The sequence below is a fragment of the Arachis hypogaea genome, chromosome 14 (assembly GCF_003086295.3).
Source record: "Arachis hypogaea cultivar Tifrunner chromosome 14, arahy.Tifrunner.gnm2.J5K5, whole genome shotgun sequence".
Classification (NCBI taxonomy): domain Eukaryota; kingdom Viridiplantae; phylum Streptophyta; class Magnoliopsida; order Fabales; family Fabaceae; genus Arachis; species Arachis hypogaea.
The window spans coordinates 21,034,407-21,106,495 of NC_092049.1; the positions used below are offsets into that span (position 1 = coordinate 21,034,407).

General features: G+C 33.2%; 1 protein-coding gene across 1 annotated transcript; it reads right to left on the reverse strand.

The window, feature by feature from the left end:
• Positions 1–3,208: 3,208 nt before the first annotated feature.
• LOC112741791 (ARM REPEAT PROTEIN INTERACTING WITH ABF2-like) lies at positions 3,209–7,853 on the reverse strand. The gene is made up of 7 exons (XM_072215702.1): positions 7,817–7,853; positions 7,666–7,725; positions 6,030–6,245; positions 5,747–5,910; positions 5,264–5,373; positions 4,987–5,087; positions 3,209–4,538 (listed from the first exon to the last, which is right to left on the reverse strand). The coding sequence occupies exons 1-5, from the start codon at positions 7,851–7,853 to the stop codon at positions 5,365–5,367; spliced, it is 486 nt and encodes a 161-aa protein (XP_072071803.1). The 3' UTR covers positions 3,209–4,538; positions 4,987–5,087; positions 5,264–5,364.
• Between the last annotated feature and the right edge of the window lie 64,236 nt (positions 7,854–72,089).

Consider the following 72,089-nt stretch of genomic DNA (forward strand, 5'->3'; position numbering starts at 1 on the left):
TATGCAAGGTCATCTAAACAGAGCAATGGCTCGTCCAACGAAATCACATTGGCTCCCAACTGCAATAACTCTTAAGCAAATGAAAAAGAGTCTATTAGACTCTATGAGCGATTGCGTGAAGAGCATTTATGGCTTTTTTTTTTGTTTAAAGAATCTGAGGAATGCAAGTCAATACCAAAGCTACGAAAATGGTTTATAATAAATTAATATTTTATGGAAGTAAAAATGCATCAAAAATATTTTATGTGTTGAGTTTAGAAAACTAAAACTTGATTAATGTGATGATCAAACATTATTGGCTTATTATCAAATTGGTTGTATGATTATTTTTGTGCAATGTGCAAAAATTAATTTAAATTGAAATAGGCCCAGAAAGCAAGCCTACAAATACAAACACATTGGCCAACACAAATTCCAACCATACCACTTCATTCACTCAAATCCTAATCCATGAAGGCTGGGATAACTGAACCATAAGAAAGAAAGAAATCAAACCTAGCCCAAATAAAGATCCAAGCCCAAGTTGGTGATCACTCTCAAACCTATCTCTCTTCAACCTAGTTACTAACCGGGTAAACAAAATTCAATTCATTTGAATCCCTTGCTCACTTCCACCGAACACAATCTCTCTCTTTTCTCTCTTCTTTCTCTTCCCTATCACATCAAGTCACTAAACCAAGAAAGAAGAAAGAGGAAAGATACAAAGCTAGGGATCGACGAAGAACCAAAAGCTTGTTTCCAATTTCAAGCGAGAAGAAGGGCTACAACAAAGGAAGATATCAAAGCATAAGAAGATCACAAAAAGGTGATTTTCTTATTCATGCTACACCAAGGAACCGTGAAGAAAACTACTGAGTTTCAGGCAACAACCATAGAAAATAATAAGTCAATGGTGCTCTTCCTTGAATTCATGGTCCAAAACCAAACTTGGAGCCAAAGAAAAGATTCACGGTCAAGATCAAAGGAACTTGAAGAAAAAGGATGAAAGAGAAAGGTATGTTGCATGTCAAAGATTCGGCCTTCTATCTCTCCATTGATGACGCCGCTGTAAGTTCTGATGAAGGAGGAAGGAGACAACCCAAGTTTTGAACTTGGTTCAAACTTTGGGGGCTTCACTCTTCTATAATAAGGGTGAACAACCAAGGGTTGAGCAAGGAGAGTGGAATAGAGCACTTGGTTCGATTCTCATAGCTTCCTAAGCTGTTCTAAGTTTTTCTCCTTTATGGCTATCGTTTTGTATTTCTTTTTCTCAGTTCAGTCTGTCCGAGTCTCATTGAAAAAAAGGCAAACATGGTGAGGTTTATAAGAAAATCCAATGAGTAAAAAAAGGCAGTGAGCTAGACTTGGAAAAAAATCCAAAAATATCTCAGAAATTCTTTGTATGTATTTCTATTTTGTGTCATGATCCTATGGAAATTCCCTTACAAGTTGCGTTAGCACTTTGCTGTTGAACGCTAGGCTGAGTCCTAGTCAAGTTCGGTTTGGGTTAGAAACTAGACTTGTCCCAGATAGGATTAGATAGATCCTAGAGAGAATTGGTGACTGTAATCTGTTGAAAAGACAGTAAAATTCTGTCACAGTTATGATGGAGACTGGATGTAGGCTACATTGCACTAGGTAGTTAAACCAGGATATATCTGTGTGTCAATATCTTCTCTCATCTCTATTTCTGATTCTGCACTATAGACAAAACAAAAGTATCTCCTGCCTAGTCAAGAGACAAAACCAAAATATCTCCTGTATTTTCATAACAAAAAGCAAGTATACACGAGAAAGAAAAAGGGCCAAGATTCAACCCCCTTCTCTTAGCCATCGATAACCATCATTATGGAAGTAAAAATGCATCAAAAGTTAGATAAAAATTGATAAATGAAGAGCATTAGAATGTAAAAATTTCCTATTAATACTAACCTCATGATAGGGAGCATCAATGTAATAAATGCAGAAGTTATGAAGCAACAAAGAAACAGCTTCTGGGCAAAATAATAGACCCTGAAAACATGATATATCTATATAAAGATCTTGTTTTATTTTTCAAAACTTCACAATTCTCAAACACATTCTCCCAATACAAAGACCCTGCTTTAATTTGCTTCTAATCCCTCAAAACATTTCTATCCAAAAACAAAAAAACAAGGCATTTTTTCTCAAGTTCAAAATAAGAATAAACTTTACAAAACTGAAAAAAATATACAAACAAGAACAGAAAATAAAATAGTAAATTGAACCTTTATTTATTTTTCCTAAACTACTTTTGTTGATCCCTACAAACAATCACAAAGCTTGAACCTTTACTTGTTTTCAACATGAATTCCTGCAATACACACACAAAAATTAAATTAAATTAAAAAATGAACAAACAGAGATACAAACATAGAAGATTAACAATTTCAAAAAAAATTCAAACAACTAAACAAACCCTAAACCCCTCGAATGTTGAAAAAAAATCAAAAGAAGCTAATTAGAGAAAGAGACTTAGTACAGAAGGTGGCGACAACGGAAGGAAGAAACGACGAGGTGGCAACGATGAGAGGCGAAGATGCTGTTGGAGCCGGCGACGATGCTGCTGGTGGTGTTGATAATTTTGTTGGATGCAGCGATGACAAGGGAAGATCGATTGAAGGATACCACAACGGTGATGAACAAGCGTGGAGCAGGAGGTACCGACACTGTTGAACGAGCGCGGTGTTGAACGTGAAAACGTTGAGGCGGCGACAGTGGCTGAGTGATAGTGACTAGTGATGAGAGTGACACTACAAGGTTTTTATTTATTTATGGCAGTTTTTTTCTTATTTGTGGAGGTTTATAACCCCCACCAAATGGTTTGTGGGGGTTTCTAAAACCTCCAAAATTTGAGGTGCCATGAGGTCTTTTGCGGGGGTTTTTAAAAACCTCCACAATCTATTTAGTGGGGGGTTTTACATGTGTTTAGTAGGAATTTTATATTGGACTTTTGTGGCGATTTTAAATCACTTTTGTGGTAGTTCAAAAGCCCCACAAATTAATTTTTTAATTTAACAAAAATTAACTATTTTGTGAGATTTTCAAACCTCCACAAATCTGTAATTATTTATTTATTTTTAATTTCAAATCATTCATTAATCTCATCTCATTTACATACTCTCAAATTAGAAATTTATTTTTTAATATCAAAATTTAAAAACTAATTTTTTTATAACATAATTCCTCAATATAAAACATAACTCTATAAAAAAAATTCTCAATGTCAATAGTTCCAAACATAATTGCATATGATATTGTTCTACATAAGTATTTCTATTTTTCTTTAAAAAGTAAAATAAAACAACTACTTCAATATTTCAATATCATCTAATTACATAAATGGGCTTTAGAATTTGATCAATTTCACAATAAGAAACTTCATTGAAAACAATAGCAATACCAACTACCTACCATTTGGTCTCTTGAAATTTTCACCTAAAGAAAGTGCAATTGCTCGGTTCAAAGAAATGGTGGTGTTTACTAATGATCTAGAAGGTGTTCGCCAAACCATGTTTTCCTCTGCAGGCTGCTGTAGATGACGACCACTACTATCACTCCTTCCTCTACTTGATGATCCAATCTTGAAAATCTTACCAAACTATTTCATAAACTCAAACTTTCTCTCTGAATATGAAGGAACAAAATCCCCTGCTTCCCACTAAATTATACAACACTAGTTAATTCTCACCATTAAATCATTATCATTACGATACCAACATCAAGTATACTATATTTACATGCTTTAACAAATCAAATTCACAAACTTTGTCAGAATTCGCATATCCATTTAGCAAAACCAACCAACAAATGGAAAAAAAGGACTTAAAAGTTGAAAAAGTAGCTGGTGGGGTTATTCAAAACTTTCCAAAATGAACATCCATGAGCATGAAAGTGTAGTAGAGAAACAAGTAGAGAAAGAGTACCATATATGCAAGGGTGTGAAAGATGGTTGATATCTGAAGAAAGAGAAGCCATAAGGAGAATCTAACAGGACACTATGAAATACTCGAGAGAAAAAGCAAGAATTCAGAGATAAACATGCATATCAGGTTCTTGCCTCAAACTCCACATTTTCTATATATAAATGATAAGATACACAGTTATTAGATATAAATGAATATAGAATAATTAAACATAAAACTGTCAAGAACATAATAAATAAAAAGCTTAAATTAACAGCGAAGAAGAGACCTTTTTAATGAAGTGGGAAAGCAGAAATAGAAGAAGGAATGCTTCTGTTTAGAATTTGTTTGAACTTTCTTATTTCAAAAGACAGCATTTGATGCATGCATTTTTCACCATTTTCTAAGGAACTAGCTCACTCAGTTAAAAAACTCAATCCCCATTGGTTCAAGCCTTTTCTCTTTACAATCAGACTCCAAATTAATAGCAAACTTCGTATCATACAAATTGATGTTTGGCATATCATAGTGTTATAGAATTATAAAGCATTTGAGACATTCCAAAATGATTCTTACAGAAAGCACAGGTTGAAGTGTCATCTGGGCATAAACTTCATCAGTTTCTGGGTGAGCCTGCCAAAAAAAAATCCCCAAAAATTAGCATAAAATCAAAATAAGAGAATTTCAGACCTTCCATATGGATCTTCGGCTCAAAACTAATACAAAAACCAATCCAAAAAAGAAAATTCCATACATGCAAAGTAACACTATGAAGGACTGGAAAATAATGTTAAAAATAAATTTTCTAATTACCAAACAAAAAGGATGAAAACTGAAAGCCAATAAAAAAAAGAATATTAGCAAGTATAAGCCAAAATCATAGAAATGGAACCAAACTCGTGTTCTCTAGCAAATACATCCTGCTTTTATTGTTTGGCCAGTATCTAATGCTCCAAGAATTCAAGAAAAGGGAAAATTTAGTTTCAATGAATCATAAAGATAAAAACAAGCAAGCAGAAAGGAAAATACATAAACTAAGACAAATGAAATTTCGAAATTAGACAATGAAGTCTCGGAATACCTATAGCGCATATTCCAAACACGAGAGGTGCCGATATCTTCCATTGTTATAGTGATTCCGTCCCTTGCCTCTAGTTCTAGTAGATGTGTTTCTGCCTCTTTCTGATTACATTTTTTACACAACCAAATTAGAAATCAAGTTATTACATCATACATATGGGATTTTTAAATTTTTTTACACAATCAGATTGCACATGAAATTATTACATGATATGTATGGGATTTTTCTTTAAAGATAAACATTATGTTTCTTCAATCCAATAATATAAATAACTTACATCTGAGTGGAATTATGTGACATATCCAAGCATGGCCCCCACTGATGCTGTTTTTGTGAACAATACTGTCAGCTTCGGTATCTAAAATAGCATCAAATACGCTATGTGTTCTGCAAATGGATGGATCACATGTGCATTCATTTTAACAATAATTAATTCTTATGTTAATTAATGTTATCTAATCTAATTGGATATAACTGCATAATTGTTTATACATAGTTAAAGTAAAAAATAAAATAATATTATCTAGTTGTAGGAGAAATATGTCTTTGAGAAAGAAGCAATATTCAAATGGAGTGGTCCGTCACTATGACAAGTAACCTTTAACAATAATTATAAAAGCATAACTATAATTTTGTACTTTTGCATAATCACATCAAACATCAGATACACCTCAGAGTGCAAAATCCATGGCACAAATGAGTTCTAATGTAATAATTCCTAAACAATAATTAATACTAGGGGAGGGGGAGTAGAAGTTACCTTGACGGCAAGAAGTCCAAGTGCAAAAGCACTCCCTTTCTCAACCTCATGCTCAAATGGCAACAGCTTCTGAACGAGATCTTCTTCCGTCACGGGAGGAGCTTGGAGGTGTTGAACCAAAGCCAGAATAGCTCCTCCTTCGACAATCATGTTCACCACTTCCTCTGCAAGACACAACCACCGAAGGATTTACACCGAGAGACATGCACGACCGAATTTGCCAAAAACTGAAACGAAGGGAGCAACATGCTAAGAGATCGAGGAAGAGGAACGGAGGATTAACCGTTTTTGGCAAGATCGGCGAGCGCATGAGTGGCGCACTTGGCGGCGGCTCGATCTGACTCCTTCCATGAGAAAGTGGAGTTGAGGATAAAAACCTGCTCCTGGATGTCGTCAAGGATGGCATCGCGGGCATCGCCAGTTACTCTCTCTCTGATCTCAGATGCTATAGCAAGCTTGATGGTGACAACGGCGAAGAGACGAATACGGTGGCGTAGATCTAGGGTTTAATTCTCCCTCTTCTTCCTCTTCTAATTTTTTTTGACAATTTTTTGTTTGAGTTTAATCAGAATAGATTAGGAACGGGTTATTTGTGTGGACAATTGGGCTTAAAAATTTTAAATAACATGAATTAATGGGGGTTTTATATTTTCTCACAAATAAAATATATTAGGGAGGTTTTAAAAAACCTCAACAAAAAATTTCCCATAAGCAAGTTGATATTTTGTAGTGTGAGTGAGGGTGGCGGTGGCGGTGGCGAATGGCAGCGATGGTGGCTGACGGCGAGAGATAAAGATAATGGAGAGAGAAGTGAGGTTGCTGATGTTGCACAAATTCAAATTTAGGGTTAATTTCATCGGCAATTTTACCGTCGAAAAAATTTGTCGTTAACGCATAACTTGTGACCAAAATGGCACGTTTCATTTAATTACCTTACCGTCGGATTTTTCCGCCGCTAAATCCGACGGTAATGGTTGCGCCAATTTTTCTTTTTTTCTTCCAATTATTTCCAGCGAATTTACTGTCAAAAAACCAAATTCGACGGTAATTTTTTACCCGATGAATTTATTGCCAAATTCACTGGCAAATCCTCCGATAAACCTGCCACAAATCTCTAACACTAAATCTGATGGTAATTAGCATTTTTTTTGTAGTGTAGTATATTTGGTTGTTTTGTTTGATTTAGGTTCTAGTGCTAGTCTGTGTCTATAGAAGTCATAACAACATTAAAATTAGAATTATTTTTATGCATTGCTTCTAATTCTATTCTCTGTTATTGGTGTAATTCGTCTCTTTGAATATTAGGAATTGCAATCACATTATTACAAAACAAGTTCCCAAATTGTGAATAATAATAATAATAATAATAATAATAATAATAATAATAATAATAATAATAATAATAGGAAGTGTTTGCATATATCCTTTAATTTATTTTTGATATGTATGTGAGAGAGAAAGAGTGAGATATTTAGCAAAAAATATATTTTTATATGAAAAATGAGAGGATTTAGTTATAGCCATTAAATTTAAATAAGTGATTAGGATTAGACTACAAAAATTAAAGAAAAAATGTGTATAATTAATATGTTTAAAATTAAAAAAAAATAATTAATATCTTTGAAATTAAAAAAAGAGAGAATAATTTATTTTAAAGTATATTTATAATTTTAAATATTTTTAAGTGTGTTTATATAATTTGAAGTAAATTATTTCAAGTGGCAAAGTTGTGGTGCCATCCTTCTTAAGATTGTCGCTATTAACATTTTAAGATATGAGTAAAGTATTTTTTTTGTCCTTAACGTTTGGGGTAAGTCCTAAAATTGTCCCTAACGTTTCATTCGTCCTATTTTTGTCCCCAACGTTCTAAAATTGATTCAATGTTACCCCACTGTTAATTCCACTCACGGAACACTAACGGAGCTGCTTACGTGGATGCCTTTGTCCACTCTGGCAAACTTTGCCCCTGGTGACCGTTACTGAGAATTTGGAAAAAAAAAGAAAATTTAATTTAAAAGGATGATGAAACCCTAATTTCATGGTGCGCCTCGTGTAGCTTCTCCTTCTCACCATCGTCGTCTCTGTTGCAGTTGATTGCTGAGCCCATGGCTTCGCAGGGCTCCCAGGCCGCGCGTAGTAGCAGCGCCTCAGGTCAAAACAGCAGCCAAGGTCGTCGACGGAGAACAACTTGTTACTGTGGGGAGAGGCCAGTGCTTGCGACTTCGTCAACGGTAGAGAATCTGGGACGGAGGTTCTGGGGCTGTGTTAACTATGGGGTAAGTAGAAAACTTAATTGCTGGGTATGGCTGTTATTTGGTTTTCTGATTGGGATTTTCTTTTGGTTTTTGCCTAGATTGGAGAAGAGTGTGGGTACTTTGTGTGGGCAGAGTCGGAGCAAGAGCCACAAGTTGCTCGATTGAAAAGAAGAATCACAGGCTTGAAGGGTAAAGTGAAAACAGTTGAGAGGATGTTGAGAATGGCAGTAGCAGTTGGTCTGGTTGGATGGACATGTGCTATAATATTACTGTGTGAAAAATATTCATCAACAAGAAATGGGAGGTTCTTTTTGCAATAAGGCTGCAGAACATAGTGGCTAGTGTAATGTGTTGGCAATATGTTGTCTGTATTTTGGGGTGTAATGTAACCTGTTGATTGAATGAATTTGAATGAAAATTTATTGTTATCCACTTTTATGTGTTCAATTTACATTCTCATGGTACAAACAGTGAGGTAACTATCAGCAGAAATAATTAAATAAAACAGTGAAACAGAGCAAACATAAAGCATTAACCTCAACCATATGGCATAGATAGGCAATAGTCAGCAACTTAACCAACATACATTCCTAATTAGATGTCTTAGAACTAGAAATATAAATCAACCTAGATGCTAAACAGTTTTTTGGTAATAGCAGCAGCAAAACCAAATTGAAAATAGTGAAACCAACAACCATAGTTCTTAGGCTGATACAAAAGGCAAAATACAAAAGTTGTAACAAGTGAAACAAATTCATTCCACATTCTTCCATGCTCTTGGTGGAGTCCTGGCCATGAACCTGAGCTGAGACTGGGTCACCCTCTTCACTGGGCTTGGCAGAACCGTTGGAGTTGTTGGGGCTAGTGCAGAAGCAGTCTGTGAATGATTCACTTTGGTCCTTTTCGAAGCAGCTTGTGATTGTTGGGAGCTCACAGCTGGCTTCCTCTTTGGGTGTGAGGGTGGTTTGTTCTTATTGCCCTTTTGCTTCCTACTTCCACTTTCAGCAGCCTTACCAGAATCTGTCTTGGCAGATAGTCTAGAACTTACTCAGCCACTTTGAATGCATGATTCCAATCTTCAACTCCCTAGAGCAATTGTGCTTGTTGTTGCAACTCTTCAACTTCCAACTTCGCTCATGCTTCATCTTTCCACAATATGCGTACCACTCACATCCCTTCACACATTCCACTTTAACCCTCTTCAAATCCACCTTTGTGAATCTCAGCCCCCTGCCACTACTGACAGCATATGCAGTGGCACAGTCTTTGAACTCCTCCCTTGACACATACAAAGTTCCCACCTCCCAAGTATATTCACTCATGTTCTTTAACGGCCTGTGTATGGGATACCTCTTTCTCGTGTCATCCTCATCATCACTAAATGGAGTATCTAGGAACTCCTCACTGTTATAACCTGCATCATCATCACCAAATCCCCCTACAACTTTTTCCTTACCAAGATTTGGTGCAGCTGGTTGTGATGATTGACCATGAGACTGATTGGGTGTAGACTTTTTTTCCCCCTCTTCTATGATGTTCACATGAACTAAGCCTTTAGCTCCCTCCCTCTCATCATCACTGTCACCAAAATCAAGACTACCAAGGCTGTGAGTTGATGCATTCCCAGCAATCGAATCAGAAGTCCATGAACTTTCACTCTCCCTGGGTTCATAGTCATCATCTTCAGATGTCTCACTCCCCTCCTCCTCTTCTTCAACAGCATCATCACTCTTAACAACTTCACATGATCCCTCACTCAAAGACCCAACCTCTTCCACTTCAGTAGGCCCATCAGTAGGCCCATCAGTTGGCCCATCAGTAGCTGCCTTTGACCCAACACCAGGGCCTTCATACATAATAATTGGGCCAGGCCCAGCTTGATCACCTTCTTCAGTAGGAGCAGTAATTTGCCCAGGTTGCACAACTTCTCCCACCTCACTTGTCTTGTGAACAACATAAACCTCAACCATGCCATCCTTTACCCCAATTCTTGCCATATCCATCGCATCTTTATCGTTTTTAAGCATGGTCAATCCTTCCTCTAACCCAGCATTCACAGCTTTATACCACATCGCAGCAATATCCTTCTTCAAATACCCCTGTCTACTCACTATTTCATACACCTCAATCAAACTCCATTCATCCTCATCACAATAGTCTACAATGGACGTCTCCCCACCCAAATACCTAACACTACCTCCTTCAAGCCGAAACATCCCTTGGTGATAAATTTTAACACTAAAATGACTCATCTCTTCCGCTATTGTTCCTATTACACAAACCATAAAACAACGGTAATCAATGTGCAGGGTAGAAACACAGGTTCAAAAGATTATACTTACATCAACAACCCCAAATCCTAACAGCAATAACATTGCAATCGCAGAAACCCTATGCATTAACATCTTTACTTGCATGAACTATTCCAGTCAAACGAAAATCAAACATACATTGCACATACCTTTTCGCTCTGTGCCGTTTCAAAGTTTTCAGTACCACCAAGACGGGGCAAAGCTCTCCTGTGTAGAGAACACCAAAGCACCAACTCGCTTCAATCCGTCTTCTTCCTTTGTACTCGAGCGCGAAGAACAGAGGAGAAATAATCGATAGGGTTCAGGGAGTGTGGGTGGAATGTGAAGTGTTTCGTTTTCCTTATGCAAGCGTTTCGTATGGTAAAAGAAAACATTACGCGCGAAGAGAACCCCGCATCAATACCAACGTTTGGGGTTACTAACGTGTCGCGTCCACGTAGGCATCTCTGTTAGTGTTCCGTGAGTGGAATTAACGGTGGGGTAACATTGAATTAATTTTCTAACGTTGGGGACAAAAATAGGACGAATGAAACATTAGGGACAATTTTAGGACTTACTCCAAACGTTGGGGACAAAAACAATACTTTACTCTTAAGATATTTTAATGTAAATTAATAAGCATAAGTTGAATGGTTAGCTAAGGCATGGATATATGTTGATTTTTCTTTATGTGCAAGATGTGTGAAGCATTCAATTCATTTGTTTTATATATACACTTCATCCCCCCTCTTTTCTTTAAACGCAAAATTATAGTTTTCTGTTTCCTTTCTATAAGTCTCACTTCGTGAAGTGAAACTCCGAAACTTTTCTACCTATATATATGACCTCTAAAAAAAAGTAAAATTAGATTATAACATTCAAGCGTACGTGGAAAGTGAAATACTTTACATTATTAATTTTTTTACCCATCCAAAAATTACTCAACTCGAGACCATTAATGTAAAGAAAATTTTATTTATAAATTTATCAAACTTATAAAATATCCAACAGACATTTGTTTGGATGACTAACCGAAAGTAAATAAGAAATTTCGATAATAAAGAAGTCCTAAATTTATATTTGGGAAAGATGCTTAGACTTTTTTTTTCTTAACCGCTCTTAAGGTCTCGTTAGGAAGGTTTATAATTTTTTTTAAACTTTTAAATGATGAAAAATCACACTACAAAGGAGGCAGAGAGATGCGGTAAAAAAGTAACGTCTATGGTCAAACTCACCGCAAATTGATAGAATCGCGACGACGGTGAGCTGCGGTTCGACAGCAGCTGCAAAATTGCCTTGGATAATGGCTGTTTAGTAAAAACCGATGCATATTTGCATATATATAGTCAAGATTTAGCATATTATCATGTCTTCTTCGCGCAAAACAGGAGCGGGAACAGATGCGCAAAACAAACTTCCAAACGCAAATCCCTTTCTCTGTGTAGCATTGCCTGTCAGAATGAGTTGTGTCGCGTCAATGCAGAGAGAAATCTCGTAGATAAAAGATTTCCCTGGTCGTATCAAAAAGGTCATGAAATTTCGATGCATTTATCTCTTATTTTACATATAATGGATTTACCCGAACAACTACATGATTTTCTTTTAGTCTTTTTGGGATCATGTCTTGTATTAGGAAGTTTAGGAGTAGTATTTTTTACCAACCCCATTTTTTCTGCTTTTTCATTGGGACTAGTTCTTGTTTGTATATCTTTATTTTATATTTTATCAAACTCCCATTTTGTAGCTGCCGCACAACTACTTATTTACGTGGGAGCTATAAACATTTTAATCCTCTTTGCTGTGATGTTCATGAATGGTTCAGAATATCACCAAGATTTTCATCTTTTTACCGTTGGGGGTGGAATTACTTTGATGATTTGTACAAGTATTTTTGTTTCACTAATAACTACTATTCCAGATACATCATGGTACGGGCTTATTTGGTCTTTCCCCTGCTGCTGGGTCCACCGTGGAACTGCTCTCTCCTCCCTCTGGTCCCGTTCATATGTATGTTCATCTTTTTGGTTCAGAGTATTCGTATCTAAAAAATTCCCTTTTCAATTTGGGAAAAATTATAAATTTTTATTGGTGATAATGTTAACATGTGTTTTAAAAATGCATGTTAGCTAAATCCTATTCTTAAGCATGTATTACAAATATTTATTTGTGTTAGCTCTGATAAACACAATTACAAATTTGTTTGGATGAGCTTTGAAAATAAAAATAAGTGATATATTTTTTAAAAGATCTTTTAGAAGGAACCTTATTTGATATTTAGATGATTTACGTAGTGAGTACTTTTTACTTAATAATTATATTTAGATACAATGAAGTAAAAATATATATCTATTTATTTGTTATTATAAAAACTTAAGTTTTATATAATAGTATTAGTCTTTTGATAAATCACCAATCTCAGATTCACTTTTTTAATATTGGTCTATACATATACACCCTAATGTTATTAATTTAAAAGATTTTCTAATATTATAATTTTGATGCACCACTATTTCATGGTATATCTTGTGCTTAATTGAGTGGATTTTATCCACTATTCTCACATATATTCACAGAATTCCCATGTTTTGCACTTTCCTTCCTAATTTTGTGCTATGATTGAAAACATGCTTCTTTGGCCTTAAATTTGCTAACTTTAATCCTCTCTTATTACCATTCGATGCCTTGATATGTGTGTTAAGTGTTTTCAGGGTTTATAGGGCAGGAATGGCATAGAGGATGGAAAGAAAGCATGCAAAAGTGGGAGGAATACAAGAATCTGAAGGAATTGCTAAGCTGTCCAACCTGACCTCTTCGTACTAATTCGACCATAACTTGAGCTACAAAGGTCCAAATGAGGCGGTTCCAGTTGTATTCAAAAGCTAACATCAGGGGCTTAGAAATGATATATAATTTTCCATAGTTGCTCTAAAGATAGGCGACACGCATGCATGCATCTGCAAAAATTCAGCGTATCAGAATTCGCCCCCAACGATTTCTGGGCTATTTTTGGCCCAGTTCTCGGCCCAGAAAATACAGATTAGAGGCTGCAGAGTGGAGGAATGAGAAGACAACTTTCATACACATAATTTTAGGTTTTAGATGTAGCTTTTAGAGAGAGAGAGGCTTTCTCCTCTCTCTAGGATTTAGGATTCCTAGTTTTATGCTTTTGAATTGGATATTGACAGAGTTACTACCCCGTTGAAGTCTTTATCATTCTAGTTTATTTTCTTTTTTCCTTACTCTTTTATATCCTTAATCTTTGTTCAGAGTTACAATTGGATTGTTTTTAGAATTTATTAATGCAAAAAGTATTTTTTCATTTAAATTTTATTATTTGTTTAATTGCTTCCAATTGATTTTAATTACCATGTTCCCTTTTCACTTCTCTTATAAGTTTACGAAAATGGTATTCATGTTGACAGAGTAGACTCCCAACTTGACTTGGGAGTTGATTAACAGGAGACCCTTGAGTTGGAATACTCAAGAATTAATTGGTAACTGGAAGTTGTTGGCTAGCTCTCTAGTTACTAACGCTAATCCTTCCCAAGGGAGAGGATTATGACTTGTAAATAGAAGTTGGCTTAACCACTTGACTTTCCTTTATTCAGTAAGGGTTAACTAAGTAAAAACAACAATAAATTATTATTAATCTTGGGAAAACCAACAAGGATAGAACTTCCGATTAATCTTCTTCTAGTCAAGGCTTTTTATTGTTGCTATTTTATTTTCTCTGCAATTTACTTTCCCTGTTTCCTATCCAAAACCCCAAAGATACAATTTCATAATCAATTCTAAGCACACCTCCCTGAAATTCCTTGAGAGACGACCCAAGGTTTAAATTCTTCGGTTATCAATTTTATTAGGAGTTTGTTACTTGTGACAAACAAGTTTTTGTACGAAAGGATTCTTTGTTGGTTTAGAAACTATACTTACAACGTGATTACTTTTGTGAAATTCTTTACTAGCAAAAAAAATCCGTTCGTCAACTTTTAACTTTTAATTTAGTACTGCTCTCTCTCTCTCTATATATATATATATATATATATATATATATATATATATATATATATATTTCTTATTATTATTATTTGTATTTTGCTAGTTTGTTTCATTGTTATTATTATTACTATTATTAGTTAAATTATTAAAGGCCCACACCATAATCTAATGAATAGGTAATAAACTAATTATACAATTTCACTCTTCTCAAAATGTAGAACCTACACCTTCTTTTCTAATCCTTATTTTCGAAACTAATGCCCCAGTCTCCACTAAGCACTACAAGCTATTGCCGTCGAAAGTTGTCTTCTGTTCATCGTCGTTGATCATCGTACTATGAGCTGTTGCGTCGTCGGCTCCCTCATCGTCATCAAGCAAGTTTCCGTCCAAGTCCTCATCGTTCTCGAAATTGAGGTCTTTGACGCATCGTCAAGCCTATGTCCAAGGTCACATCCTTTTTCTCTCACCGCCAATTCCAGAACCCCCTCACTGCCGGTAAGCACTACTGCTTCAATTTCTAGAATAATGGCTGATATGATATGAATAATTCTGTTATGCAATTTTTGCTAAGTTAACTTGTTGATGGAGTTTTGAGTTAACTTGTATCATTATTATTCAGTACATGAATAATTTTATTTTTTTAGAAATTACAAACTTATTTAAAGTTACGCTAGAAACACTTTTGTACAAATTATTAATTAAAAATTATCAGGCATAAACACTTTGAATAATAATGATACAAAAATTACTTTTGTTAATAAATAAAAGTGAGGGAGAGGGAGAAAAAAGAGGTTTTTCCTTCCGTGTGTGTTGTTCCCAAATTGGGGTTTGATTTCAAGTGGCACTAATAACAGTGTGTTTGTTTTTAAGCTAACAAAGTGGGCCTCAATGTACATGTCTCTATTATATGAAAAGATAATAAAACAACAAAACATCTTTGAAAGTGATTATATTAATTAAAGCTAAATGCAGGGGCTGAGTGATGAGCGGATATTTTATACGCTTTTGGGCATCATTTTCATATTGTTTTAGTTATGTTTTGTTTAAGTTTTATTATGTTTTCATAGGTTTTAGTGAAAAATTCATATTTTTGGATTCTACTTTGAGTTGTTGTGTTTTATGGTGATTTCAGGTAAATTCTGGCTGAAATTGAGGAGCTTTGGCAAAGTCTGATTCAGATGCAAGGAAAGCATAGCAGATGTTGTCAGATTCTGACCTTTCTACACTCAAACGAGAATTTTTGGATCAATAGAGGTCCAAATGACGCGTTCTCAACGGTTTTGGAAAGCTAACTTCTAAATATTTCCAGTAATATATAATGATCTACACGTTTCTTCGAAGGAGCCTGCCCATACGGGGCATTGAATGCCAAGGAGCTACCCCCTGGCTGGCGTTCAACGCCCCAAGGAGAGAAGCCAGCGTTGAATGCCAAGAACCACCCCCTTTGGGGCGTTCAATGTCCACCAAGAAGCAAGGCAGCACCAATCACACCCTAATGGGTGTTCAATGCCTATTCCTCAAAGTTGGACGCCAAGTTCAGTCCAAGTACTCAACCAAAGTGGGCCCATCAATGATGGATTTTCGCACCTCTAGTCTAGTCTGTCATACTTTTTGTACTTCTTAGTTATTGGATTAGTATTTAAAGGAGAAGATCACCCATGTTTAGGATCTTCTACCTCATCTTTACCTTTTTCACATTTTACATTACTTTCTGTAAAGCATGAGCAACTAAACCTCCTAAGTTAGGGTTAGGAGCTCTGCTGATTCTCATGGATTAATAATACTACTATTCTATTTAAACACACGTTTGATTCCATTCTCTTGTGAATTTTTGTTCTTCATCTCATGAATTGAGGATGACCAGTGACAATCATCTTTGTTCTACATGGGTTCCATGTGAGTCATGACCTGGATAGCATTGAACCACAGCTAGAGAGTGCAATGCAGATTCCAAGAGCGTGCTTGGGCGACTTTGGATATGTGAGATATAATCCCATTGACCGTGGGCTACTGAGGTTTCTGTGGCGTTAAGGTTAGAGTATGAGAAGTAGCATTGCCTGATCTGGAAGATCCGACCTTGTCTGTGACGTTTTTAGTAGGATCGTGAAGGGGAGTAAATTGCTTAGGTCCTCACCTTCGACTATAGTGGGAAGCCATGAGTTAACTTGATGAGGATGCTACATGAGTTTCTCGGATATGGTGGACTATTATGGTATAGAAGAGACTAACTTGATGAGGATGCTACATGAGTTAGTCAATTACGGCTGTCATTGAATGAGTCATTCGTTGTTGAAGTAAACAGTAAGAAACTTTAATCCGAAAAGAATACGCATCTCCGAAGCCTTAACTAACCATCATTGCTTTTACACTAATATCGTATTTTGTTCTTTACTATTTCATTTATGCATTCAAACAAACAACTATATTTTCTAATTGCCTGACTAAGATCTACAAGATAGCCATTGCTTGCTCAATCCGACAATCTCTGTGGGATTCGACCCTCACTCACCTGAGGTATTACTTGGACGACCCAGTGCACTTGCCGGTTCAGTTGTGCGAAGTTCAATTTCGCGCACCATTAAGCACACGTGAAGTGATTATTTTAAAAGATTATAACTATATATACACTTTATCTCCATCATATAAAGTGTGATGGACTTATTGAATGATTTAAGATTGCTGATTTTTCCTTGTTTGTGTTGGTTTTTTCATTCAATCTTGTTAAAATATTGTTATATACTTAATTGCTTTTCCTGTAATTTTCATTTTATGATGTGCATTTTTTGATACTAGGAATTTAAGATGCCCAGGAAAACTCGTTACACGAAAAAAGACAGAATTGGAAACACCATGTCAGCAGCCTCCAACGGAAGCTCCTGCATCTTTATCCTATGCTGATGATGACTGGCTCATTCCCCCACCCAGTGATAGTGGTGTGCTCGCAGCAGCATCCTTACGGCCATTCCGTCCACCTTGGAGCGAACCAAGACTTGAGGCAGAGACCTGTGTCAATGGTGTACAAACGTCAGAGCCATGCGATGAAGACTTTGACCCATAGGCGAACGAGGTAGATGCATTTGAACAATATATTGATAACATGTTTGCTACTGCTGATGCTGAGAGGCACAAAGGACGTAAGACTACTGAGTTCTGGAATGTTAATGTCATTGGTAACAAATCTTGGACCTTAGTATATACAAAATGATTAGACTCTGTTATTTTGTTTTTATTTTTATCAACTCAAACCAAATTAGTGTCTGGATTAATATAGTTTAGATTGGAATGGAGTACGGTTAAGTAACTTAAAATGAAAACTTTGTTGTTCTGATAGATTATTTGTATAAAGGAGTGAAATAGCTTAAGGGATTTGGAATATAAACAATAAGGTATAAACCGAGTACTCTCTTTTTTATATATTTATTAAAAAAAGATATTTAGATGTTTCTTTTCATATTAATGTTTTGATCTATTAATGATGGAGATGTTAATGAGTACTCTCTTTTCATATTAATTTTTGTTGAGTACAATTCTTAGTTCAGTCTTTTATTTTTTGAATACCAACTAAATCATTTTCATAATTTGAATGACTAGAACAAACACTTGCTTTATTTTTAACCTTTTTAAGAGATTAAACACATTTGAATAAGGTTTTATTTATTATAGATTCTAATGGCATAATCAAACAAGCTAAATTAAGTGTGAGGGAAGCTATAGAGCAGTTTTTTAATGGTAAGAAGATCATACTGAGGTTCAACATAAAACTATAACCAATCAGAGATAATGCTGGTTTATTGAGTGGCGTTCTTGAAACACTGGGAGCTGATTACAACAAATTTTCTATTTGTGAGAAAAATTGAAAAAAGATGAAGGACAAAGACATGGTGTATAATGATTGCATAAAGGTAATAATTTTCAGATTTTTTAAATTAAATCAATTCTTTTATTATACAGTTACTAACAACTTGAGCTTATCGTTCCAGAAAATATTCCACTTTGATGAAGATAGAAGTGGAAGAATCAAGAAAATAATTTTGCAAAGCATGGGGAAGTCCTGGAAAAAGACAAGGGGTAGGTTGTATGATAGTTATTACAAACCAACAAGAACACTTGAGCAAAATCTTGAGGACTGCCTGAGAGGTATTGATAAGGAGCATTGGAGATGGTTCCTTAATTATCGCAATGACCCTGACACAAAGGTAACCTATTTTTAAGTAGCATGCAAATTTAAGTAGCCTTTGTTATTAATCCAACTAGGTTCCAGATAAACATATATAATAACAACTAATAATAAGTCGAAAAGATTACATTATTGCATTCAAGATTAACAATAACATATATAAAGCATATATATGAATTGATTTTTCACATCAAGCACTTATTATTTGGAGCCATATAAATTATTAATGATGCAAAGACCTACCTGATGATCTATCATTTTGTGAAGTAAAGAAAAAGAAAATACAAGAAAGTAAAAGTGAAATATAAGAACATTTAACTATTTATGGTACACTGCTGTATGCAAGTTCCTTGCATAACCAATCTTACTATTAATGGCATAATAGGAGAAGTACAGGCAAAACGCTCTAAATCGATCAAAGCAACTTTATACCCATACTGGCAATTCTAAAAGCTTGGCTAGGCGAAGGGAAGAAGAGGTAATATAGGTTTGAATACATTTTGAACTATATTTTGGACTACATCTTCTTTATTTGGATTTAATACTGTTATGGTATAAACTGTATTGTCACAGTTAGAACTACAGGGAAGGAGAGTTGGTAGAGGAGAATTATGGATCTTACAACACAAACGACGTAATGGCACCTATATACATGAAGAAGCTCGAGGATTGGTATAAGTACTTACTTTTAATTCTTTATCCTGTAACATGTTGGATTGGTTTATAAAAATGTGTTGAGTATGATCTATTCCTAGTATGATTATGTATGCTTATTTACATTTGTAGGATAAAATATCTGAGATTGAGCAGCATGATGAATCCATGAGTGTGTGGCGTAGGTTTCAGACCGATACCAAGTCAAATATTCCATCTAAGTTCGCAGCCACCGGTGGATGGAGCTCAAGCATAGGAGGCTCAAAGGATGCTGATTGAACTATAGACGGAGGTGACGATTAACAAATTGAGAAGGAAGGCAGTGGAGGAGGAAGTAACAGCTGAGAAATTGAAAAGGAAGGCAGTGAATGATGAAGTAGCAGTAGAAAAGTTAAAAAGAAAGGCAGTGGAGGATGATGTAGTGGCAGAGAAGATGAAGAGGCAGGCAATAGAGAGTGTGCTAACTTATCTGATTCAATGGCAAGGTGGGGAGCTACCACCAGACATCACTGCACGGATGAATTCTTTGGATGGGCATGGCGGGAAATAGACATTAGGAGTCGTGTGAAATTTTATTTGAAATATATGTTTAGTTGACTATGCAGCTTTATTAACTAGTAAAATACTTTTTTTTGTGACTAGTGAAATACTTTATTGATATTAATATAAATATGTTAGTTTGTTTCGCAGTTAAATATTCATGAATTCTCAGCCTCAATTTAGATTTTAGAGAAAATTAATAAGATTTATAAAATTAAAAAATTACATAAAAAATTATCCCCAAGATAATTAAAAAAAAATTAAAATATTAATTATAAAAAATACCAGCAATAAATAGCGGCAGTTTGTAACTGCCACAATTAGTTTTGAATAATTAGGCGGTTCATACATGGCAGCGGTTCAAAACCGCCACAAATATATTTAAAAAAAAAGCATCAAACAGCGGCAGTTAGGGAGCGTTGCAAATATGCGCAACAAATCACCCTTGGTCACGTAGCGACAGTTTGAAACTGCCACTAGTCCAATCGACGCAAAATACATGAATTGCGGCGGTTATGCCAGCGGTTGCTGAAAAACGGCACAAAATGCAATTTCCGCGCCCTTTTGGAAGGTGGTACTTGTGCCGCTGGCGTTGTTTTCGTGGTGGTTTAAAATTGCCACAAATCGGCAAAATATCGCTGCAAAGCTCCATTTCTCTTGTAGTGTCATAATATTAATATTTAGTATAATTTTTTAAATTAATTTATGACTTCTCAAAAAATCATTTAAAATACTTATAAAAAAATAAAAAAAAATGACTTTTCTTTTTTAAAAAATTGTTTATTATTTTTCTTTTAAAATAAATATTTTTGTGACTAAAAAAATCAAATACAAAATCATTTATTTATAATCTATTTTAATATAAATTCTTATATTTTAAATTTTTAAAAAAATCTTAATTAAATTATTTATTCAAACTTACTTATAAAGGACAGGAGAATAATTGGTTACAGATAATATCTATCTAAATAAGGTTAGATATTTTTTTACTAACACAAAAAGAAAAATAATAAAAATAAAAATAAATTCAAACTTGTGAAATTATAAATATATTTTAAAATTAATTATTCTCTCTTTTTCTAATTTTAAGGATATTAATTACTCTTTCTCTCTAATTTCAAACACATTAATTATACAAATTCTCTCTCTAATCTTTATAGTCTAATCCTAATCACTTATTTATATCTAATGACTATAATTAAACCTTCTTATATATATATATATATCTTTCTCACTAGATACCACCTCTATATATATATATATATATATATATATATATATATATTTATATTAAACAATAAAATAAAAATTTATATTCTTATCTTTAAATTCACTCCTCCTGCTGAAGGTTAATTTACATATATCTATAGAAATTGAAAAGTGAAAACTAGAAATGTTTGTGATTTTTTTTCTCTCTTAGCTTAATCTTTTTATCTTTGTTTTCTTGATTTGAATTTTGTAAGTATGGATTGGAAATCTTGGTAAAAGTGATGTTTTATACTCATGCACATCATTAGATTTTTTTTTTTTCAAAAACGATCCATAAGAAGCAATTTTTCTAATTCTTTTTTGAGTTCTAATATATACCTAGGTTGAATGATTATATATTGTATAATTTTATGCTTATCATAATTTTTTTTATTACTTTTAAATTTCTTCTTGCTTTCTCCACCAATATTAATAACATATAACCTAATTATTGAGGCATGCATGTTGTAGCTCAAAATTACTAACTACTTGACCACTTTTTGGGTAACAACAAAACAAAAGCTATTGAGAATTGCACCATATTGAGCATTGAACTACACCACTCTTTGTAGTTGCCACCATCTTAGGCATTAAAGTACACTACAGATAAATTATTTAACATGTTATATCTGTGAATTGTTTAAAGATTTAATTGTTAAGAATATTTAGTGATTGATTGATTAAGCTTGTTTGCATAATTTGTTGGATACGAATTGTTAGTTTTATGATTGCTTGAAATGTTTCTTTTGAACATTAGTGATTGATTTCTAGAAATCCTTTAGAAGTAATAGGCTCTTGATTGAAAAAATCACTTATCGTTAGTCTAAACTCATGTCCGTATCTTTTATTTAAGTGACAAAATAATGGACAAAGGGGGCACTAATTTACCAATACATACTGAGGGGTATCAACATGGTATTAATTCATTTTTGAATTTTACCTTTTCTAAAGGTAGATCACAAGGAAAAAAATTCTTTGCCTTTTTCTGTATGTAACAACTTTAGTTGGGAGCGAAGGGATGAAGTTTATGATCATTTAATAAGGCATTTCAAAGAGGTTACATTGTGTGTGTTCATCATGGCAAGAGGATAAGTCACATGAAAATTGATTCTTGAGAGGTTGAAGTCTAGCAAGGATTTGTCGATAACATTGAAGGGTTGTTAAACGAGACATTTAGGCATGTTCTTGAAGGAGACAAAGATGGTGATGGGCCAAACGAAGATGCAAAGAAGTTTTATAAGTTGCTTGAGGAAGGAAAATAAGAGTTGTATCCTGATTGTAAAAAATTTTCGACATTATCATTCATTATCCGAATGTATATGTGATGCGTGAGTATCTTTCCTATCTTTTCCTAATGAATTTGTATTTAAATTGTTGAGTTTACTTAAGAATTAATTATCTTTTAGCCACTATGGATGCTACTTTGAGTCTTGTACAATTATGTTTATTTTAGGTAGCATTTGGCTGGATTTGATGGAGCTTTCGCAGAAAAAAGAGAAGAAGGCTATATAGAGCAGGAATAGCTTAGAGGATGGAGAGCAAGCTTGCACAAATGGAATCAGCACAAGAATTAAAGGAGATGATAGCGAGGAGCGACACGTGCGAGTACCTAACGCCTGCGCATGATTTGGAGCTTTCCATGGCAACGTGTGTGCGTACTTGACGCGTACGCGTACCTGACGCGTACGCGTGACATGTGAAGAAGACCATCAACGCGTACGCATGACATGCGCCACGTGGAGAAAACGCAGAAAACGCTGATCTTAATTCTGATTTAAACTTTTATTTTAAAATAGGAAAAGATATTATTTTAGGTTTAGAAGATAGATTTTAAATTAATTAGGATTAGATATAAGGAGCCAACATTATTCCAATTAGTTAACTTTTCATTCCACCTCAACCCAATTTACAATCCTTATTTTCTCTCTGAACCATGAGTAACTAAACCTCCACTGTTAAGGTTAGGAGCTCTATCTATTGTATGGATTGATACTATTATTTTTCTATTTTAATTTATGTATTGATTTCTATTTCAAGAATTATTTTCGTTCTTTATTTTATGAATTTGGGTGGAACGGAAGTATGACCCTCTTTCTAATTGAGTTCTTGTATAACTTGGAAAAGCTCTTTACTTGAACAATAGCTTGAAAATAATTTCTCCTAAATTCTAATTATCTGGACTTAATGGGATACATGACATATAATCCTCTTATATTTGGGTAATTAGGATTTTTGTGGCATATAAACTAGAATTGAACTTCACCCTCTAGTTGGAATTAATTGACCAAGGAATTGGCGGTTGATGAATTTTAGAGGAGATTAGAAAGGTCTAAGGAATTAGGGTCTAGTCACATATAGTTGCCATGAATTAAATCTTGCATGATTAAAATAAATTAATAAGAAAAGTCAATCCGGAAAATAGATAACTCTGAAGCCTTAACTATTTTTCCATACATATTTCACAACCTGTTTACTGCTTGCTTTATTAAATTTCTGAATTATTGTTTAATGCTTTTGAATATCAAAACACTCTTTTCTGTTTGTCTAACTAAGTAAATTAATCAACTATTGTTGCTTAGTCCATCAATCTTCGTGGGATCGACCCTCACTAACCTGAGGTATTACTTGGTACGACCCGGTGCACTTGTCGGTTAGTTTGTGGTTGTAAATTTCTGCACCAAGTTTTTGGTGCCGTTGCCGGGGATTGATAGTGATTAATAACTATTAGTTGTTTGATTGCTTAGATTATGCATTTTAGTTTTAATTTTGTTTGAATTTTGCTTTAGTATTTAAAAAAAAGAGAGGAAATAAAAGCAATGTCTAAGGCTCTGAGCATCAATGACTAGGGAGGTCAGACATGATTAAAAGCTCAAAGAGTTGTTTCCCTAGTCATATGCTTGTGGTGTTCTTGTGTCAAGTAATCTTTGAGACAAAACATTTAGAGTCGAGATCAATTACAATTAGCAGAGTATACCAAAGGCTTTGAGCACCACCGTCTGGGAGTAGCTAAAAGAAAAATCAAAACTTCAAAAGAGTTCCCCAGTTAAGTTCTTGTGGTGTTTCTGTGTCAACTAAAGCTTGAGATAAAATATTTAAAGTCACGGCTAGGCTCAAGGTGCAAAGCACCAAAGAAAAGAAAATCAAAGGAAAATTTTTGTGTTCAAGGGTTAAATTGAGTTACAAAAGATCAGAGAATTCATAATATTATCCGGATTCTAATTCCAAATGACAATGACATCCTTCTGATTCAAAGGAGAGTGAAATGCCAAAACTATTCAAGATTGCAGTTGTAAACCCCACTATGAGAAGAGACATGAGCTTAATCGAACTCTCATTCTCATGCAAATTCACATTCTAAGCCTATATTAGTTTGGTTGCTTGAGGACAAGCAACAATTCAAGTTTGGTGTTGTGATGCGTGAGCATCTTTCCTATCTTTTCCTAGTAAATTTGTATTTAAATTGTTGAGTTTAATTAAGAATTAATTATCTTTTAGCCACTATGGATACTACTTTGAGTCTTGTGCAATTCTATTTATTTTAGGTAGCATTTGGCTGGATTTTGATGGAGCTTCCGCAAAAAAAAAGAGAAGAAGGCTATATAGAGCAGGAACAACTTAGAGGATGGAGAGGAAGCTTGCACAAATAGAATCAGCACAAGAATTAAAGGAGATGACAGCGAGGAGCGACGCGTGCGCGTACCTGACGCGTACACGTGAAAAGCGAAGTTGCACAGCGACGCGTGCGTGTACCTGACGCGTACGCGTGACACGCGAAGAAGACTATCGACGCGTACGCGTGACATGCGCCACGTTCAGAAAACGCTGATCATAATTATGATTTAAACTTTTATTTTAAAATAGGAAAAGATATTATTTTAGTTTTAGAAGATAGATTTTAAATTAATTAGGATTAGATATAAGGAGCCAACATTATTCCAATTAGTTAACTTTTCATTCCACCTCAGCCCAATTTACAATCCTTATTTTCTCTCTGAACCATGAGCAACTAAACCTCCACTGTTAAGGTTAGGAGCTCTATCTATTGTATGAATTGATACTATTATTTTTCTATTTTAATTCATGTATTGATTTCTATTTCAAGAATTGTTTTAGTTCTTTATTTTATGAATTTGGGTGGAACGGAAGTATGATCCTCTTTCTAATTGAGTTCTTGTATAACTTGGAAAAGCTCTTTACTTGAACAACAGCTTGAAAACAATTTCTCCTAAATTCTAATTATCTGGACTTAACGGGATACATGACATATAATCCTCTTATATTTGGGTAATTAAGATTTTTATGGAATATAAACTAGAATTGAACTTCACCCTCTAATTGGAATTAATTGATCAAGGAATTGGCAGTTGATGAATTTTGGAGGAGACTAGAAAGGTCTAAGGAATTAGGGTCTAGTCACATATAGTTTGCCATGAATTAAATCTTGCATGATTAAAATAAATTAATAAGAAAAGTCAATCCGGAAAATAGATAACTCTGAAGCCTTAACTATTTTTCCATACATATTTCACAACGTGTTTACTGCTTGCTTTATTAAATTTCTGAATTTTTGTTTAATACTTTTGAATACCAAAATACTCTTTTCTATTTGTCTAACTAAGTAAATTAATCAACCATTGTTGCTTAGTCCATCAATCCTCATGGGATCGACCCTCACTCACCTGAGGTATTACTTGGTACGACCCGGTGCACTTGCCGATTAGTTTGTGGTTGTAAATTTCTGCACCAATATGTTGAAATGTCTAAATTGTTGGAGCAATGCATCCTTTACTGCTCTACTTAAATTATTAAAAGAAGCAATTTCTCATTTAAATATTACTGATTCTTTCAATAAAATCAAGGCCATGGTAAAATATTTAAGACTTGGTTATAATAAAATTCATGCTTGTCCCAATGATTGCATTTTGTTCTGGGATAAGTACAAAGATGATGGATTTTGTGCAATTTGTAGAGCTTCCAGGTACATAGAAAATATTGAGATAGATACAAAATTTGATAAGCTAAAGAGAAAATTCATACTTGCAAAGATTTTGGGGTATTTTTCCTTGATTCCAAGGCTTAAGAAGTTGTTCTTGTAGGACCCAAAAAATATTAACTAGTTAATTAATTAATTAAAGATGAGATAAGAAGGTTTAAATCTCTCGATCTGGGTTAAAATTTTAAATTTATAATTTGAAAATTTACAGATAAAAATTGAAATCAGAAAATTATTTAGAGCGCGAAAATATACTTATTTATGGAAAAATGCGTACCGGCGTTATAGTTAACTGTACAGGCTTAAGTCTGTCTGGTACTATATATGAGAAAAATAAAAATACAGAAATAACCAGAAAAATATTTAGAATAAAAATCAGAACACTTGTCTTAAAGATTTTGACCCTAGATGGACCCAACGGACGAAAGCACAAATATCCTTCGCCCATTAACATAAAAACGTGACTCCATCCTCCAAAATTTCATTTACTTCACCAAAAAGAGGGAGAGAGCCACGAGACTTGAGAGAATAGAAGGAAGAGAACCTAAGCCCTAATACTATTCATTTTCTTCTTCAATCTCACTTTTCTCTCAAATCAGAGCTCCGATCGACGATCCGTTTGCAGCCACGCGATCATCTCATCATCCTCTTTGATTTTATATAACTCTTGCGGTGATTACTCGCGAGAACTCTAACCCATTTTTTTCTCTTGTTTTTGTGTTTTGGTATATATGAGATTGAAGTTCGTGATTTTGATGCTTTACGAAAAGTTCAATATCAACTTCTAGTGGGTATTGGATATAAGATTATGTGGTACAAGGTAAGGGGGCTATTTTTCTTTAATTTTTCCCAATTATATGCAAAATCTTAGCTTGGTTTCGGATAAACACTATATAATGCTATGTGAAAACCTAAGTCAAATGACCCTATGATATTATTGAATAATTGATGTTGTTGTTTGATGATGGTGTAGTTGAATAATTAAGGTGGAATGATTGTTGAAATGTTGATATGTTGTAGTATGATTTCATGATCTGATTAATTATTGATGGTTGGATGAAAATTGGGCCAGATGCCGTGATTGGGTGAGTTGGACCCTTGGTAAGTTGATGAGCAAATTCTTGTACGGTTTAGAATTTCACAAATGAAATCTCGTTGCAAGTATAGTTCCAAATCGACAAAGAATCCTCACATGCAAAAATATTGGTTGTCACAAGTAACAAACCCCAATAAGAATTAACCGAAGTATTTGAACTCTGGGTCATCTCACAAGGAATTGCAATGAAATGCTCGATTATTGGCTATGAAGGAACAAAGGGGTTTGATTTGATATTTTTGCAAGAAAATAAATGAATGACAAGAAGGTAAAATGACAAGAATTAATAAAATAAGGAAAAAAACTGTTGGCTAAGACATGGGAAATTGAGATCACCATCCTTGTCTACAAACCATACATTGACAATTATGAGGAACCAAACTCATTAAGTTTACTTCTATACTTGAAGTATATTAAATGGTTTAGTCAACATCAACCCATAAGGTTCAACCTAGCTACTAATTGACTTAGTAGTAGGCTAGTGTCAATGGTTATCAAATTGACCACCAAGGGTTCCCAAATCATCAAATCCATTAGATCCAATGACTCAAGTTTACTCAATTCCCTTAGTCTAGACCAAGAGTCAAGAAAACTACTCAAAAACTAGAGAAAATATTTTATCAAACACTTAGTGTGTAAGGAAAGTAAATATCACAAAATGCAAGAATTAAGGAAACCCACAACTAACATAGGCAAGAAATCAATAATAACAATCAAGATCAACATAAAAGAGATATTGAAACATAAAATTGCATTAAAAAGAATCAAGATCCAACAATTGTTCATCAATATAAGAGAGTAAAATAAGAGATTAACAAGAGAAACTAAGAAGATTAAGACAATAGAACACTAAAATATAAAGAGAGTTGAAATCAAAACAAGAATTGAAAGAGAAATTTGAGAGTGATTAACCTAACTTTACCCTAATTTCTATCCTAAATCTAGAGAGAGGAGAGAGCCTCTCTCTCTAGAATTCTACCCTAAAACATCATGCAAAACTAAACTATGACTACTTGGTTCATTCCCCCCTTAATCCTTGGGTTCAATAGCATCAGAAATGAGTTGGATTGGGCCCAAAATGAGCTGCAAAGCACTGGCCACGATTTAACTTTAGTGAATCACACTGCTCCATCGGCGCGTACACGTACAGTGTGTGTATGCATACTTATACGTTAGGAAACTATGGCAAAGTTTATATTATTTCGAAGCCCCAGATGTTATCTTTCCAACACAACTAGAACTGCCTCATTTGGACCTTTGTAGCTCAAGTTATGGTCAATTGAGTGCGAAGAGGTCAGGCTTGACAGCTTTGCGGTTCCTTCATTTCTTCATGAGTTCTCCCACTTTGCATGCTTTTCTCCTCACTTTTTCCATCCAATACTTGCCTTATGAACCTGAAATCACTCAACAAACACATCAAGACATCGAATGGAATTAAGGTGAGTTAAAATCACCAATTTAAGGGTCTAAAAAGCATGTTTTCACATTTAAGCACAAATCAAGGGAGAGTTGCAAAACCATGCTATTTCATTGAATAAATGTGGGAAAAGGTGATTAAATCCTCCAAATTAAGCACAAGATAAACCACAAAATTGGGGTTTATCAAATCTTCCCACACTTAAACCAAGCATGTCCTCATGCTAAGAATAAAGAAGGACAAGAAAAGGGCTATGAATATTTATTCAATGCGAATAAACTCTATGCACCTATCTATATGAATGCAACTAAATGCAAAATGATTCTACCTACTTGGTTAAAAGTAAATCAATCCCCAAGAACACATATGCACATGTAGGGCTAAGTAGTATGATGATTCATGAATCCTACCAATTTGAATATCAAAATAAAGCACAAATAGACTTGCAAGAAGAAAAGCTCATGAAAGCCGGAAACAAGAAATTGAGTATCGAACCCTCACCGGAAGTGTATCCGCTCTAATCGCTCAAGTGTATAGGGTTGATTCACTCAATTCTCTTCTACTCATGCTTTCTAAGATTTGTTTTTCATCTAACAATCAACAATTATTCAATGCATGCATACATTCATCATGAGGACTTATTCATAGGTTGTAATGGGGATAGGGTAATGGTAAGGATGCATATGGTCAAGTTAGCTTGAAATTTGAATCTTTGATTAACCTAAGCTCTCACCAAACACATAACAACCTATGCAATTCTAATACAATACCTAGCTACCCATGATTCCCACTTTTTCATATACTCATGCATTCTCTTTAATTCACATCCCATATGCATTGTTATTATTACTTTACTTTGGGGCATTTTTGTCCCCTTTTTATTGCATATATATATATTTTTTTCTTTTTCTATATATATATTTTTTTCATTTTTTTTCTTTTCAATCTAAAATATATACAAGGGCATCAATGCATATGATTTTTACATTTAATCAATACATGAGTACATACCCGATTCCCAAAAATCTTTAACAAAAATACAAAAACGCACTTTTCTCTCAACCAATGTCCCAAGTTTTCCATACCCAAATGATACACACCCTCACTAGCCTAAGCTAATCAAAGATCCAAATTAAGGACATTTATTGTTTTTCACTTACGGGTAATGATGTGCTAACATTAAGAACAAAAGGGATTAAATAGGCTCAAAATTGGCTAACAATGGTTGATGAAAAGTAGGCTATTTGGGTAAGTGAGCTAAATGAAATGATGGCCTCAATCATATAAATGCATGTATACATGGAACAATGGACATAAAGAATCAAACAAATCAAAGATCACAATCATAGAAAGAGAACAATGCACACAAGAATGGAAATAAGTGGTTATATGATGTAACCACACAATTGGGCTCAAAACTCACATGCTTGTGTTCTTAACTCAAAAACCATGTTCCAAAATAAGTTCTTCAAGCAAGTTCAACAAGAAAAAATTTTTTAAAATTGGTAGGGTGCCTAAAACAGTTTCTTGCAAAAGAAATCATCACCCTAACCAAGTAGTCCTAACATAAAAAGGAAGTGGTAAAAATATGTACAAATTCTAACTAACATGCAATCTATCATGCAATGCAACAACTAATCTAACAAAGACAAAAATTAAAATTTGGTGTTGAAAAAGGAAGTTGTTACCCATGGAGGTCGGTCGGACGACCTCCCTACACTTAGAAATTTGCACCGTCCTCGGTGCATGCAAAGAAGAGCAAGGTGGATGGGTTGCTACAATTGATGAGCTCCTCCAAAGGGTTGTGCGAAAGGATTTGTTTGTTGCCCCATTTAGAAGCTTTTCCTTATCCTCTTTCGGTGGCCAACCTAAAAGGAAAGAAAAAGAAAGAAAATTAAGCCTACAACAAAGATATCAAAGCAAATAGAACATAGGCGAGGGCTAATGCCAAATAAGAGTAAGGTTCTCACTACATGGTAGCTACAACATGTGAGTGAGAAAACAATATAAGCTAAGGCATATTAACTAACACTTGATGCAAGAGTAAAGTCGAAGCATGAAGAGCACTCAAAAGCATCAAGTTCGACTAGAAAGAGTGGGTCATGAAAGACATGCAAGTTCATATCAATGCACAAAGAATATAAGAGTCAGACAAGATTAAGCATTGATTTAAAAGTTTCATCACCCAACAATATCAAACAAGTCAAGAAGCACCAAGATTAACCAATAAATTCTCAACAATTGAGTAAGAGCATTCAACACCATTATTCAAATAAGAAGCTCATAAAAAAAAGAAAGTAAAAACAAGCTATAAAAACAAAATGAAAATGCAAAGAATAAAAGTATGCGAATGCAATGGACAAAAGAAAATGGAAGATGAGAAAAAAAACTCTTTATTTTTGTGACGCGGACGCGTCATGCATGCGTGCGCGTGGGTGGGCAGGCGAGACAGGCGACGCGGACGCACACAGTACGCGTACGCGTGCTTGATGAAGTTGGCGACCGACGCGGACGCGTCGTGTACGCTTGCGCGTCAAGTCGCGGGCACAGAATAGGCACAACTTTGGCACAACTCTCTGATTTTTGTACCAGGAGTGTGAAATGCACCACCAACACGCGCGCACATAGCACGCTTGCGCGCGGATGCCCCTTTTTTTTTTTCAAAAACAGGGAACTCTCCTAATCGACAAGCATTCTAATATAACCAAAATTAAATTCAACAACAAATATTTTTAGTTTTTGAAAAATTTTCAAATACACTAAAAACAAAACTTACACTACAAGTAAAATGCAATCTAACAAAAACTAAACTAATCAAAACAAACTAAGAAACAACCAATCAATCAAAGCAAGATGTCTAAGAGTATAGAGAATAACAAAAACTACCTACAATGGTACCTCCAATCATTCATTGATTATATATACAAGAGAGTGGAAAGAGGTTACCATGGTGGGGTGTCTCCCACCTAGCACTTTTAGTTTAAGTCCTTAAGTTGGACATTTGGGAAGCTCCTTGTCATGGTGGCTTATGCTTGAACTCATCTTGAAACTTCCACCAATGCTTGGACTTCAAGTAAGCTCCAAAATTCAAAATCAATGGCACCAAGCTTTGATGAAGTTCCACACAAGCTAAGGGCTTCCAAAATTGATCTTTATATATTCCCGAATCCCAAATCTTGTTTCCACACCCATCTTCAAGTTGATCATCACAATTCGAATTGGGTGAGAGGTGATCTGAATTCTCGAGTAAACACCAAAGCATCTTCCTAGACCCCTTTAGTTGAGAACTATACTAACCATTGCACTTAGACTTTGAGTTTCCAACCATAAGGAACCTTGATTGACATTTTCACCCACTAATAAATTCTCTTTTTCTCTTAACCCCACAAAGGGCTCTAAGTTGCCCATCCGTCTCAAACAAACCATGTTCAAGTGAGAAATTAAAGCTTAGGGATAAGAATTTTACCTACTTGAATGTTGTGTTGGATGGTGACTTAGGAAGGGGTGGTTCCAATGATCTTGCAAGTTCCACTCCCTTGTACTCTTCCATGATTACCTCACCTCTTTACAACTTTTCTCAACTTCAACCCCTTCCTCTTGGTGGCTCTCTTCCAATTCAATCTCTTCTTCATTGCTCACCAAGGGCATGGGAGGTTGTGCATCTTCTTCTTCAATCTCAATTTCAAGCCCAATGGGAGAGGATTCAATTGTAGATAAGAAATTCTCAATGATTGAATCCATCTCTTGATCAACCTCTTCCAATCTTTCATCACTCATATTATGCCTTGGAGGTTGCGCATTATCCTCCTCAACATCGTTTCCAAGTTCAATGGAAGAAGGTTCAACAACTTCCACAAGATCATCAACAATATCACTTGGTGTGGAAGTGTTCTCAAGCTTGAAATCCACCTATTGTTTAACTTCCTCTAACTCTTCAACCACTTCTTCTTCTTCAACAATCTCTTCCTCCTCCACTTGTTGCAAGATATACCCCATCTCCTTGATTTCTCACATTCATCTGTGGAGGTTCTTTGCTTGTTGCATGAGTCCCGTGAGTCCAAGACGGCTTTAATTTTGGCAAGGTTAGCCTCGATAACTTCATTCATCCATTGGCTCTTGTTCCACTTGGCTAGTATAAGTAGGATTATATTGCTCTTGGATTGATGGGTATGGGTATTCTTCCATAGAGGGTTGTAATGGAAAGGGGAATTCATTTTGTGGTTGAAAGTTATCATGCATGGGAGGTGATTCATCTTGGTAAGATAGTGAGGTGGTGGTTCTTGAGGGTATTGGTGGTGGAATTGGGGTGGTTCTACATATGGTTCATATGGCTCATAAGGTGGTTGGTATGGTGGGTAAGGATTAGGGTCATATAGAGGTGTTTGGTGAAAAGGGGCTTGTGAGTAAGGTGGTTCAAAATTATGTTGAGAAGGTGGTTCATAGGCATATGGTGGTGGTTGTTGACAATCACAATAAGGGTCAACACATCCATTAGATTGATATGCATTAGGATACCCATAAGAATTCGGAGGTTGTTGTTGCCAAGAAGGTTGATCAATCCCTTGAGGCTCCTCCCATCTTTGATTGTCCCATCCTTGATGCACATCCTCATTGTAATTCCCATTTCCTACAACATAATTTAAACCAAACTCATAGCCAAAGTGGTGAGAATTCATAATAGCAAGAGAAAATAAAAACAAAACTAGTAAGAACTAATAAAAACTAACTCCTAAAACAAGCAAAAACTAGCAAAGAAGCATATTAACATATATACAATAGCCAATAACATAACACCATTGTAATGCCCCGGCAACGGCGCCATTTTGATGAGCGAATTCTTGTACGGTTTAGAATTTCACAAATGAAATCTCGTTGCAAGTATAGTTCCAAACCGACAAAGAATCCTCACATGCAAAATTATTGGTTGTCACAAGTAACAAACCCCAATAAGAATTAACCGAAGTATTTGAACTCCGGGTCGTCTCACAAGGAATTGCAATGAAATGCTCGATTATTGGCTACGAAGGAACAAAGGGGTTTGATTTGATATTTTTGCAAGAAAATAAATGAATGACAAGAAGGTAAAATGACAAGAATTAATAAAATAAGGAAAAGAACTCTTGGCTAAGACATGGAAAATTGAGATCACCATCCTTGTCTACAAACCATACATTGACAATTATGAGGAACCAAACTCATTAAGTTTACTTCTATACTTGAAGTATATTAAATGGTTTAGTCAACATCAACCCATAAGGTCCAACCTAGCTACTAATTGACTTAGTAGTAGGCTAGTGTCAATGGTTATCAAATTGACCACTAAGAGTTCCCAAATCATCAAATCCATTAGACCCAATGACTCAAATTTACTCAATTCCCTTAAGCTAGGCCAAGAGTCAAGAAAACTACTCAAAAACTAGAGGAAACATTTTATCAAACACTTAGTGTGCAAGAAAATTAAACATCACAAAATGCAAGAATTAAAGAAACCCACAACTAACATAAGCAAGAAATCAATAATAACAATCAAGATCAACATAAAAGAGATATCGAAACATAAAATTGCATTAAAAGGAATCAAGATCCAACAATTGTTCATCAACATAAGAGAGTAAAATAAGAGATTAACAAGAGAAACTAAGAAGATTAAGACAATAGAACACTAAAATATAAAGAGAATTGAAATCAAAACAAGAATTGAAAGAGAAATTTGAGAGTGATTAACCTAACTTTACCCTAATTTCTATCCTAAATCTAGAGAGAGGAGAGAGCCTCTCTCTCTCTAGAATTCTACCCTAAAACATCATGCAAAACTAAACTATGACTACTTGGTTCATTCCCCACTCAATCCTTGGGTTCAATAGCATCATAAATGAGTTGGATTGGGCCCAAAATGAGCTACAAATTGCTGGCCACAATTTCACTTTAGCGAATCACGCTGCTCCATCAGTGCGTAAGCATACAGTGCACGTACACGTCCTTGTACGGAAGGAAACTATGATAAATTTTATATCATTTCGAAGTTCCGGATATTAGCTTTCCAACACAACTGAAACCGCCTCATTTGGACCTTTGTAGCTCAAGTTATGGTCGATTGAGTGTGAAGAGGTCAGGCTTGACAACTTTGCAGTTCCTTCATTTCTTCATGAGTTCTCCCACTTTGCATGCTTTTCTCCTCACTTCTTCCATCCAATACTTGCCTTATGAACCTGAAATCACTCAACAAACATATCAAGGTATCGAATGGAATTAAGGTGAGTTAAAATCACCAATTTAAGGGCCTAAAAAGCATGTTTTCATATTTAAGCACAAATCAAAGGAGAATCGCAAAACCGTGCTATTTCATTGAATAAATGTGGAAAAAGGTGATAAAATCCCCCAAATTAAGCACAAGATAAACCACGAAATTGGGATTTATCATAAGTATGGCGGAATTGATTTGAGTCATATGAATTGTGGAAGTGTGTGAATTTAATTGATTAATGGTTATTGAATGTCGGAGGCCGTGATTGGATGAATGTTGGTAAGTTTAACGAGGATTGACTGAGTAAAATGTTATTATGTGAATATACATTGATTGTGTTGCGGTATAATGGTTGAGTTATATGCATCAATTTTGTTGTGGTATAATGTTGAGCTTGGAATTGATGTAAATTGGAAGTGGTAAATTGATAGGAATTGGTTGGTTTTGGGTCTTAAATGGCTAGGATGTAATTTGAGAATTGGGATTGATGATTGAGTGTAGAGGATGCCTAATATTTGGTTTATGTTGGTTTTAAAAGAAGTGAAATTGAGAAATGGCAAAATTGAGTTATATAGAAAATTTAGGTAAAAAGTGATTTTTTAGCAAACTTCAACGGGCCATAACTTCGTGCTCGGAGTTTAGAATTAAGTGAAGTTTATCTTGAATTAAAATTGGGGATGAATATTTTAAAATCGTTGTAAAACGGAGGAAAATTAATTTTTATAAAGTTATGGGTGTTTAAAAATTGGTGTTTAAAATTGAATTATGCAGAATTTGTAGAATTGGTGGCCGAACCAGGTTCTGCACGTACGCATGAGGCCAACTTCTTGCGAGAACTTAACCAAGTTCCGCGCATACGCACGAGGCATGCGTACGCACGACTCCCTTGTTTTTTATAAAATGTTATTTTTGAACTATTTAGCCTTTCCGACGTGTTTGTAATCCTATGTAACATCTGTATGGAGTCAAATAACCAATTGTTAAGCCTTGAATATAGTGGGAGAGGATATAATGAATTGAATTGATTAATTCCTAGATAAATACATGGTTAACGAATGAAAATATTATGGGGATGGTGGTTCGTCCCACCCACAATGAGGACGGTGGTTAGTCCTGATCATGACATAATGATATTGATTAATTGATAGACGAATGGGGTTATGATTGGTTGTGATAATGATTTTGATAAATTTGAGACTTGATAGTGAGTTTGATTGATAATGATTATTGATTGGCAAGGTCGTGAGTTTTGTCCAGCTTGTGTGGCAAGGTCGTTGGCTTTGTCCCACTTGGGTAATTATAATTAAGATGTGAGTATTGACTGGCAAGGACGTAGATTTTGTCCTGCGTGCCTTATTGATGTTATGGGGATGGTGGTTCCTCTCGCCCACGGTGAAGACGGTGGCTTTGTCCCGCTCATGAATAGGCAAGTTGAGAATGAAGAATTTTCTCTCTTATTGCAATAGGTAAGTTAAGGATAAAGGATTCCCTCTTTTATTACCGTGTAGATATAAGGACGATGGAAAGACACTCTCCTTCGTATGTGAAAAGGCACTATCCTTTGTATTGTTCCCCACATTTCTCTGTGGTTACAAGGTGGAAAGATACACTCCTTCGTATTACCTCCAGAAGAAGGTGGAAAGGCACTCTCCTTCGATTATATTCCTCATAGGGATACCCAATCGAGAGATAATGTTCAGATTAGCTACCGATGTATCAGATCTGGCAGTTTAACCGACATGTGAGCTCACGGCTAGTAGGACAAGCATGTATCATACTGCATTTGTTTGTTATTGTTTAAGTGTGCATAATTATTTTGGTTTGTCTAACTGATTATCCTACTTAGCTATTACTTGTACTACTTGTTCTAATTATGCTTAATTGTGATTGCTTTGTATTTACTTATATTTGTGATTGATCCTATTGAATTGAATACTGAACTGAGAAATCTTAAGACTGAGGATAAATATGATGATGTATTGGAAAAAATTGAGGCTAGAGGTAATTGATAGAGTTGAGACTTTAGCAAATTGATCTTGTTGGGATTACTTAAGACCCTAGACTTGAACTTCTGTGAAGTTGGAGATTAGGATTGCCTAGAGGGCTCATATTTCTTTATGTATTCTTTATTTGGAACTATTATCCTATTGAAAACTTTCGAGTTCTCACCCGTCGTGGATTTTGTTGTTTTTCAAATGCATGAAGCAACGCACCTCACTGAGAGTGCGGGATTCCATGTGATGAAGCGAAGAAGACCTTTTGAGATTTATTTTGGTTTCAGGATTCTCTTCACTTTTGATATTTTATTGTATATTCCGTATATTCCTCTTAGAGGCTTTTTATTTAGAGAGACAAAATATCTATTTTGTATACTTTCTGGTGTTGTAATATCCTAGACAGCCTTTTCTTCGTGGGTCAAGACTAGTAACTACCATGCATATATCTCTTTATGTATCTTATCATGGAACTTACGAACTCTCTTGCTTTTGTATACGATATTTAATCGCGTTAACGTGTTTGAGTGTGGCTAACAGCTGTCGGTTTTGTTTACTTTCCTTCACAGGCTCCTAGTTATATTAGCAATCTTCAATTATTATGTATGTATTTCTCTTTTAAGCGTAGAAATGTCTCACCACCTTTGATTTACGACTATAGCATAAAACTTTGTGTAGTAGGGTGTTAAAGTTCATGTATTCAAAAACAACTTAATCATTAAGGTGGCATGATGAACATCATTCAAAAGATGAAAAATTAAGACACCCAATTAATGGCCAATCATGGAAAGACTTTGATAGGCTTAATCCTGATTTTCTAAAGAATCTCATAACATAAGACTAGGGCTAGTTAGTGATGGATTTAATACATTTAGAACTATAAGCATCTCCTATAGTACATAGTCGGTATTTTTGGTGGCATACAGTTTTCCTCCATGGTGTTGCATGAAACTAGAGTATGTTATAATGTCCTTGCTCATCCAGATCATGTTCGCTTAGAAAAAGCATTGATGCGTATCTTCAGCCATTAGTTGAAGAATTGAAGGTTTTATGGGACATTAGAGAGGAAACATGTGATGCTTTAGAGAATAAGTGCAAGATTGGTACAAGTTTTGTGTATCTTCAGCCATTAGTTGTAGAATTAAAGGTATTATGGAACGTTAGAGAGGAAACATATGATGCTTTAGAGAATAAGTGCAAGATTGGTACAATTTGTTAAAATTGTTGTGTGTTTTAGAAATAAAATTATTTTAACTCTCTTTTGCTAAATGCTATTTAAACTGAATTTACAGACTGCTTCTAAGAAAAATAATGAACCACCTACTCAAGTAAATATATTTGTTGAAACTCGCCAAAGCACATAGAACAAACCATTGGATGAAGATACTTTGGATGTAATTGTAAGTATTGAGAGTTAATTTAGTCAAAATAGGTTATGGATGTCTTGGTTGTCTTGGCCATTTATTAATCGATTATTGTTACTTTCACGCTTGTAGCTGTGTTAACATCTCTTTGATGTTGTTCTTAATTTGTAGTATTATTTTGATGTTGTCAAATGATATATGTGTTTTTAGTCTAATTTTGTAGCTACTCTTTTTTTTTCAAAGTATTCTTATTTTTTGTCAAATTAACATAGGCACATCTGCAAGTTGAGAATGAAATGTCTAAAGAATCAGCAATTAGAGTTTTCTAATCTATATTTGAAAAAGAGATGACAGGACGAGTGTGATGTCACGAAAGAGTTACCACCCCAACTTTGTTAAAGAAAAATGAAAAAATTGCTAGCTTAAGCAGCAATATGCAAATGAGAAAGTAATCTTAGAAGGTAAGGTTGATGTGATGCAATAAGAAGTAGATGAACTAAAATCTCTTGTTAAGATGTTATTGCAACAAAAAAACTTAGGAATGGACCTTGAGATATTAGCTGCTCAACTAGGAAGCACTTTAGGTAATCCAAACAATGATGCTAACGAGGAGGTATCATTTGTTTATTAAAGTTTCTATAGATGATCATATCTTAAATAACAACTGATTTATGTTGATCTTGATTCTATATATTTACAAAGGCAAAATATTATTTTGGTCTCTAACATTTGTACCGAATCCTAATTTGGTTCCTAACGTTTCAAATGTCCTATTTCAGTACCAAAAACTTTCAAATGTCCTATTTCAATTCCCAAAAAAATTTTAAGCGGGTTCAATGTTGTTCCTCCATTAAAGAGCCAATAACATTCGATTTCAGTATGTAAGTAAAATCGATCCACTAATATAAATTTTTTCCTTTGATTTTTGAAGCGTTGATGATTGATTATTAGGATTTGGAGTTTTGTACAAAAAGAAAATTGAGTAGAAGAAGTGTTATAAGAAGGTTTTTGTTATATTTTTCTAATACATGGAAAAAGATATGACTTAACTAGTAACGTTATTAATGTTCATGTCACTCACTCCGATAACTATTAGTGTCAAATTTATTGATAGGACAACACTGGACCTGTTTGAAATTTTTTTGGATAGAAATAGAATGTTTGAATATATATGTTTGCTCTCTCTCTCTCTCTCTCTCTCTCCCTCCCTCCCTCCCTCCCTCCCTCCCTCTCTCCCTCTCTCCATTATTAGCATTAGAAAAGTGTTGTTTTATATTTGATTTACTATTTGTTGTTTTCTTCATAGAAAAATCATTTTGAAGGGAAAAACAAACTTAATTAATGTCACAAAATTTGAAGATTAAATGTTAGAAAGTAAAAGTCATGAAGTTGTGGACATGATGATAAACCTACTTGCTACGTAATTACTTCAACTCTCATTTGTTATTGAATATTTTGCAAAGATGATATACTGGTTGTTATTACTTAGATTAATTTTATGATATTTTGAACAATGATAATATAATTAGAAGTGGCTATGATTTAGACTAGTATTATGGTATTTTGTAATGGTGATATAATGTGTGGATCTTGTAGAATATTTTATAAACCAATTTTGATGATAAATATTTTATTAGTTTTCATTAGTAATTTGATTCAAATAGTTAAATTTATTTATTAACACTAAATTAAAAAAAATTGAAATACTAATTTCAAGGCAAAATGAGAAAACCATTGGAAATAAAGAAACATATAACTACAAAAACTGTTGTCAAAAGTCGCAAAAAATATTAGTGTTAAAATCGTTGTAAAAAACAGCTATAAAATAGTAATGCTATTAAAACTCTTGTAAAAAAAATACAAAAGGCAATGGTTTATAAACCGTTCTTAAAGTTATTAACAAAAAAAAAACGGTATTCAAATCATTATCCAAATTAGTAACAAAATTGCAACAGTATAAAACTATTTTCTATTCAAGTGCAGTTCTAAACCGTTGGATAATGACAGACAACAGTACAAATCGTTCTGTAAAAATTATTATAAAAGTCAATGTATATTAAGATAATAAGGGCAACAGTTTTTTTTAGAGTAAAGTATCGTTTTTGTCCCCAACGTTTGGGGTAAGTCCTATTTGTGTCCCTAACGTTTAAATCGTCCTATTTGTATCCCTAACATTTATAAAAGTGATTCAATGTTATCCTACTATCAATTATACTAACAAATCAGGTTATATTTTCAATTATTCTCACTTAAATGTATTCATTCTCAATTAGGTCTCACTTGGATGTGTTCGATTTTAATATTATACCCACTATTTGTGTTTAGATTCAATTATGTCCCTAGAAAGGTAAATTATGTAAATATTGTAGGAATTAGTTTCAACTTTTGATGAGCTATTTTTCGGAGTGGATTATTGATTCTATCCCAGACATTTGTATTCTAACTTCAAGAAGAGATTTTTAAAATTCAAACTAAAGCGTTCATGATGTGTAATTGACGGCAGGATAATATTGAATCACTTTTACAAACGTTAAGGATACAAATAGGACGATTTAAACGTTAGGGACACAAATAGGATTTATCCCAAACGTTGGGGATAAAAACGACACTTTACTCTTTTTTTTATTATCGTTGTTTTAGACGAAAAACCATTGCCTATTAATATTGATAATGGTTGTATATATAGAACAATTCAAAAACCGTTGTCTAAAATTTCAAGAACAATTTTTTAATTTATAACAATAATTTTAGACCGTTATAAAAACTATTTTTTATTGTAGTGAGTTGGTTATTAATGATAATATTCTAAAAAAATAATTAAAACTATTTTATATAACAACATTTAATAATTTTTTATACATAATATTTATAATTATATATTTTTTAAATTTAAAATTATATAATTATTTTAATAATAATTAATAAATATTAAATAAAATAATTTTATAAACTATTTAAATTAATTTTTTTATTATTTTTCAAATATTATTGACTAAGAACCTGAAAGTCACTACGATTTTATTGAGGGATAAAATTACGTTACATTCAATTAATCGGATTGCCCCCACTGCCCCACATGCACAAAGACAATGAACATTTTAATTTTTCAATTTTCAAGGCATCCCATCAGATTCAAAATAATTATATTGTTCCTCACCTTTAATTTGTTTGAACCAAGTCAAAAGAAAATACTAAAAAGTTATTAGAATTTATTAATTTTAGTTATTAATTAATTATAAATATTTAAAAATATAAATTATATTATATTATTAATTTATTAGACTAAAAAAATTAAAATAATAATTAAAAATAAAAATAGTTAAAAATAATAAATTTTATTAATTTTCTAAAATTTTTTCCAAGCATAAATAACTAAGATGCAAGTTTTAGTTCGTCTTAATTCGATACTATTTTTTCTTTAGATAGTTTTCAACAACTGTACTCGACCTACAAAAAAAGAGGGTAAAGACGACAAAATAATTCTGGATGATAATTAGTTATCCCTTTAATAATATTGCCATCAAAGACAACTAAATATTTATGAGAGCTGCTATTTAATTTAATAACAAAGACAACAAATTAATCAAGAAACAACATCCTTATTACATATATTAGATATAACACCATTCCCCTACTTCTATTATAATTCTCCTTTTTCACTATGGTTTCGGTTGTTAGCTCATCAACTGAATCCATTTGCTCTACTTAGGTATTGAGATAGATAGGAATTTGCAAACAACTTTTTTTCAATTAATTATTATTATTATGGGATCTTATCACTTTAATTTGTTACGAAGAAATCAAAGCTTTGCAAGAATGGGTATAGTGAGAATGTCAAATGAAAACGATATATCAAAAGTAACATCCTAATTACTTGCTTTGCCAAAGAAAATGCAATCAAAGTGCTTTGACAGCTTTCCTTTTACCAACTGCAGTTTTACTTTATTTGATTATTTCCTTTTTCGATTTAATTTATAATTTTTTTTATTTTTGTCGCACATACTATTAGAATTTTTGGAGTGGATTACTAATTTGGTCTCTATCTATTTTTCAAAATGATAATACAATCTCTCAAGATAAAAATAATACACTTTGATCCTTGTTCCTATGACATAACACAATTTCGGAGTGTTTTTCTGTTAACTCTCAACTGAAAATGCTGACATGCCAGGTTCAGAAATAGATAGAGACTTAATTGTTGCTAAATTCAAATTAGTTAGGAGTTTATTTGTCTTTAATATTTAAAAAATATTTTTTAATTATTTTTTTATTCATTATATTAATATTTTTTTAATAAATTATTGAATATATGGTATAATAAGGACAAACTAATTACTAAATTATTCAAATTTAAAAATATCATTTATTATGAAACTAAATAAATAATTTTTAAATATATAAATAATAAATATTAAAATATGGTTAATAAATTAATAATAATAATCATATAATATATTATTAGTATTATGATCTAGATAATTTTCACAATAAAATAAAAACTAGTAATAATAAACATATTATTTGATATATAGTAAAAAAATTTTGAGTAATAACAAATTTAATTTTTTCTCTCTTTAAACTAAATTAATAATTCTATTTGATATCTTTGCACTAAAATACACTATGAATAGGCTACTAATACTAAATGAAATAAAACATAATATATATATATATATATATTATGAAAACCATTTTTAAACTCAACAAACTCAAAGTATCAATAATATTATTAATCTATTAATAATATATATTCTCATAAGGTTACAGATCGATGAAAATTTATCAATATAAGAATACTATGGATTAACTAAAATTTTATGTATACTAAAATTCAATTAAAATTACATATATATTACTCAAAATATTATTAATAAATTAATAATATTATTTATACTTTGAGTTTGTTGAATTTATAAATGGTCTCCATATATATATATATATATATATATATATATATATATATATATATATATATATATATATATATATATATATATTTATACTTTGAGTTTGTTGAGTTTATAAATGGTCTCCATATATATATATATATATATGTTTTTATTAACATTAGATTAACTCTGATCCACATGAAACTGGTATCTTTTTCTTTTCTCTTTTAATGTCTCTATCAATATCTTAAAGCTAATTCCCATATCTGAAAATATAGGTTGTTTCTTCTTATCATGTATAAGGCAGTAACAGTAAGACCCATCTGTTGGACAGCAAGACTAACTTGGTTATGTTCTTGTACATGGTAGGAACAAAACACTAAAAATCTCTGGTGACTATGAATTTTGGAAATTAAGAGTTCTTCAAAAATAAAGAAGAGTTAAAAATCCAGTTTTAGTGGATGAGTGCTAGTTTAATGTTAATAGGCATATTCCTACCAAACCAAAGGAGGACAATGATATCAGTAAGTTTATGAAAATGTCTTTTCTCTGCTCCTCCTCCCGTCGTTTTTCGCACAGACCCTCATCCTCACACACTAAAACAAACATCCTCTCTAAGAAAGTAACTCAACCTGAGGAACTCTCTCCAAAACATAATAACTTCGAAAAAGAAGTTTGCTTCGAAGATATTAATCAAGCCATAGATAACTAGAAAATACCAAATATTCCCTAAGATGAATTATACGTTCTAGAAGAAACCAAACGTGTCGGTAAATTTGATTACATCATTAAAATAGCAGAAAACAATATCCCTCTAGGACCCCAGTCCAAGATGAATTCCACCTTTTAAACAAACAATCTATCCAAGAACATATTCGCAAATATAAATATCTTCATATAGGCTGTGTTAAAGTTGCAGTCATACCACTCGTTAGAGAAGGTTTAAATGCTTCCATTCTCATGTGTCTAAGAGATGTTAGGCATAATAATTTTCATGATTCTCTCATAGGAACTGTTGAAACAAGTTTAGGGCATGGACAGGTCTATTTCAATTGTTTACCCAACAAAACTGTGAGTTTGTTAGATAGAAATATCTTAGACTCACTATTTCTCAACATCTGACTTCATAGCCTTGACATGAAGGAAGGATCCATTCCTACAGCCTTAATCTATAGGATTCAATACAAAGTGATGAATACTTATAACTCCAGAGTCCTCTTAAAAACAACCAACCGTAAAACAATCCTGTTTGTCATAGATATGAAAAAGGCAAATGTTACTATACCTCGCCTCATCAAATGGGATGAAATTGATCTCCTTGAATCTTGGGCTATAGAAGAGCTATACCTACCTTGCTTAGACAGACCTCCCAATTACAAGAAATTAAACAAGATGAAACTGGAGGTAGAAATCTTCTTCAGCAGAAGAAATTGTTTTTTCTCGAGATCTGAAGCCGCATCTACCTACAGATCTAACTTCGCCTCAGCAAGGAGATCTTTCTCTATAAGGTCTCATTCTTCTTTTCCTAATCCATACATTAGGATAATCAACCCTGAAATCAACCTTACAGGATTACAAACAAATTGTAGTATTCCAAGACCCATTTACTAAAAGGAAGAGGATACAGATGACCAGTCTATTCAATCCCCAACATATTCTTCTTTAAATGATGATGTCCATGTCAATTGAAGAATTTGTTATAGATAGAAAAGCCTTGCGAAGGAGCGTCAACTCTAAAGAATGGAAACTTCGGAGAAGATGGTACGTACAAACCTTTGAGGCACCTCAAATTTCACAGTTTAGGGAAGAATATTATCATTTCCTCAATCAAGTCAAGATGCATATTCCATTTTTTGAATGGTTCCATGCTTATAGCATAAAAAACAACATAGATTATCCTTTTAAAGCAGACATTAGTACATCTCATTCTTAAAATGTCATATCAACCTGGAAAATCTAGGATGGGGAGTTGGTTAAATCTGTAACACCCTAACTTTTAGCACCTCATGATCGTACTAAAAACTCAGGCGTCATTTAACTCTAAACCTTTATATTTTATATTATCTTTATTTAATATTGAACCTTCGCGAGTATGAACCGAAATTTTAAACAAGAAATCGAAATGAGACTTTATTTTAAATCACTTAACCATAGAAGTATAAATATTCACATAGCTTTATATACATAGACATATTCAAAGATTGTCAAATACAAGTCTTGCTCCTCTAAAAATCAAAACAACCAACGACGAGGGGAAAATAAAATATATGACTAAACCAAATACAGAAAGTAGGAATACATGTATATGTTAAGCTTCGTAGTTCGGTCGCAGTCTCACGCCAAGGATTCCTGAACCTGTCACTAAACAAAAGAAATCTGTAGGGGGTGAGAACTTCGTCCTCGGAGGTTCTCAGTAGGGACAGAGAATGCCGTGAGAGTAAAGAATTAAGTTGCAAATAATCGCTTTTTAACTTTAAATAATTACCTTTAGAACTCTTTAAAACTCACTTTAAAGACTTTGATTAGTTCTCAGTAAGTTAAATCATTTAAGAAGATCCCAGTCAGCAGTAGCAATCGAAACTCGCAACAAGCATGCTAACTAAAGCACATAAAGAGAAACAAACACAACACATACACAATCACAAAAAAGTACAACAAGCAAACACAACAAAAAACAAATGCGCAAACAATATGATGCATGTCTATCCCTAGCGCATGTAATGAGCTCATTTGTCGGTTTCGACCCGCACCCGACGCAATCTGACTCGCAAGTCAGATAAGGCATTCCAGCGGCATAACCTCTACAAGTTTCTATTTCTTGCAGGTGTTGATTCTCATGCTGAAGTATGCCAAACATGACTTCTGCAAGTACTTCCAGGCACTGATTCTCCAGCTGAAGCATGTGCCCCTTTCTCTTGGAAGCCATTCCATACACACGGGCGTCTCTGCATAATCATTCACATATAAAGCCAACGGCTTAACATTTTTCCATTGGCATCATTACCATTTATTTTCCATCACCCTCTCGTGATCTTTTAATCATTTCATAATCACACATGCGGTGTTCTTTTTTCCCTTTCTTTCTTTTTCTTAACAAACCGAATTCATATCATAACTTAAAACAAAATCTCTTCTCAAAAGATTGAATTTAAAAGATTATACTTTTCTTAATAAATCGGATTGAAAATAAGACCCTTTCCGTAATAATTCAAAATCAAACAATATTCATAAATCAGATTGGCTTTTAAATAATGCCTTAAACAAAGTCTTGGAGTTTTATAAAAATTTCGGCAGTATTTTCTCTAAAATTTGGACTATGCCACCCTTCCAGGTCCCTGCCCAACCATTTTCAATTTTCAAAAATCATTAATAAATCCAACAAACCATATCCATTATCAAAATATTTGTAAATCTGAAAGCTAACCAGGTTCAATATCAAAATCATATTTAACTCTTAATTCGTTACCAATAAATTAAACTAACATTTTCTCAAAATAAGCTTATAAGTCGGATTTTCAATTCAAAATCACTTTTTCGTATGTTTTACAAAAACTCAGACAGAACCTCCCTTTTAACATTCAACTTCACCACCCTTACGGGCTCCTTCATTTTCTCAACAATCCACTAGTCTGATTCCACAATCATCAATACAACATGATTCTCAATAATCAACCCACTTTAACTCAGTTTAATAACCAACAATTCACTTCCACATTCAATACAACAATATCCAAATTGAATTAGCATATTCAACAAACAACAATTCCCAAACTATTGCAACAGTGCTCACTCATATTAAATAAATCTCAATCAACAACCAAACCAAGGAAGTAACATGACTAGAAATTCAGCAACAATCTAAACTTTAATCCATATTTCAATTTAACAAACAACACCAATTAAACATCATTAACAATCACAATTCAACCAATCCTTATCAAATAGTAATACCACACACACTTATAAATTACTTGCAATTATTCAATAAGCCTTTTGGGCATTCTTAAATTAAAACTTTAAATTTTAAAACGAACCCCCTACCTTAACTCATCAAAATTCACAAAACCCAAATGCATTAAAATCCCTTTTTTTCCTTGCGTCCTACAACATCCACAGCGTCGGACCATTTTCGAAGCAACAACAGCGACTTCAAACACAACATGCAAGCACCGATACCTAATCCTATGACAAATATCGTCGCAAAACCTTAGCCACATATAACAGAGAAACTGATATATCTAGGGTTCTGAAAAGAAATTACTTACTGGACTCAGAAAGTGATAGAGAAATAGAATGGCAGCGGCTCCGATGACAACTCCATCAGCAACCTTTTCAACCACCGCGATCCAAACAATGGCGGCGGCAGCTTAAGGGAGCACCCACGCGGCCCATGACAGCGGCGATAGGGGATGGCAGCTCTGGGAATATTTTGCGGTGCACCACAGCTCGACAGTGGTGCAGATATGGCGAGGATGAGCTCCACTTCCTCCTCGCATGCAATAGCGCCGATGGAAGACGCGGTTGTAGCGATGGCAACATGCAAACAACGACGGTAGTTCTCTAGCACCCTTCAACTCACGCATCTCCTCTCTCCCGCGATGGCAAGGTGACCCGACGGCGACAAAGGCCAGCGCGACGAGGCTGGCAGTGATAGTGGCACTCATCACTCGTGCAAGCTGCCCCTTCTTCGTGACAGTCTCTTCTCAGTCCTCCATCATCAGCGACGATGACGGCGCGGCAAGCGGCAAGCGGCAGTGAGTCCTGCCGGCGCAATCTCTCCCTTCTCCTCTCTTCTCTGGTTCGCACCCTCTCCTCTCTTTTCTTTCTCTTTTGATTTCTGCTGCTGCTGGGTTTGATAAGGAAGGGAACATTGGTGGTTAGGTTAGAAGGGATTAGGGTTTCAATTTGGGGATTAGGGTTTTGTGTATGAAATTTGGGTAGTTTAGTAATTTTAATAAAATTAGGGTAATAGAGTAATTGAAAACTAATTTTAATCTAATGCTAATATTTATGAAAATACTTATTTAATTATCAACTTAATTTATTTTCAAATAAATACTATAATTTAATAATTAGAGTTAATCAAATTAATTTCTTTTAAAATCATAAAATAGAGTTCAAAATCTAATTATTCAAATTAAATCATATATCTAAAACACTCATTATTTTTCAGTTATTCAAGCTTTCAAATCAATAATAAGAAACTATCCAATTAATATAAAATTTTCTGAAATTAATATATTGAATAAATAAAATAAATCATAATTAATTTATTATTCAATTTCTAAAAATATGGGATCTTACAAAATCTGAATTTTTTCCAACAGAAAATTTCATCCTTACAAATAATCTAGACTCTAAATAAAGCCCTGTCATGGCTTCGCCCTTCAAAACAAAAAATCTCAATGAACCCATTGGGCCTAAAGATATCAAGAATGTCATGGAACTGACCAATTATACCAATAAATATCTCTAAACTCTAGGTCAAAAGCTTAGCTCTACAAATTTCAGTACTCATGAATCTCCTAAATCTCTTGAAAAACCTCTGTTTAAACCTTTTAAGATTAGCCAAAAAAATTAGACAAAACCTCAAATCTGCTATTTTAAAACAAGAATAAGGAACTTCTGAACTTATACACAAAATAGATCATCTTCTCAGCCAAATGACCATCCCTGACACTCCTCAAACCACAGAATCATCAACAAGAGTTACTAGACAGTCAGCTAAAACATCCATCAACGTTATCCATGAAGAGTCGCAAGACTCTGAAGATGGCTCAGATTCTCCTAGAATCAACCCTATCATGACCAACTCCATTATAAAATGGAAAGGTCTTACTAAACCTCATCCACACTATCATCTCCAAACTACTGCTCCTAACCTAGCTCTGGAAGATAGAGAGTTAGACTTCAATATCTTTAATGCAAACAATGGACTTGTTTGGGTGAACTTCTAAAAAAATATCTTTTTTCGAGCTATATTTTTTTAAAAGATCTTATGGAAAAGTAAAAGTAATTTTATGTTTGGATATCTCATACAAAAAGATCTTTTTATCTATCAATTATGTTTAGGTATAACGATATAAAAGTACTTATTTATTTATTTATTACATGAAAAATATCTTTTTTTTAAGAAAAAAAGATATTTTAAAAAAAGATGTAAATTACAGCTTCTCAAAAAAGATGTTTTTTTTATTTTTCTGGTACTTTTACTTTTACTACTAGAAATTTGTCAAACACGCTAAAAAATAAAAAAAAAAAGATATTTTTTCATTAAAAAAAGATCTTTTTTATCAAAATAATGGCGTCCAAACAAGCACAATATCTATGAATGAAACATAGATGAAAAAACGGAATACAACATTATGCATATATTATAACATATGACAATGGTTTGTGCGGCCTACCAAATTGCCAATGAAAGTTCCGAAGAAGCAATAGCAAATGTTATTGTTTCAGGATTTTCAGGACAACCTAAAGGTTGGTGGGATAATTATCTCACTAATGACCAAAAAGATGCTATCCTTTCAGCCGTTAAAATCAATGATAATGGTGAACCTATTCTTAATGAGAATGAAAAAACCATCCCAGATGCTGTTAGTACCTTGATCTTTACTATAGCAAACCATTTCATAGGAGACCCATCCTTGTGGAACGATTGGTCTGCTGAGCTTCTATCCAATCTTAAGTGCAAATCATTGTTCAACTTCAAATGGTATAAAGATATCTTCTTAATCAGAGTCTTCACCAGAGAAGATATCCAACAATCGTTTTGGAAAGAAAAGTTCTTAGCCGGACTCCCAAAACCCCTGTGAGATAAAGTAAGGGATAAAATCAGAAGCCTAACTCCAGATGGAATTATTCCATATAATTCTTTAAGTTACTATCAATTAATTTCGTATATTCAAAAGATGGCCTTAAAATTTTGTCAAGATGATAAGATTCAAAGGCAACTACCCCCCCCCCCCCGAAAAGGCCCAAAACAAGAAAGACCTAGGTTCCTTTTACGAACAGTTTGGGCTACCCTCATGTAGTAAGAGAAAAATAAAATAGCCTTACCACAAAAATCGGTGGCCCGATCAAAACCCACGACAATGGAAACCTAAGAAACATTACAAGCCCCCTCTTAGACAAAAGAAAGACAAAAAGAAAGAACCTCGCAAAAACCAGATTATCTGTTTTAATTGCAAAAAACCAGATCATATCAATAAGTACTTTAGACTCAAGAGAAAGATCATCAATCTCAACCTTGATCCTCAGATTGAGGAGGAAATTAATAACCTCCTCATTGAAAGCTCCGAAGAGGAATCAGGACATGAATTTTTTGAGGATTTAAACAATATTTAGCATGATGATGATATATCATCATTATTTGATGAGTATTTTGGGGTCAATATCATCACAAAAGAACAAGATCTTCTTTTTTATGCCATAAACGCTATCTCCAACCCTGAAGAGAGAAAATACTTTCTCCAAAAGCTCAAACAAACTTTAGAAACAAAAAATAAATCAAAAAATTTGGTTATCAAAAACAAGTACGATATTAAACCTATTTTTGAAAAACTCAAAAAAATAGGTTTCTAAGCCTGTAACTATTCAGGATCTTCAGAATGAGATTAATATTCTCAAAAAAAGATCCATCTCATCAAACAATAACAACAACAAAATCAGGATTGTTTATCTCATATTCTGGAGGAAGATTCTGATGACACTGAGGAAGAACCTCAAAATGGTCAACTTCTTCAAAACCAAACTTTTCAAACTATAAATAGTGACCAAATTGTTCAACTCTCAAAGGATGATCAAGAAGATGAGATAACAGAAATTCTGCGGTTAGTTAGTCAATTAACCGTCATGAAATTCTATATCAATATTCAAATTATCATCCATGATTTTGTACTAGAAACAGCAGCTTTGTTTGATACAGGCATAGATTCAAATTGTATTTTAGAAGGTTTAGTCCCAACAAAATATTTTGAAAAAATTTCAGAGCGCCTTAGTACACCTAACGGCGACCGTTTACAAATCAAGTATAAACTTTCTGATGCTATCATTAAGAACAGTTTTCTCCGGATAAAAACCCATTTCCTCCTTGTAAAAGATTTAAAAAATCAGGTCATTCTGGGATCACCCTTTATTAGAACCCTTTTTCCATTGATGATGCCATACGACGGTATTACTACCTACTTAGGAGGAACTCCAACAACTTTTCTATTTGTTTCAATACCCATTCACAAGACCCTCAACCTCCTCCAATTCAAAGCTAATAAAATCAACTTCTTAAAGGAAAAAGTCTCTTTTAAGACCCTGAAAACACAGTTACAAAAATCTGAAACTCAACAAAAGATTAAATCCCTTCTTCAACAAATGCAAGAAACAATATGTTCATATTTGCCTCACGCATTCTAGAATAGAAAATAGCATATTGTGGATCTCCCTTATGAAAAGAATTTCAAAGAAAGCCAGATTCAAACAAAAGCTAGACCCATACAAATGAATGAACAACTCCTCCAATACTGTCAAAAAAAAAAATTACAGACCTCTTGCACAAAAATCTTATCAGGCCTAGCAAAAGTCCATTGTCTTGTTCCGCTTTCTATGTCAACAAACAAGCCGAATTAGAGAGAGGCACCCCGAGACTAGTTATCAACTATAAGCCTCTAAACAAAGCTCTCCAGTGGATTAGGTATCATATCCCAAACAAAAAAGATTTGTTAAACAGGCTAAACTCAGCAAGCATTTTCTCAAAATTTGACATGAAATTTGGGTATTGGCAAATCCAGATTAATGAGGCTGACAGGTACAAAATGACATTCACAGTGCCTTTTAGACAATATGAATGGAATGTGATGCCTTTTGGTATGAAAAATGTCCCGTCTGAATTCCAGAAAATTATTAATGATATTTTCAATCTTTTTTCCGACTTTGCCATCGTCTACATAGACGACGTGCTTATATTCTCACAATCTTTGCATGATCATTTTAAATATGTGAAAATTTTTATGCACACTATCAAGCATAATGGTCTAGCAGTTTTTAAATCAAAGATTAGTTTATTCCAAAATAAAATCCGTTTTCTTGGTCACATGATTCACCAAGGAATGATTACACCTATAGATAGGGCTATCCAATTTGCAGATAAATTTTCTTATCATATTTTAGAAAAATATCAGCTTCTAAGGTTTCTTGGCTACATAAATTATGTAGCATATTTTATTCCAAATTTGAGCACTCTTATCAAACCTCTTCATGACCGTCTAGGGAAAAAAATCCCTCCTTGGATAGATAACCATACAAAAATTATCAAACAACTCAAACTTTTATATACAAACTTCCTGTTCTCCAAGCTTTTAAAATTGTTGAAACTGATGCTTCAGATCTAGGTTATGGTGGCATCCTAAAACAAAAGCTAAATAATAAAGAATACATCATTGCATTTATATATAAGCATTGCGATACTTCCCAACAAAATTATTCGACTATAAAGAAAGAAGTTTTAGCAATTGTTTTATGCATTTCCGAATTCCAATTTGACTTATGAAACCAAAAAATTTTTGTCAAGGTAGATTGTAAGTCTGCCAAAGATATTTTACAAAAAGATGTAAAGAATTTTGCATCCAAAAACATTTTTGCTCGATGGCAAGAAATTTTAAGCATTTTTTATTTCGAAATTGAATACATTTCAGGAATCTCAAACTCTCTCCCTGATTATCTTACACATGAATATTTGCAGGGATCATATTCAAATGCCTAAAAAGGCCTTTTTAGCCTCTTCAAAAGGTAGAGACATTCGCCTAACCCTACCAGGGTCAATTAAAAGATCAGGATCAAGCACCCCAACTGGGTCATTGGTGCACAAATTGTAAATCACACTTTTCACAACTTGTACCACTAACCAGCAAGTGCACTGGGTCGTCCAAGTAATACCTTACGTGAGTAAGGGTCGAATCCCATGGAGATTGTTGGCTTGAAGCAATCTATGGTTATCTTGTAATTCTTAGTCAGGATATCAACTATAATTATCAGTTTGGATTGCAAAAAATAAAAGAGCATGAATTAAATACTTGTTATGCAGTAATGGAGAATATGTTGGAGTTTTGGAGATGCTTTGTCTTCTGAATCTCTGCTTTCCCCCTATCTTCTTCTTCCCGCACGCAAGGTTCCTCCTATGGCAAGCTGTGTGTTGGTGGATCACCGTTGTCAATGGCTACCATCCGTCCTCTCAGTGAAAATGGTCCAGGTGCGCTGTCACCGCACGGCTAATCATCTGTCGGTTCTCACTCATGCTGGAATAGGATCCATTGATCCTTTTGTCTGTCACTACGCCCAACCCTTGTGAGTTTGAAGCTCGTCACAGTCATTCAATCCCTGAATCCTACTCGAAATACCACAGACAAGGTTTAGACTTTCTGGATTCTCAAGAATGTTGCCAATGGATTCTAGCTTATACCACGAAGATTCTGATTAAGGAATCCAAGAGATACTCATTCAATCGAAGGTAGAACGGAGGTGGTTGTCAATCACGCGTTCATAGGTTGAGAATGGTGATGAATGTCACGGATCATCACATCCATCATATTGAAGTGCGAATGAACATCTTAGATAGAAACAAGCATGTTTGAATAGAAAACAGAAATAATTGCATTAATTCATCGAGACACAGCAGAGCTCCTCACCCCCAACAATGGAGTTTAGAGGCTCATGCCATCAAAGGGTACAAAGTTCAGATCTAAAATGTCATGAGGTACAAAATAAATCTCTAAAAGTTGTTTAAATACTAAACAAGTAACCTAGGTTTACAGAAAATGAGTAAACTAAGATAGATAGTGCAGAAATCCACTTTTGGGGCCCACTTGGTGTGTGCTGGGGCTGAGACTTGAACTTTACACGTGCCTAGGCTGTTTCTAGAGTTAAACGCCAGGTTGTAACCTGTTTCTAGCGTTTAACTCCAACTTGTAACTTGTTTCTGGCGTTTAACGCCAGAATGCAACATGAAACTGGCGTTGAACGCCAGTTTATGTCATCTTTCCTTGAACAAAGTATGAACTATTATATATTTCTGGAAAGCCCTGGATGTCTACTTTCCAACGCAATTGAGAGCACGCCAATTGGACTCCTGTAGCTCCAAAAAATCCATTCCGAGTGAAGGGAGGTCAGAATCTAACAACATCAGCAGTTCTTTTTCAGCCTGAATCAGATTTTTGCTCAGCTCCCTCAATTTTAGCCAGAAAATACCTGAAATTACAAAAAAATACACAAACTCATAGTAAAGTCTAGAAATATAAATTTTTCCTAGAAACTAATAAAAATATACTAAAAACTAACTAAAACATACTAAAAACTACATGAAATTGACCCCAAAAAGCGTATAAAATATCCGCTCATCACAACACCAAACTTAAACTGTTGCTTGTCCCCAAGCAACTAAAAACAAAGTAGGATAAAAAGAAGAGAATATATAATGAATTCCAAAAACATCTATGAAGATCAGTCTTAATTAGATGAGCGGGGCTATTAGCTTTTTGCTTCTGAACGGTTTTGGCATCTCAATTTATCCTTTGAAGTTCAGAATTATTGGCATCTATAGAAACTCAGAATTCAGATAGTGTTATTGATTCTCCTAGTTTAGTATGTTGATTCTTGAACACAGCTACTTTATGAGTCTTGGCCGTAGCTCTAAGCACTCTGTTTTCCAGTATTACCACCGGATACATACATGCCACATACACATAATTGGGTGAACCTTTTCAGATTGTGACTCAGCTTTGCTAAAGTCCCCAATTAGAGGTGTCCAAGGTTCTTAAGCACACTCTGTTTTTGCTTTGGTCCTTGACTTTAACCGCTCAAGTTTTCACTTGACACCTTCACACCACAAGCACATGGTTAGGGACAGCTTGGTTTAGCCGCTTAGGCCAGGATTTTATTCCTTTAGGCCCTCCTATCCACTGATGCTCAAAGCCTTGGATCCTTTTTATTACCCTTGCCTATTGATTTTAAGGGCTATTGGCTTTTTACTCTTGCCTTTTGGTTTAAAGAGCTTTTGGCTTTTTCTGCTTGCTTTTTCTTTTTCTTGCTCTCTTTTTTTTTCACTTTTTTTTTCTGCAAGCTTTGTTCTTCACTGCTTTTTCTTGCTTCAAGAATCATTTTTATGATTTTTCAAATTATCAAATAACATTTCTCCTTTTTCATCATTCTTTCAAGAGCCAACAATTTTAACATTCATAAACAACAAATTCAAAAGACATATGCACTGTTCAAGCATTCATTCAGAAAACAAAAAGTATTACCACCACATCAATATAATTAAACTATTTTAAAATTCAAAATTCATGTACTTCTTTTTCTTTTTCAAAAAATATTTTTCATTTAAGAAAGGTGATGGATTCATAGGACATTCATATCTTTAAGACATAGACACTTAGATACTAGTGATCATGTAATAAGACCCAAATATAAATAAACATAAAGCATAGTAAACAAAAAACAGAGAAATAAGAACAAGGAGATTAAGGAACGGGTCCACCTTAGTGAGGGTGGCATCTTCCTCTTCTTGAAGAACCAATGGTGCTCTTGAGCTCCTCTATGTCTCTTCCTTGTCTTTGTTGCTCCTTTCTCATAGCTCTTTGATCTGCAGTCAAATGCTCTACCACTGAACTATGGACCCTTGAGATGAACCTCTACATCTCTCATGACTCGGGGGTGGAAGCAACTGCCTTCCTTTTCCTCTTTCTAGAGGTTTCTCCGGCCTTAGGTTCCATAAATGGTTATAGAAAAATAAAAAGCAACGCTTTTTTCCACACCAAACATAAAAGGTTTGCTCGTCCTCGAGCAAAAGAAGATAGAAGGGAGTAGAAGGAGAAGTGGAGGAGAAGGAGGTGTGTGAATGGGTGGGTATGGGAGGGGAATGGTTTGAATTAGAATGGTGAGGTAGGTGGGGATCCTGTGGAGTCCACAGATCCTGAGGGGTCAAGGACTTAGCATCCCTGCTCCATTGAGGCATGCAAAACGCCCTTGGTGTGCAATCCTGGCGTTTAACGCCAGACTGCTGCTTGTTTCTGGCGTTAAACGCCAGCTTTTCCCCTTTCTTGGCATTGAACGCCAACTTGGTGCTTGTTTCTGGCGTTTAACGCCAGCTTGATGCTTCTTTATGGCGTTAAACGCCAGTAAGCTCTTCCTCCAGGGTGAGCTGTTTTAATGCTGTTTTTGACTTTGCTTTGATTTTTGTGACTCCACATGATCATCATCCTAAAGAAAACATAAAATAAAAATGGAAAACAGAAAATTAACATAGATAAGAAAAAATTGGGTTGCCTCCCAATAAGCGCTTCTTTATTGTCAATAGCTTGACAGTGAGCTCTCATGGAGCCTCACAGATAATCAGAGCAGGGTTGGGGCCTCTCAACACCAAACTTAGAGTTTGGTTGTGGCCTCCCAACACCAAACTTAGAGTTTGAATGTGGGGGTTTTGTTTGACTCTGTATTGAGAGAAGCTTTTCATGCTTCCTCTCCATGGTTACAGAAGAAGAACCTTGTGTCTTATAGTTTGCAATGTCTGCAAACCACAGAGCTTCCAGAATAGCAAACAATTGCTCATCCGGAAAGGTTTCAGAGATCTCAGTAGGAGGGAGGGATGCTCTTGCTACTGGTTCTATCCGGGACAGGTGATCAGCTACTTGATTCTCTGTCCCTTTTCTGTCTCTTATTTCTATATCAAACTCTTGCAGAAGCAACCTGCTTTGTGAGTAGATATTTAAGAGCAGCATGGTCAATATACACAATCACTTTTGATCCTACTAAGTATGATCTAAACTTGTTAATGGCATAAACCACTGCAAGCAATTCTTTTTCTGTGGTTGTGTAATTTTTCTGGGCATCATTTAAAATGTGGCTAGCATAATAAATGACATGCAGAAGCTTGTTATGCCTCTGTCCCAGTACTGCACCAATGGCATGGTCACTGGCATCACACATTAGTCCAAATGGTAATGTCCAGTCTGGTGCAGAAATAACTGGTGCTGTGACCAGCTTAGCTTTCAGAGTTTCAAACGCCTGCAGACACTCTGTGTCAAACACAAATGGCGTGTCAGCAGCTAGCAGATTGCTCAGAGGTTTTGTAATTTTTGAAAAATCCTTTATAAACCTCCTATAGAATCCTGCATGCCCTAGAAAGCTTCTAATTGCCTTAACATTGGCAGATGGAGGTAATTTTTCAATTACCTCTACCTTAGCTTGATCCACCTCTATTCCCTTGTTCAAAATCTTGTGCCCAAGGACAATCCCTTCAGTCACCATAAAGTGACATTTTTCCCAGTTTAAAACCATGATAGTCTCTTAGCATCTTTTCAGAACCAATGTCAGGTGATCAAGACAGGAGCTGAATGAGTCTCCATATACTGAGAAGTCATCCATGAAGACTTCCAGAAAATTTTCCACCATATCAGAGAAAATAGAGAGCATGCATCTCTGAAAGGTTACAGGTGCATTACACAGCCCAAATGGCATCCTTCTGTAGGCAAATACTCCAGATGGACATGTGAATATTGTTTTCTCTTTATCCTGGGGATCTACTGCAATTTGGTTGTAGCCTGAATAGCCATCCAAAAAGCAGTAATAATCATGACCTGCTAGTCTTTCTAGCATCTGGTCTATGAATGGTAAAGGAAAATGATCCTTTCTGGTGGCTGTATTGAGCCTTCTATAGTCAATACACATGCGCTACCCTGTAACTGTTCTTGTAGGAACCAGTTCATTTTTTCATTATGAACAATTGTCATGCCTCCCTTTTTGGGGACAACTTGGACAGGGCTCACCCAGGGGCTATCAGAAATAGGATAAATAATCCCAACCTCCAGTAACTTGGTGACCTCTTTCTGCACCACTTCCTTCATGGCTAGATTTAGCCGCCTCTGTGGTTGAACCACTGGCTTAGCATCATCCTCCAATAGGATCTTGTGCATGCATCTTGCTGGGCTGATGCCCTTAAGGTCACTTATGGACCACCCAAGAGCTGTCTTGTGTGTCCTTAGCACTTGAAGTAGCGCTTCCTCTTCCAGGGGATTTAAAGCAGAGCTTATGATCACTGGAAAAGTGTCACCTTCTCCCAGAAATGCATATTCCAGGGATGGTGGTAATGGTTTGAGCTCGGATTTATGAGGTTTTTCCTCTTCCTGAGGAAGTTTCAGAGGCTCTTTCAATTCCTCTGAATCCTCCAGATCAGGCTGAACATCTTTAAAAATGTCCTCTAGCTCTAATTCGAGACTCTCAGTCATATTGACCTCTTCCACCAGGGATTCAATAATATCAACGCTCAGGTAGTCGTCTGATGTGTCTGGATGTTGCATAGCTTTGACAACATTCAACTTAAATTCATCCTCATTGACTCTCAGGGTTATCTCCCCTTTTTGGACGTCAATGAGGGTTCATCCAATTGCTAGGAATGGTCTTCCTAGAATGAGAGTTGCACTCTTGTGCTCCTCCATTTCCAGGACTACAAAGTCAGTGGGGAAGGCAAATGGCCCAACCTTGACAATCATGTCCTCAATTATGCCTGATGGGTATTTAATGGAGCCATCAGCAAGTTGAAGACAGATTCGAGTTGGTTTGACCTCTTCAGTCAAGCCAAGCTTTCTGATAGTGGATGCAGAGATTAGGTTGATGCTTGCCTCAAGATCACATAAAGCTGTCTTGGTGCAATTACCCTCTAATATGCATGGTATCATAAAGCTCCCGGGATCTTTAAGCTTTTCTGAGAAGCTTTTCAGAATGACTGCACTGCATTCTTCAGTGAGGAGAACTCTTTCAGTTTCTCTCCAATCCTTCTTATGACTCAAGATATCTTTCATGAACTTGGCATAAGAGGGTATTTGCTCAAGTGCCTCTGCAAACGGAATCTTTATTTCAAGAGTCCTGAGATAGTCTGCAAAGCGGGAAAATTGCTTATCCTGCTCCTCTTGGCGGAGTTTTTGAGGATAAGGCATCTTGGCTTTGTATTCCTCAACCTTGGTTGCTGCAGGTTTATTTCCTACAGAAGTGGTTGGAGAAGCCTTTTTAGAGGGGTTGTTATCAACACTTGTGTGTGTCTGATCCCTCACTGGCGTTTGAATGCCAGGGTTGGAAGCTTGATTGGCGTTGGACGCCAACTTCCTACCTGTTTCTGGCGTTTGAACACCAGAAATGAGCTTCCATCGGGCGTTTGACGCCAGCTCCTTGCCTGTTCCTGGCGTTTGAACGCCAGAACAGCGCGTGGGTTGGGCGTTTAATGCCATCCTTGCATCCTTTTCTGGCGTTTGAACGCCAGAGTTGTTCCTCTCTGGGCCCTTACTGTCCTCAGAGGGATTTTGCATAATATTTTGCTCATCCTCTGTCAGTTGTTCTTTTCTTGGCTTTCTGCTGCTCTGAAGTGAGGTATTTAATGTTTTCCCACTTCTTAATTGAACTGCCTGGCACTCTTCTGTTATCTGCTTTGATAACTGTTGTTTTGTCTGATTCAATTGTGCCTCCATATTTTTATTAGCATTTTTAGTGTCTTGTAGCATCTCCTTGAATTCTGCTAGCTGTTTTGTTAGAAAGCACAATTGTTGATTGAGTTCAGCAACTTGTTCTGGAGGACCAAGTTCAGTAGACACTGCTTTGGCTTCTTCTTTTATGGAGGACCCACTACTTATGTACAGATGCTGATTTCTAGCAACTATATCAATAAGCTCTTGAGCCTCTTCAATAGTTTTTCTCATGTGTATAGATCCACCAGCTGAGTGGTCTAGAGATATCTGAGCTCTTTCTGTAAGCCCATAGTAGAAGATGTCTAATTGCACCCACTCTGAAAATATTTCAGAGGGGCATTTCCTTAGCATCCCTCTGTACCTCTCCCAGGCATTATAAAGGGATTCATCATCCTCTTGTTTAAAGCCTTGGATGTCCAGCCTTAGCTGTGTCATCCTTTTTTGAGGGAAATATTGATTCAGGAATTTGTCTGATAACTGTTTCCATGTTCTTATGCTTGATGTGGGTTGGTTATTTAACCACCTTTTAGCTTGATCTTTTACAGCAAACGGAAATAGTAACAGCCTGTATACATCCTGATCTACCTCCTTGTCACGCACTGTGTCAGCAATTTGCAAGAACTGCACCAGAAACTCAGTAGGTTCTTCCTGTGGAAGACCAGAATACTGGCAATTTTGCTGCACCATGACAATGAGTTGAGGATTTAGCTCAAAACTGCTTGCTTTGATGAGAGGTACACATATGCTACTCCCATATGCAGCAGTAATGGGGTTAGTATATGACCCCAGAGTCCTTCTGGACTGTTCATTTCCACTTAGGTCCATGATGGAGAAAGGGAGATGATGCGGATTGCAAATAAAATATTTTTTTTTGAAAATCGAAATTAAAATAAAATAAAATAAAATAAAATAAATGAAAATTTGACTATATTTTTGAGAATTAGAAGAAAAAGAAATAAAAGAAAATTGAAAACTAAATTAATTAATTAAAAAGATTTGAAAAAGATGTGTGTGAAGATTTTCGAAAAAAAAATGAAGGGAGAGAAATTAGTTAGGAAGTTTTGAAAAAGATATGTCTTAAAATTAAAGATACTTGTAAGAAAATAAAATAAAATAAAAAAAGAAAAGATATGGAAAATATTTGATTTTAAGATTTGAGATTAGAAAAGATAAGATAAGCTAGGTAAGAGAAGATAAGGAATTTAAATTAAAAAGTTTTGAAATTTAAATTTTAAATTTTAAATTTTGAAAATTGAAATTTGAAAATTGAAATTTGAAAGTTGAAATTTGAAAATTGAATTTTGAATTTTCGAAAAAAGTCAACAATATAAGATAAGGATTTGAAAAAGATTTAAATTTTGAAAATATTTGATTTTTAAATTTGAAAATTAGATTTTGAATTTTGAAATTTTTAAAACTAAGATAAGATAAAATAGAAATTTTAAAAAATCTGAATTTATTTGAAAAAATTTCGAAATATTTGCTCAAAAATAGTTAGAGAAGATATTTTTTTTATTTTTGAATTTTATGATGAAAAAGAAATACACACCAAAAGACACACAACTTAAAAATCTTAAGATCAAAACACAAGGAAGACTCAAGAACACTTTGAAGACTCACAAGAACAACAAGAACATGAAGAAAGAACACTAAACTTAAAATTTTTAGAAAACCAAAATAAAATTTTTGAAAACTAAAAAAAGTTAACAGGAGAACACCAAACTTAAAGTTTGGCACAAGATTTATTCAAAGAAAAATTATTTTTGAAAAGATTTTAAAAAGAAAATTCCCAATTACCAAGAACATAAGCATACTGCTCTAGCCAATTGAGCTATAAATTTAAAGTGTTTTAATAAAGATATTTCATGTATAAATTTTTATTTTTAATTAAATTTTTTTTGGATACTAATAATTCGAAAATGCACAAGAAAAATAAGAAAAATCACAAAACAAGAAAAACTAAAGATCAAACAAGGAAAATAAACAAGAACAACTTGAAGACTAAGAAAGAACAATGAACACAAATTCGAAAATTTAAAAGAAAATAAAAACATACAATTGAAACCAAATTTAAAATATGAAACTAAACTCAAACAGAAAAACTCAATTATCAGTTTATAAAATTTTCGAAAAATTTAAAAAGAGAAAATAAGGATTTAAAAAATTTCAACCAAAAACAATAATAGAAGACTCTAAACCAAAAAGAAAAAATTTTTCCTAATTTAAGCAACAAAATAAACCGTCAGTTGTCCAAACTCGAACAATCCCCGGCAACGGCACCAAAAACTTGGTGCACGAATTGTAAATCACACTTTTCACAACTCGTACCACTAACCAGCAAGTGCACTGGATCGTCCAAGTAATACCTTACGTGAGTAAGGGTCGAATCCCACGGAGATTGTTGGCTTGAAGCAATCTATGGTTATCTTGTAATTCTTAGTCAGGATATCAATTATAATTATCAGTTTGGGTTGTGAAAAATAAAAGAGCATGAATTAAATACTTGTTATGCAGTAATAGAAAATATGTTGGAGTTTTGGAGATGCTTTGTCTTCTGAATCTCTGCTTTCCCCCTGTCTTCTTCTTCCCGCACGCAAGATTCCTCCTATGGCAAGCTATGTGTTGGTGGATCACCGTTGTCAATGGCTACCATCCGTCCTCTCAGTGAAAATGGTCCAGGTGCGCTGTCACCGCACGGCTAATCATCTGTCGGTTCTCACTCATGCTGGAATAGGATCCATTGATCCTTTTGCGTTTGTCACTACGCCCAACCCTTGTGAGTTTGAAACTCGTCACAGTCATTCAATCCCTGAATCCTACTCGGAATACCACAGACAAGGTTTAGACTTTCCGGATTCTCAAGAATGCTGCCAATGGATTCTAGCTTATACCACGAAGATTCTAATTAAGGAATCCAAGAAATACTTATTCAATCGAAGGTAGAACGGAGGTGGTTGTCAGTCACGCGTTCATAGGTTGAGAATGGTGATGAATGTCACGGATCATCACATCCATCATATTGAAGTGCGAATGAACATCTTAGATAGAAACAAGCGTGTTTGAAGAGAAAACAGAAATAATTGCATTAATTCATCGAGACACAGCAAAGCTCCTCACCCCCAACAATGGAGTTTAGAGACTCATGCCGTCAAAGGGTACAAAGTTCAGATCTAAAATGTCATGAGGTACAAAATAAATCTCTAAAAGTTGTTTAAATACTAAACTAGTAACCTAGGTTTACAGAAAATGAGTAAACTAAGATAGATAGTGCAGAAATCCACTTCTGGGGCCCACTTGGTGTGTGCTGGGGCTGAGACTTGAGCTTTACACGTGCCTAGGTTGTTTCTAGAGTTAAACGCCAGGTTGTAACCGGTTTCTGGCGTTTAACTCCAACTTGTAACCTGTTTCTGGCATTTAACACCAGAATGCAATATGAAACTGGCGTTCATATCCTTGAACAAAGTATGGACTATTATATATTTCTAGAAAGCTCTGGATGTCCAATTTCCAACGCAATTGAGAGCGCGCCAATTGGACTCCTGTAGCTCCAAAAAATCCATTCCGAGTGCAGGGAGGTCAGAATCCAACAGCATCAGCAGTCCTTTTTCAGGCTGAATCAGATTTTTGTTTAGCTCCCTCAATTTCAGCTAGAAAATACCTGAAATTACAGAAAAATACACAAACTCATAGTAAAGTCTAGAAATATGAATTTTGCCTAGAAACTAATAAAAATATATTAAAAACTAACTAAAACATACTAAAAACTACATGAAATTGACCCCAAAAAGCGTATAAAATATCCGCTCATCAGTCATCTACCCACCAACCTACCTCATCAACCCAACAACCAACTGGGTCATCTACCCAGCAAAAAGATATAGTTGAATCATCAACTCAACAACAAAATACCCAAACAGCCAAAACAGACCAAAGCCGACTATGCCTTTCTAATCCAGACCGTACTAACCTTACAAGATGCGGGGCTAACAAAGCTCCATCATAAATTTTGGGCTTAATATGTGACAGTTCAAATGAGAAAATTGATATTTCAAATTTACTAACCCAAGTAGTAAACCAACAAACAATTTGTCAAGATCTAAAAGGAAAAGCCACTACCAAAACTAAATTACCCAACCAAACCCATCTTCCAAACGTTCAACCTTCAAAAATCCAAACTACATATATTTCAAAAAATAAATTCTCTTCTGTTTTGCTAATTGAACCAGAATTTTGGAAAAAAAATGCCTTATAAGGTAATCCCAAAAGTTTTTCCACCAGGATTTCACTTTAAACCAACAACCCTTAGCAAAATAAGACAATTCTACAAATTTATACTCGTAGATTCTGATTCAGTATCAATAAAATATTACAAAGACCCCAAAAATTCCACAAATACAACCCATTCAATAATCCAAAACTAAAGGTCCTTACCCCAACTAAATTTGGAAAAAACATAAATAGTATTACCAAGTTTTTGCAACCATTTAACCCAATGGGATATTCTTATTGGGATTACATGGATGCATGTATAAGGGTTTTCTGGTTCTAAAACAAACAAAACAGGCACTCTAGGCTCATTTATTTCAAAAGAAATGTTAATTATCACTTTTCAAACTGATTTTCTCAGTGGTGGGACTATTTCGGCCCACTCCCTAAAATTTGATACCCACCTGCCGATGAGGGGCTCAAAATTTTTACAAAAAAAATTTGACCAACAGAAATCTAGTATCCCTGTTGACTTGAAGTTCTTCTCTACATTTGCATTGGCATGGGTATTCTCATGGCAATACAGGTATCGCAAACAAAATCATCCTAAGGCGCCACCAATGCTCCACAGAAATTCATATGTCAAATAGTGGTCCCAATTTGATTCAACCATGGCTCATCCTGACGAAGTAAGGAAATGGTTCAAAGAACATCCTCAATTTCTCAAGACAATAGATCAAGAAACATCCATTTTTTTGAATCAAAAGGCCCAGATTGCAGTAGCTCTTGCAGGGTCCCAATCCAAAGAGTCCTTTACCAAAAAGCTACAGCAAATATTACAGCTATTTCGAGAAGACCAACAAGAAAAACAAGATCCAAATTCGTCAATAGCCTTTTCTAGTGATTATAATAAAAATAAAGATGACTGCTTCGGAATTAATCTACAAGAAGATTAGAGTTACTCACAAAAATATTGTATTTCAATTTGTAAAATTAGTAACCGATATAGTAGCTATAGTATATGTCAACATTACCTAAACTGTAGAAACAGTAAATTTTTAGGTTTATAAAATCATGCTTCAGCAACATTCTGAGGCAGAATTTTAGAAATACAAGGATAGAGAGAGAAATTAGAGAGAGAGACTCTGAGTCCTTTATAAGCCTTTTACTCTTATCTTTTCTTTCTTCAATCATCTTCAATAAAGAATTTCCAATTCTTCATTTTCGTGTTTTCATTAAAGCTAAGTTTTTGCATCTGCATATGTATGCGGACTACCGCAGTATTTAACTTCATATTTAATTTCTGCCGTTACATCTGCATCCATATATTTAATTTCTGCCCTTGCATCTCCCTCCATATAATTTATCACCATTAATTATATCTGCATTCTTTCTCTTTATTTTATTTAGTATTAGTAGCTTACTTATAGTGTATTTCAATGCAAAGATATCAAATTGAATTATTAATTTAGTTTAAAGAGATAAAAAAATTAAATTTGTTATTACTAAAAAAATTACTATATATCAAATAATGTGTTCATTAGTTTATATTTTATTGTAAAAATTATCTAGATCATAATACTAATAGTATATCATAAGTTTATTATTATTAATATATTAATCAAATTTTAATATTTATTATTTTTATATATTTAAGAATTATATTTAAAAATTATTTATTTAGTTTCATAATAAATGATATTTTTAAATTTGAATAATTTATTAATTAGTTTGTACTTATTATATCATATATTCAATAATTTATTGAAAAAATATTAATATAATAAAAAAAGTTTAAAAAGATATTGTTTAAAGAATAGAAACAAATAAATTCCTAACCAATTTGAATTTAGATACAATTAGATCTTGTCCATTTCTGAATCTAACACGTCAACATTTTCTATTCAGAATTGACGAAGAAACACTCATAGAAACCGTATTATATCACAAAAGTAGAGGATAAAAGCCGAAATGAATCGTTTTTATTTTGTCGTGTTATATAATTTACAATTCAAATTTTAAAAATATTAACTTAGAATACACGCAGATAGTAAATTATTGATACCACTTTTTAGTTTTTGAATAGTAAATTTTAATCTAATATTCAAACAAAAATACTTTGCGTATATTTCAAATTAGTTACTAAATAAATTATTATATATTCATGTATAAATATATATAATGTTTAATTAATTTTTAATATATATTTTATATTTTAATATATATTTTATATAATTAATTTAATAGCCATTTTAATATACATTAAACATAAATTTGTTTAATTAATTTTTTTTAAATTAGGGTATTCAAGGTTCGGCCAATTCTCTTTCCAAAAAAGTTACATGTATCACTTTTTGTACATCTCAAATAGTACACTACTTTCTATTTTGTAGTATCATTAAATTAAAATTCTAGGGCAGTGAAATAAAGTAACTTTTTCCATGGGCGAACTCTGTCATCACTTATGGAGAAGATCGTGCTCCTGGTTTTACAGGCTATATGTGGCACCAGAGATGGATTAGTTATGTTCTCCTACATGCACAACAAAAAAGTTATTTTGATATTTTATTTATTTATTTTAAAAAAAGAGTTTTTTTTTGTATCTACAGTATAAGCTAAAGACTAATATAATGTAGATCTAAAATCCATTTAAAAATTTGTTATTGATCAATAAATTATTACATATAAAGATAATATTTAAATTTTTAATATTTATTTAAACAGACAAATAAATTGACAACTTAACCTATTCAAATTAGTTATTTTAAAAAAAGATCTGAAAACATTAAAGTGGAGCAAACAAATCAAATAATCAAAAGATAGAAAACAGTAAAATAACAAGTGGTCTACTATTCTTATATTGTCTTCAAAGTTGCTATCGACAACAACAGAAATTATCCACCAATCCACTTCAATCCCTAAAATTGCTGAATGATTTGTTAATATTGTCTGTCACCTCTGTTGTTTTATTCTAAAAGATATTATATATTTTTTCTCAACAAAATATTCTAAAACAAAAAAGAATCGAATCAACTATTTCTTACGCACTTTTTTAGGGTTAACTCAAAGTGTCTTCAGTGTTAAACAAAAAAAATATTCACTTCTCAGTGTTTTTTTTTTCACGTACATAATTTCACACAAAAACACAAACCTTCTTCACATATGACTTCTAGATCGAGACTTCACTGGGAACAACAAACGCCTATAGCGAGATTGCTTTTCCTTCCTTCTATAGCGTTGCAAACTTTTCATTATGAAAAAGAAGAAAATGAAGGAGAGTTGGATATTTTTTCAAGTATTAATAATTTTATTTTCTATTATTTTTTTTTCAGAATTATAATCTTAAGTGTTGGTTGTTATCGAGTTCTGTTATAGAATCTCTTTTTTGCAATTTTAATTTGTTGACTTAAGATGTTCTATTTGTAATTTTATTCATATCAATGAATAAAAATACTAATCTTTGATTAAGAAACAATATATATAAAAATATATATATTCACAAAAATGAAAAAAAAAAAAAAAAACTATTAGCTACCCAGCTAACAAGACTCATTAATAAAAGCTTAAGAAGAAAAAAAATAAAGTACTAATTTAGTCTTTAATATTTGAACTAAATCTTAATTTTATCGTTAAAATTTAAAATATTTTTTATTTTAAATATTTTATTTTGTCTTATAGTTAAAATTATTTTTGCTTTTCAAAAATACTCTTTTTTTATTATAATTTTCTTTTAAATAATAAAAAAGTTATATTTATAATAGTTATAGTAGTGGTTGTAGTGATTTGAGAGTAAAAATAGTAGAAGAATAAGAAAATAATAATAATAATAATAATAATAATAATAATAATAATAATAATAATAATATTAATATTATTATTATTATTATTATTATTATTATTATTGAAATAAAAAATTTTAATTTTGATAAAAAATAAAATAAAATAAAATAAAATATTTTAAAAAAATAGTATATTTTAAATGTTAAAAACAAAACTAAAACTTACTAAAATATTAGAAACTAAAATATTATTTCAAAAGAAAATATATAAGAATTTTATCTTTAAACACTTATGGTACTTCAAAACTATAAATTAAACTATAAGAAAAAATATTAAATAACTTCTAAGAATTATCTCAAAAGACAACGGGACCTTCAATAAAAAAATATTTTTTTTAGTCTTTTGTTTTTATTTTTATGAGACTGATGATTAGCCCCTTTATTAATATTTTTTTTGTATTAACGGAATAAGTTAAGCCAACATGACATATTAAACTGTTAATTTATTTATTAAGAGCCAATTAAGATTGACAAATTCTTTTTTGTTTGGAGTCTCGTTATCTTTTAATGATAATTGTCAATGTCGTTTATTTTTTTTATATATTTTGTTACTATTTTTTAAATACACTAGCTAAATTTATTATGGTATAAAATTAAAAAATATTAATAATTTTTAAATTATTTTTACTTATAAAAATTAAATAAAAAATATATTAATAATTAATTTATCACATAAGCATATTCTAAAAAAAAAATTATTAACAAAAAGACTAATTAATTCCACAAAATTATATATCAAAAATTAAAAAAAAATATTTTTTTTTTGTCGAGACTTTGAAGTCTTTCGAGAAAAAGGAATTATGATGAATATTCACCCTTAAACTATTCATCTATTCTCCTAAAAAATTTCCTTTCATCACTGCTACAGAACTTACACAGAAGCTATCATAATTTTTTTTTACCCCTTTTTCTTTGCATCTTCTATCTTTGTGATTGTTTCAATCTTTCCTTCTCTATATTTTAATGGGACCCCGTGTTTGTCAGCTGAAACAGAAAACTCCAATATTAATCACAATTCGACTAAATAAAAATACTCAATATACATATAGATACATGCATGTCTTACTTTTTCCAAATTAAATGTGATTCACTTTTAACGTTCTTTTAATGCATGCATTACTTTTCCCCTCCTTTTGTAAAATTTTAGTTGTCCCAGAAGTCTTGTAATTCGGGCTTCGTCGCTTCCAGTGCTAGAAATTAAAATACTTTTATGCCAATTTACTTTATATAATTTCATGCATTATCTTATTTATAAACCTTATATTATTGGTTTTTTCTTTTGTTTTTTTTTCTTCCCAGATTTTAATTATAAAATCTCAACATATTGTACAAACGTTGGGGTTTGTTTGGTACGAAGGTAAATTTCATACATAAATGAATTGAGAAAAAAAATTATATAAATGTTCTAAAATAAAATTAATTATATAATTGTCTTATTTGTATATTTATATATATAGAATCAATAATAAACTAACAAAATATTTAATTTTTTTAATTTATTTTTAATAGGAAGAGATATGTCAAAAAATAAATAAATTATTTTATATGGAATAAAATATATCTTTTTAATTTTTAAATTTATTATTATGTAAAATATTTTATTTAAAATTTGAGTATATAATATATATATTTAAATTTAATTTTATTTATTTTAAATTATTTTGTATTAGATAATATTATTTTTTAATCTCTTAAATTATTGATTATGTAGAAGAGTATTGTATTTAAAATTTGAGTAATGTATTTTTAAATTAAATTAAAGAAGTAATGCTCTAAATGGTCTTTGAAATTCTTAACTCGCTTCAATTGAATCCTTCACTTTTTAAAATGACCAAATATATTTCTCACTCTCAGAAATGCGAATTTTCGTTAGTTCAAATGTCATAAGCCATTTTAATATTGCTGATGTGTAAAAATAAGTGCCAACTTAGTAATTTGCTAAAAGCTAACATGGACAAACAATGAATTTAACTCAAATTAGTATTTTAAATTTGTTTAAAATGCTCAAATTGGTCCATACATCATTATAAAGCCCTAATTCTCAATTTGAGCATTCAAACAAATTTGGGATACTAATTTGAGTTAAGTTCAATTGTTTGTCCGTGTTAGTTTATAACAAACTGCTAAGTTGACACTTAACTGCACACATCAGCAATGTTAAAATGACTGATAATATTTGGACTAACGGAGACTCACATTTTTGAAAATGAGAGATACATTTGATCATTTTAAAAAATGAAGGATTTAATTGAAGCAAGTTGAAAATTTTAGAAACCATTTGGGACATTATCTCTTAAATTAAATAAATTATACCATAAAAAATCTAATTTTGTATTCCACAATATGACTTATTTGGAGTACTGTCTAAATAGTAATTTCACAAAAAATAACACTTTCTTACAATAGTAATTCGAATCTATTTGCTTGAAGCGCTGTCTATAGTAAATTGAAACATATTATATCGATTTATTATTGCTCTTTTTCCATAAATTAAATCCTTTTGCTTGGGTTTATCATGGATCGTGTGAGTTTAGATGCGTTTTTCTACTAAATTAAATCTACTTATTTCGATTTAATACTACTTCTATTAATTCGAATTCAATTAATTCGATTTATATAGATATATAAACGAGACAGCTATATATATAACCAATTTCACTTTAGAATATCTTGTAATTTTTTCTTTCAATTCATTTTTCTATTAAATTTATCCTTGGTACGATGATGAAAGCAACCAATTTTACTTTAGGACATCTTGAAATTTTTTTTCTCAAATTCATTTATCTATGAAATTTATCCTTGATACGATGATGAAAGTATGAATGTGTGAGAAGATTTTATATTCTATAGTACTTTTTATTTGGTGTTTATAAATTTTAAATATTTAAATTTCTTTAATTTATATATTTTTAAATTTAAAATTAATTATTTAATATTTTTTAATAATTAAATAATAATATTTTGGACACCAGCAAACACCTTATATATGAATGCAGAAGTTAAGTATATTTTGTGTAATTGTTTTCCTTGGTATCACTTTTACCTTAATTGTATATATGACACAGACCCAAAATATGAAATATGTACAAGTCCCAACAAAGTTTGGTAATAATTATTGAAGTTATTAATTTCACGCCTTTATTCTTTCCAAGAACGATAATAGAGAGCACTGATCTATTTTTGCCTTATTGGTCCTTTAGCTTTTAGTAATTTTCTTTTATTTTTTTTTTCTTTTTGAGTAGTTAAATACTTTCTTTACACATTTGATGGGTTTAACGCTATTTTCTATATATAATAGGGACAATCTCTTAGGTTTCGATATACAGTTTTCAGAAATTATGAAAAAGAATAAAGTTATATTTTTATTGATAATTATAAATTTTGACTTGATAATAATAAGCGTGTGTATTTTGGTAAATAAAATTTTCTATTTCTAACTCAGATATGTGTACTTAATATTATATGTATAATTCTTAATTTCACTCTCCATACGGTTTTGCAATGCAACTTTGCACAAACCTTGTAGAAGGATAAAATTGATTCTTGCTTCGAAACCTACTAAAAAAAAGGGTGATTTTGCACAAATTGAATTAGGTCCGCATAATTTTACGACGATTATTCGTATGAAAAAATATTTTTAAGTGAAAATTTTAGTTAAAATGATATTTATTATATCAAGTAATTTAGTTAAATATATTAAATTATTTAATTATTTTTATTATTTTTATTCGAGGCATAGTAATCACAAGATCCTTTTGTGATTCTACACACGGCTCATGTCGAGTGGATTTAAAAAAAAAAAAAAAAATAGAAACATACTTGTCTCCCTTAGCTTACATAATACGTACAAAATTGCGTAAGAACTAAGAAGCCATGGAGAGAGTTTGTTGGTAATGTTGATTGGAAGAATTGGACAAGTAATATTTATTATTGGATTTGCATGTATATTTAAATTAAATTTGTTATTTTTTATTAAGAGTATTAATTCTTAATATTTACCATTTTAAATTTCGTACAAAATTTTCAATTTAAAAAAACTTAAAAATAGAAAGTTTAGATAACTTTGAAGGGTTAAGAAATATTTTTAAAGTTGCATTTGAAAGAAAAATTGAGATTGAGAGGCTAAAACTAAATTAAGAGATAGAGACTAAATTAAGTCTCTAAATTATGTTTAGTGTAAAATATACTGAACTAAGTTATATCTTAATATTATGTTTAGTTTAAGATAAATAATATAGAGATTAAGAGATATATTTAAAATTTAAAAAATTAAATACGAGTATTTTTAAAAAAAAATATCATTAAAATTTCAGTCTCCATTTCTAAAAATTTTAATCTTCTATATCTACTTTCTAAAAATATTAAAAAACCTAAAATTTTGTAACTCGAAATTAAAATTTTAGTTTTTATTCTCTATTTATTAAATATAATATTAACTTTCAGTCCTCCAATTTCAATTTTAATATCTAAAAATAAACGTTACCTAAAATCCTTAACTTGTGAATAATTAAATTCACGAACAAGAATAATTTAATCTTCCGAAACTATTTAATTTTGTTCCCTCTAGAATTCTCAAAATCCAATAAAGACACCCTAAAAGAATTTATTTTATGTTGATGATATGTAATAATGCATACA

Excerpts from the sequence above, each read along its gene's own strand:
- LOC112741791 (XM_072215702.1), bottom strand. The coding sequence starts at position 7,853 with ATGGGCTCAGCAATCAACTGCAACAGAGACGACGATG. Across the intron at positions 7,726-7,816 it reads CTGCAACAGAGACGACGATG|TAACGGTCACCAGGGGCAAA; the intron begins GTGAGAAGGAGA and ends CCAAATTCTCAG. Across the intron at positions 5,911-6,029 it reads CGCCGATCTTGCCAAAAACG|AGGAAGTGGTGAACATGATT; the intron begins GTTAATCCTCCG and ends TGTGTCTTGCAG.